This window comes from Perna viridis, chromosome 4 (genome assembly GCF_037379345.1).
Source record: "Perna viridis isolate PV_CMFRI_1.1 ecotype Kerala chromosome 4, ASM3737934v1, whole genome shotgun sequence".
Lineage (NCBI taxonomy): Eukaryota > Metazoa > Mollusca > Bivalvia > Mytilida > Mytilidae > Perna > Perna viridis.
Window position 1 is genome coordinate 4307919 of NC_142448.1, and position 72089 is coordinate 4380007.

A 72089-nucleotide genomic window follows, 5' to 3' on the forward strand; every position below is an offset into this window, starting at 1 on the left:
TTTCTGTACTTCCGTATGATGTGGCTAAATTACATGTATATTTTCATGCATTTACATATTGTAACATTTTGCAATTATCAAAGGCACTGTTGTCATTTTTTCCTTGATTTCTTTTCAGTGGAAATCCCTTTTAAAGTTTCACTAGATGTAGTGAGAAGAAAGCAAAAGCAAAATGAACTATTTTTGTGCTGGGACACTATTTAGGTATGAAACAAAGTTCATGATTCTCATGGGCTGGTACATGTCAACATCTCTTAATAAAAACTACAAATATGAAGTCTGATTTCGTAGCACTTTTTTGTTGGCAAAACATAAGAGTTACTTGCATTTTAATATAATACATATCGGTGAAACAATCATGCAGAAAAAATGAAAGAAATGCACATACATTATTGAAGGCAGACAGGTATAAAACACTCTGTTTAAGCGCAATAATGATTCATCATAAAAAGTGGTACTCATGGGATATGGGTTCACTAGTAACTTTTTTGTTTTGGAAAGTAGAAAAGAAGGATTTATATTCTAAGTGCATTTGTTATAAAGAATGACAAAATATTTCCTGTATTCACTACATCTCTTTATCCTTGAGTTTCCATCTTGATTGGAATCTTAAATTGCTAAAATACAAGTTTTTTTTAGTTTAAACATTTTTAAACTGTATAGTAGTTTTGATAACAAGAGTTTGTATCCTTGTTTGAATTGAAAAATTCCTAGAGAAAGGTAATTATTTGTTGTAAAAAAGTATATAGTTTAGACATTATCAACTCAGGGCCTAATCTAGACAACAATGACAAGGACAAATTTTAGTAAATTCTGTTTGAAAACTAACAATATTGACATATTTGTTCATTTAATCTATTACAAATCACTGTCAAAGAGAGCACAAACAAGGAGAAGTTTTTTTTTTTGCTCATTTCTCCCTTTAGATTAGGTCGTTGGTCAACCTAGCTTCCCTAGTCCAAAGGATTCATTTCTACTTCATGCATCTCCAACCCGAAATTTCAAAGTGTGGATTTTTTTTTCTTACTTTGAAAATCCATATAATATTGATAGTCAGTGATTCACAGTGGAGATCACATTTTTAAAGAAATGCTGGTTAAGGTGTAAAATGTCAAGAAATTTGAGGACATAAACGTTCACAGCCACAATTACCATTTAAGATCCATAAATGCATTAATAAACAAGCAGTATTGATTTGTATTTCATTAAAACAGATGGTTCTCTTTACAATGACTAAATTTTTATCGTTTTTTAAAGCTTGCAATTTGGTAACATGAATATTTGAGGTCTTCCTTGACTCAGTGCCTAAGCACTTTGATTTTTCAACCGATACAAGGATTTCACTTTCAAATACAAAAGTACTTGAAAATGATCAATGCATGCGGCTTTCTCTCACCCTTTGTTAACGGCAGTATTCTACACAAAGTACGGGAAGCTCGATATTCACCCACCAAGTTAAACTCATTCGTAAGGGATATTGTTATGATATATATGCCAAATCGTTAAGGATAGCATATTAGTATTAACATTTATTCTCTCATAGTGTCAACATAGACATTAAAATATTATGTTAAAAAGCAGTTTTTGGCATGACATTGGTTGTGTCCTTATTAAAGGACTTATGATATATCGTGATTCTCAAGCCCTCATGGGAAGATTTGGGATTGATTTTACTTACGATGGGGACAGAACTTTTTGTTTTTTAGGTTTAAACTGGTCTGAACTGGCATATCATTTAACTGCTAGTAGTCCTTAGATTGTACATTTGTGTTTTTTTTTATATTCAGTTTCTTTATTTCCGTTATAAGAATGGACTCCGGCCTTTTTGAACTGATTTTTAGGAGCGTTTAATTGTGTAATATTTCTTTCCACAGTTGCCAGATTTTATAGAGGGAGGGTTGTGATCACACCAAAGTAATTTAATTTTTGGGCCTGTCCCAAGTCAGGAATTTCTGGCCTCTGTATGTCTTGTTTCGTTTATTTTTATACATAAATATATAGGGCAACAATTTCGCTGAACTTGTGTATAATGATATTTTGGGGCCGCTGTAGCCTCCCTAGTGATGTGAGGATTTCCTCGTCATTCATTGAAGACAAATGGGTAGCCTTGGCTGACATTTTCATCCAGGTGGGGTTGCCTCTTTGAAATATTCACCATATGTATTCTAGTTATATTTTTTAATTGAATGATATCGCCGAGTGTGATGCGTTTTTGATGGGACATCTCTGTGAACCGCGTCGGAGAGGCGCATTATTTTTGCTAGACTATTACCGGATTACACGACAGATTTTGTGTGCGTTCATATTGCTAATGCTTTATTTTTTGTGTGACGTCTTGTAGTCCCTTTTTTATAATCTATTTCATTCGGTTCGTAACATTGCGTATGTAAATAGTCTATTTCATGTTTTCACGGTCTGGCCATGTACGGCTATATGGATATTGACGTATTTAAATTGGCCCTTTGTTAATGCCTCGGTTTTTTTCTACAGCAAATCTTTTATCATATAATACTATATAATTCGAAGCAATAAATCTCAATGAGAAACTAATAAATCATTTTTTATTGAAAATCTTGTTTCTCTGAATTACAAAACAAAAGCTTTTATCTAAAAGTTGTTCCATCAAATAGAATTATAAATATCTTAAGATTCAGTATTTCAAGATGCACAGCTTTTTTTTAAATCTTACAAACGAATTCTTTAGGATCATAATTGTTTGTGCATTATCAACTTGCAAATTAGAAAAGACAATTTATCAGAATACTAGAACTTGTAAAGGGCAAAACATCATCAAGGTAAAGTCTATAGGGCTGAACATTTATACCAAGCATTTATATTACAAGACAGTTTTTTAGAATTAGAAGGGAATAAATTCATTTGTTGCAATGATATTTGTTTTCATTATTTATCTTGTATAGGTTTTGGATGATAATTACAATAAAAACAAGAGTTGTTGGGGTTTATTGCAGAGATCTAATTTTACAAAATACATATAGGCACTTAGATTTTAAATGAAAGATGTTTTTTCTCTTCCTCAAAAATATGTTTTTGTGTAGAATGAAGAATTTGAGATTGGTTGATATAGATTTGATTCTTTGGGCACAAATCAAACATCAAAATACAGGATTCAGCTTCACATATTTCCAAAAAAATATGACTTTTGAAAAAATTAAACATTTTTATTCTGAACCCCTATCTGGATTCAAAAGAACCAAAATCAATGGATACATTTACTATATTAAATGTTACGAGAATGGATATGGTGAATATGTCAAAGAGAGAAAAGTCCCATAGAAAAATGTCAGCTCAAGGCCACCTATGGGTCTTCAATGAATGACAAGGAAACCCTAACACCACAGGACAAATCAAAGAATCCTTAGAATTCAATTTTAGTTGAAAAAAAAAAGATTAATTTTTGGACTGCAACTTGAATGCAATTGAAAAAGGAGCAATACCGGTCATTAACCCCAAAATCTATTGCTGCCTTCCTTTAGTGGTATAGAACCAGGTGGTTCAGTTTCACAGAGATCCATCCACTATTTCTCAAGATGTTTTACAAGAATAATTTTTTACCAATGTTTTTACCTCTTCTTTCAAAATGTTGAGGGACATAACTCCAATTCCAAGCCTGGCATTTATGGTATGTAATTGTGGTAAGATTTATACAGTAATATCAGTACTCAAGTTATTGTGCAAAAAGTAGATTATTTTAGTCCCTTTTAAGCCCCACATTTCTAAGCTGTTCAATTCATTACCCAAACATCATTCCAAGCCTTGCTTTTGTAAAAAGAAACATTGTGGTACAATTTCATAGAGAATCATATAATTATACTTAAGATATTTAGCAGACACCATATGTCAACAGATGAAGGATGACGGCAGCACCATGACACAATCCATATTTCTTTCAGTCACAAAACAAGAGGCTCCCAGGAGCCTGAATCGCTCACATTTTTTAATTTTGCCTTTCAAAGGCAATAAATTAAACAAGAAGTTGTCCAACAATTTTGACTAGAAGAGTCTTTAGTAGGACTATCACAAGATCTTTTCAACAACTGAAAGTTTCTTTTAATCTATCATAGTTTTCAAGATATTGACTGAAAACTATTAAAAAGAAGTCATTTTCCCCTTTCAAGGGCAATAACTCTTACAAGGAGTCTGAAGACTTTTGTAGTCCTAATAATATGGATCATTTCAGCTATTTGGATAAACCTAACAGTTTAGGAGATATATGTGAAAAACTACTGTCTGACCCCTTTGTTCTATTTTTAGTAATGGCGGCCATGTTTTTCAACAAATCAAAAATCCCCAAATCAGTTCTATGCAGTATACCCCAAGGAATATTCATACCAAGTTTGATTTCAATTGGTCAAGTAGTGTCAGAGGAGAAGAGTTTTGTATAATTGTTAACGACGACGACGACGGCCGACAATGACATTGGACAATGACGAACGCCAAGTGATGGCAATAGCTCACACGGCCTTTGGCCAGGTGAGCTAAAAAGCAATAAAAAATCAAGTGTTTAAGTCTACTATGATCAGGTGTAAATCTTCATTTTCCTTTTTTATAACAGTATTGATGAGACTGAAAAACTGGTTTTTCTGTTGATCCGAGTCCAGTTCCTCCTCTGTAGAGTAACACTCTGAACAATAGGAGTATTTGACAGATTGTAAGTTAGGTAATCCTGATAATGTCTCTCCTAATTGGAGTCCTACTGAACATATGATGGTATTATGTGAGAGGTTTATGTAGAGAGTCTCTTTTAGCAGAGAAATACATGGCAATAGACCTTCCAGACCACTATCATCCAACTTGGTATCTTCCAATTCTAGTACTAACAGAGTTTTCCTGGATGCTTCTAACAATCGTCCAATACTGCCACAACATGTAGTCAGTGTATTAGTACTTAAATCTAAGTATACCACAGCCGTGGTATGATGTGACTGAGACAAATAACGTATATCTTCCTCCATCAGACCACAACCAGCTAATCGTATGTGTTCAAGTGGCTTCTGTATACCACTGAGAAGTTGACGTAGTCTGTACTTGAGTCTGTTTGAACTGAGATCAAGTCTGACAAGATGTGGAAGGGATGCAAGTAACCGACTGAGAACTTCCGTGGTGGAATCACTCTGATACACTGATATACTGTTACATGAAAGGTCTAAAGCACAGAGGTTTGTAAATTTCTCTAACATTGGAGCCAAGTTACAGAAACTCTCACAGTTAATTGAGTTATACTTCAGTCTGATACCAGTTAAATACTGCAACAACAAAAAATAACATAATTCATACTTATAACTTCAACACTTATAATTCCAATTCACAAACCACAATTACTCAATTCTGAATTGAGTTCCTGTTTAACCCTTATGTACTATTATTTCCCATTGAATTCCTCCAACAGTTATTATATGCCTTCTTGTACATATGATACCCAAACTTCCTACAAGATCACTCGACCGGTTTAGGAGGAGTTGGGCTTACAAGAAGTATAGACAGATGGATATAAAATCCAATATATTCCCCAAAATTGGTTTTTTGGGGGTATATTTAAAGCTTTTTAATTTTTGCCACCATTTGAAGCCACTTAACAAATTATAATTTTGAAAATCTTTTGTTTAAATAAAGATAGAGCAACTACTTCTTTAATGAGTGAAGTGTTTAAAATGATCAGATTTACTAATTGTTTAAAAGCTACATATTTTAGATATTGAAGAAATTTTACATCTAGTTCACAAGTTTAAACTGACTTTAAATTGTTCAACATCTCACAAGAAGTGACGTTTTATTTTTAAAAAGGAGAAACTTTTTATGTGAATTACATAATTGTCACAGAGAGCTTTCCCTGTGCATGTATACAAAATAATGGCAAGTTAAGACAAAACATATTACAGTGAGCCTGACAGGTTCTGTAGAGACATTCAACTGATGTTATTCTAATGTTGACATCCCAGTCGATGTTACTTAAAATAGCTGATATTTTTAGTATCAAGGTATTAGCCTGAGATAGACATTATCAGGCAGTTAGTACAATGGAAAAAACCTTATGTTTCAGATAAATTGAAAATTGAAACAATACCTACATGTATAAATTTTATTTACAGAGAAACCAGGTATTTAAGGAGGTAGACCTAGGGTAAGGGACATAACTCTTGAAATCAGTAATAAGTTTGTATCATATTCAATTTCACCAGAGCCTGTCAAGCTTTCAATTGAAACAAAATGCAATCAGTCCATGCTTAAATGAGATTGATGTAAAATGGTGGATACAAACATTCCAATAATTTGAAAGAGTTGTGTCCCTTACCCTAGGTCTACCTCCTAAAGAGAAATTAAAATTATCATAAGTATTTGATTTAACACACAATTATCTCCCCCTTACAAAAAATTTATTTAGTTTTTGGGGCTGATTTTGATATTTTCTGAACATACTCCTTTACAAATGAAACTAAATGAACCAACAGTATTCCTGATCAAAGATATTTAAAAGTAAAAATAAATCTGTAGATTTACTGTCTCCATCTTACATACTGCCTTAAATTACCTCCTAAATAAGGATGTTTCCTCTAATGAAAGTTTTTAAAAAAAATCCAAATTAAAATAAACTATTACGTTATCCATAGTCAAAGGCATCATATGGTATTTCTGTTCAATATAACAGTGATTAAAACTTATATTTTTCTTGACATTCTCTCTACAATCCTTCATTTTGGTACAATTTTAATGTTTTGATAAAAAATGACGCAACATTTTCCCAATAAAAAAGTGATGAAGTAGTTTTCAAAAAGGCCAACAATATCACTGATATGTAACTTTAGTATTTACTTCTCATTCAATGAAATATAATTGCACAAACCTGAGGGTTTATTTGCCCAAGGAGGATGTTTAGTTTGGGTTCTCCAAGACAAGTAGCATCAAGTTTCTGTAAACACATGCATAGTTTACTGTCATTGAAGCTGGATACCTTCAAGGCTTTACTCAACTCAGTTAATGTTTGATCTGCTGCTACAAAGGCATCTAACTTCACTAGTACTGAAATAAACAATATATCATACCACTACCATCCTAACAGTATTTCATCTATAATTCTAGGAATATATAGAAGTAGAAAGTTAGTCAAGGAAGAAACCAACAGTTAAATATGCATTGTTCTACAGAACTTGTGATGAGTGGATATCATGAATATTTTCTGATTATTATTTCTGGTAAGTAATTTGAATATCATATCACAAATAAAAGAATGTCAGGGATAGCGGAATATAAAGTCATAAAGTAATATATCTGACTTAAGGTGATAAAACATTTGTGGGCTCACTGTCTAAGTTTCTATAAATCAAATGATGATTGAAATGTGCATGGGATAATCAGAAATTGCAAACAACATTACTTGATAGCTTGCTTGAATATTAACATTTTAGGACTGTATTTCAATTCAAAGTAAGGGGAGACCAATTTGTATACCTGTTCGCATTAAACCTTTTGTTGGATTTGAATAAATTTTCCGACACAAGGTGTCACTGTATTTACCTTTCAAATAATACATTCCTTCTATAAAGAAAAGAAAAACCTTAAGTACATCCAAAAACTAAGAAGATACTTACTTGATGTTTCGGGTAGGAACTGGTCTGCTACATAGATAGAATCAGGTGCAGGCTCAGGTAACAATTGGACAGCTTTATTATACATCTTAACCATCACATTCTGTCTGGCCTCATTGTATGATAACATACAGTGGGTAGCCAAGTAGTACAATATCACCTCCGCTGAAAATGATAGAATACAGTGAGTAGCCAAGTAGTACAATATCACCTCCGCTGAAAATGATAGATTACAGTGAGTAACCAAGTAGTACAATATCACCTCCGCTGAAAATGATAGATTACAGTGAGTAACCAAGTAGTACAATATCACCTCCGCTGAAAATGATAGAATACAGTGAGTAGCCAAGTAGTACAATATCACCTCCGCTGAAAATGATAGAATACAGTGAGTAACCAAGTAGTACAATATCACCTCCGCTGAAAATGATAGAATACAGTGAGTAGCCAAGTAGTACAATATCACCGTAGCTAAAAATGACCGAATACAGTGAGTAGCCAAGACGTACAATATCATCTCCGCTGAAAATGATAGAATACAGTGAGTAGCCAAGTAGTACAGTATCACCACAGCTGAAAAAATAACAAACATGAGTAGCCAAGTTGTACAATATCTTTCCAAGTCTATGAAGGTACACTTGGCAAAAAAGAACACCTTTCAAACAGGCTAGACTAGACTTCTTTCTTCTCTCAGAGAATACATTAATTTATTTGAAAAACTGTTCTGTTGAACCTAGCTATAGGTCTGACCATTCTATGATAGTTCTAGAGTTCAATCCATTTATTTGTGGCAAGGGATTATGGAAATTCAAGAATTCTTTATTGTATGATTCAGAATGTATGAAAAATGTCAAAAACAAAATTTCAGATATTAAAAAACAGTATGCTGCTCTTGTTTACAACTTTGACAATATTGATAGTATGAATAATGAGGATATTCACTTTAGGATAAATATGCAGCTATTTCTTGAAACTTTACTGATGGAAATTCGTGGCAAAACCATATCCTATTCTAGTTTTAAAAAAAGGGAATCTGAGAAAAAGGAGCATGACTTGAAAAATAGAATTATGCAGTTAGAAGCAGGAATAGATGAACATTCTATAAATGAATTAGAAAGTAAGAAGCATGAACTTGAAAATCTACGTAAAGAAAAGAGGAAAAGGAAACTAATTAGGTCAAGGGTATAATGGGTGGAAGAAGATGAAAAGCCTTCAGGATATTTTTGTGGACTGGAATTGAAAAATTTTGTGAGAAAAATTATTCCAAAGTAGAAAAAGATAATGGTCAAGTTATATATAACAGATCAGTTTGAAATATTAAAAGAAGTGAAATTATTTTATGAAAACTTGTATCAGTGTAAAGATTCTTGTACTGGTTGTAATTTGAATGATTTAAAAAAAGATTTATATCAAACATAATATAGCACTTTAACTGGTGATGAACAAAACAATCTAGAGGGTAAAATTACCATCCATGAAGCAGGTGTTGTATTGAAAAAAAATGAAAAACAATAAAATACCTGGATCAGATGGATTTTCAGCAGAATTTTTCAAATTTTTTTGGAAAGATCTTCAACACTTTGTAGTAGAATCTTTAAACTCTGGTTATGATATAGGTGAACTTTCTGTTACTCAGAAACAAGGAATTATTACTTGTCTACCAAAGGGAATAAACGTCGTCATTTTTTGAAAAACTGGCATCCCATTTCATTGCTTAATACCGTACATAAGATTGGCTCTGCGATTATTGCAAACAGATTTAAGAAAGTTTTAGACAAATTGATTGACTTTGATCAGACAGGCTTCATTAGCGGGCATTATATCGAGGAAAATATTCAACTTATATATGATATTATGCAGTATACAGATGAAGATATACCAGGTTTATTATTATTAATTGATTTTGAAAAAGCTTTCGATTCAATTTCATGGAAATTTTTACATCGTGTTTTGAAGTTGTTCAATTTTGGTGAATCTATTATTAAATGGGTTAAAATATTATACTCAAATATAAAATCTGCTGTTATTCAGGGTGGAAATCTTTCAGATTTTTTTCATATTGGACGTGGATGTAGGCAAGAAGATCCTTTGTCACCTTACTTGTTTACTTTATGTGCAGAAATTCTTGCTATCAAGATTCGTGGTAATAAGGATATATGTGGTATTCAGGTTTTGCAGACGGAAAATAAAATGTCACAGTTTGCTGACGACACATCTTTAATTTTGGATGGAGATGAAAAATCTCTTAGTGAATCTCTTGTTGAACTTGATTGGTATGCTAAAATATCTGGCTTAAATATTAATTTTTCTAAAACCCAAGTAATTTGGATTAGGAGTAAAAAATACAGTAGTGATATATTGTGTTCAGACAAAGATCTCTCTTGGGGTGGAACATCTTTTAAACTATTTGGTGTGAATTTTGACATTGATCTGAACAAAATAGTTAAAATGAATTATTTTGACAGAATTTTGCAGATCCAATCATTATTAATACAGTGGTAAAAAAGAAACCTTACTGTTATTGGTAGAATTACAGTCATAAAGTCTCTAGTTCTGCCAATACTAAACCACTTGATAATTTCTTTACCAAACCCTGATGAAGAAACTAAAAAAAATAAATGACCTCATGTTTACATTTATTTGGAACTCACCAGTCAATAAGGTTAAAAAAGATATTTTATGTAAAGAATACTCAGAAGGTGGACTGAAAAATGATTAATTTAAATGTATTTATAAACTTGGATCAGAAGAGTTTGTCAAAAAAAATGTAAATGGCAAAATATTTTTATGTCTTATGTTGACAAAAACAAATTGTTTATTTGTGGTGGTGTCTACATAAAAAAGTTATATCTTAAGATAAAAAATTATTTTTGGGAAGATGTTTTAAGACCTTGGGAAATGTTAATTGACAGAGAAAGAGACACGAATTGGGAATATTTTCTTTCAAATCCTATATGGTTAAACAATATTATTAAAATAGATAATGAGCCACCATGCTTCAAAGATTGGTTTGAACATGGTATTATTTATATTAATGATTTGTATAATTCTGATGGTTCATTTTTTACTTTAGAACAGTTACACCAAAAGTATGGAATAAATATTGATGATATGAAATACAATAGTTTGAGAGCAGCTGTAAAATCAGCCGCAAAATATTTTATAAAAGTACCACTATTCTATGTAGACCATTTATACTTTCTGTATTTCAAAACCTTATTAGAAGTAATAAAGGGTCAAAAGATATGTACAATATATAAATGAAAAATGAAATCTGTCCTAATGGACAAAAAAAATGGACTGAACTACTAAGTGAACATAATTTAGAATGGAATTATATTTTTAAGCTTCCATTTGTAGTCACTAAGAATACTTAACTCCAGTGGCTTCAGTATAGAATAAACCATTATATACTTACTACAAAAAAGCTTCTGTTTAAAATGAAAATTGTTGATGATCCTTATTGTACATTTTGTCACACAGAAAATGAAACCATACAACATTTGCTATGGAATTGTAACATAGTTCAAGATTTTTTACATAATGTTGAATAATGGTTTCTTTCACATGATTTAAGTATTCCAATTACAAAACTGGGTTTTATTTTTGGTGATGTTTCAAAACTTTCTAAAAATGACCCCCAAAACATTATATTTTTTAATATCAAGAAATATATTTATGAAACAAGGTGTTTTAAAAAAAATTATCTATAGTAGCATTAAAATGTAAGTTGCAAGATATGTAAAAGATAGAAAAAATGTTAGCAGTAAAAAATAAGTATATTACTAAGTTCAATAATAAGTGGAGAAAATTCCAAAATATATTTAATGTCCAGGACTCACAATGTATGTAAGAGAAATGAATGATTTATTAATGCATTTCAAATTAGAAAACAGGACTTCTTCTCTTATGTTTGTTTTTTTTTCTCTTGATTTATTTCTCTTTTATTTTTTATCCTTTTTTTTTTCTCTGATTTTTTTTGTAAAACCCCCCATTATTTACAAAAATATTTGTCAACAATATATACATTTCTTAATGAGTATATGTACTCTCTGTATACTAAATCATGTTGTGATATTTGTGAACAATATAAATTATGTGTTTTATGTAATGATGATTGTATATGACTGTTGGAAAATTTAGAAAAAAAAAACAAAAAAAAAAGTAGTACAATATCACCTCTGATGAAAATGATAGAATACAGTGAGTGGCCTAGTAGTGCAATATCACTGCAGCTAAAATGACAGAATACAGTGAGTAGCCAAGTCGTACAATATCGCCTCAGCTGAAAAAATAACAAACAGTGAGTAGCCAAGTCGTACAATATCGCCTCAGCTGAAAAAATAACAAACAGTGAGTAGCCAAGTAGTACAATATCGCCTCAGCTGAAAAAATAACAAACAGTGAGTAGCCAAGTAGTACAATATCACCTCAGCTGAAAAAATAACAAACAGTGAGTAGCCAAGTAGTACAATATCACCTCAGCTGAAAAAATAACAAACAGTGAGTAGCCAAGTCGTACAATATCACCTCAGCTGAAAAAATAACAAACAGTGAGTAGCCAAGTCGTACAATATCACCTCAGCTGAAAAAATAACAAACAGTGAGTAGCCAAGTCGTACAATATCACCTCAGCTGAAAAAATAACAAACAGTGAGTAGCCAAGTCGTACAATATCACCTCAGCTGAAAAAATAACAAACAGTGAGTAGCCAAGTCGTACAATATCACCTCAGCTGAAAAAATAACAAACAGTGAGTAGCCAAGTCGTACAATATCACCTCAGCTGAAAAAATAACAAACAGTGAGTAGCCAAGTAGTACAATATCACCTCAGCTGAAAAAATAACAAACAGTGAGTAGCCAAGTCGTACAATATCACCTCAGCTGAAAAAATAACAAACAGTGAGTAGCCAAGTCGTACAATATTTTATTTACTAATGAAACTTCCTATTAATCAAAAGCCATTAAATGGTTGGTTTAAAAGGAGTTTCACACAAAATGTACATTGACAGACAGACAGAAGGTTTATATATTCCACAGAACTGTGTAAAAGGTATATTCAGACAAAGTTTGGTCCTTTTGGACATGGGGTACCAGACTTATTTGAAAACAGGATGAAACATGATCCTATTGTGCTTACAAGGTACATAAATCTAATAGTGAAACAATATCATAGAGATCCATATACTTTTACCAAAGTTTTTGTATGGACACCAAAAATGTCTGTTTGTGGTCCAATTTTGGTAACTAATTGTAAAATGATTCAAAGTACCACCTTAATCCAATCATGAACCCAAAAACTTCAACTTATTGTACATGTACCAATGACGACCCACAAAATCTTCAGGAATTCTGATAACAAGGACAAAAATGCTTCAGAATATCCAGATATTACATGGGTCTATATTGCCACAGACATTTGTATTTCATATGGTATGGATGAATCACTCTCTGATTTTGTAAAATTAAAGAAAACTAGCTATTTTGACCAACAATTAAAACCAAACTGTGCAGTGCAGATAAGTTTTTAATACAGGCAATGAAACTTTACGTTTAACACTATAGTTCCACAAGTTCAAGTTTGCTGTGACTCAAACATCAATTTTCTCAAAAATAAAGAGGCCAATTACATCCTTAAATGTACCTCAATGTTTATGGAGATACATTTAAGACACCGGTGTCTTGTAACAAGAAATATAACAAGAATATGGTGAAAACAACAACTGAAATTATATAAGAGCATACACCTTTTGCATGGAGAGACATTTTATATTCTAAAACCAGCTCTGTAGCTTGAATTTGGCCCTTAACTCCTAAATGATTCGAACCATTTCTTTAAAATAATAAATCCAAACCTCCCCTTTATGGTATGAAACTTTGTGGTCAACTGTATTGAGATTGATATACTAATACTCAAGTTATTGTTTAGAAAACAAATACTAAAAATGAAGAAACTGTAAAGCAAAATTTCCTATTAAGGATACCCCTTGCTCACATATCATAATCCATATGGTCAAAATATAAACAAAGTTGTCTAACAAGAAATTGATGTCACTCAAGTCTGAAATCAAATCTAGAAATTCAGAATACATGTACCTATATAAAGGTTTTTGGCAAAAATGCCTGTGAAAAGTCGCTGCATAAAAATACTGTAGCAAAAAAGGTGCAGACAATGGACAAATGAGTGGGCAAATGGATGGGCAAACAGATGTACACCACAACCACAAGACTTCCCACTTTAAAAGTGTGGGGTATAATGACATCATCATCACATTAAAGGGTCATATAAAAATAAAAACTGATTTCTTAGTTTGTATAACATTACATTAACAGCAACACAAATGTATATATAGTGTAGCAATGTGGTTGGTCTAAGATATGAAATAGTTATGGTTTTGATTAATAATTCTAACATTGAATATTCTATATGTTAGGAGTTTACAAATATGACCAATTAAAAAATCATTAAAAAAAATGATAAAAACCGATAAACAAATCAAGGAAATGTTCAAACGACAAAGATGAATTTCTTCCATTGTTATGAAACATTTCATTTCCCATGTTATTTCAATAAATATCTACAAATACACTGTATAACCAGCAGGCTGATTTTAAGAGCTTTTTCTTTTTAACTGACATTGAAATGAAATAAAACTTACGAGTGGGAAATCCAGTCATGTCCAAATAACGTAACTTGGTTGGAGTTTTATTCTTGATACATTCTAAGAATGTATGCGCCAAACATGTTGTATATCTCAGACATTGTCTGGTAACCTCCGACAAATATAAGACATCATAGAGTGGCCTGACAGATGTAAACATGTTTGGAACCAGTTTCTGTAATGACAAAGTCTCAAATGGCCAATGGGATAGTAGTACATCTATGGCTCTATCTTTGTTAGCCATCAAAGCTTCCTGCATCAGTACAATACAGAGTTCTGATGGGATGAACTGTAAACAGTTTGTTGTCATTGTAGAATCCTGTACAATGTAACGAGCACAAAGATTGGTCAGAGAAGGTACTGTTTTTTTATATCTTTTCAGTGCAGGTGGAGAACGTAGGTCTAAAGGGTAGACAACTCCTTGATAATATTCATACCACACTGAGGTGTCCATTTTTTTCTCTTAAAAAGGTATGCAACTGAAATTAAAAACCATTTTATTGGTGAGTTAAAAAGAAAGAATTCAATGATAGCATATAAAAAAGTATTAAGTTTTAATCTGAGTAAGAATCAGGCAGTGGGTGTAACATAAAAAAACACCATTTTGAAAGTTTCATATGACTAGTTGCATCATCAAAATCAAGGAAAAAAGACAAGATTTTCCATATCAAGTTAGTCAATTGAGTTAAAATTTCATTGAAACGCACTGAAAATGAACATTTCAAGGGCAGATAACTCTGTCCAAAACTTCATTTTTCTAACATTCTATAGAAAAATTTCTAAGCAAATCCAGAAATCAAATAATGGTCTTTCCAAAAAGAGGAATCATCTTCGAATGAAGTTATATTGTCAGATCAGCGTATGTTTCAGATTTTTCCCATTTTGCCCAATTCTTACAAATACTTACACTTAAAAATGAATGTTGACTTTCAGCAATTAAAACCAGTAACATTAGAAATTATTTGAATTTCAAAAAAATGTTATTTGCTCCACAATACTTTATATCAAGATTCACTGATTGTTTAAAATGAATTATATTTCTGCTCATTTTTTGTGCACTAGTAAATGCCCTAGCCTATAAAAATACAGACCCATGGTCTGACAAGTAAGTATACTACTTATGTGAATTACAAAAACATGTTACTTTATCTATACAGGTAACTTTTACCTTTGACAAGGTAAGTATCACAGCAATAATGAGGTCATAAATAATAAAAAGAAATATTCAATATAAAAATCAATAAAATGTCACAAAAATTACAGAATTGACAGAAATTTAAACAGCAAAAAAGTTTTAAGTAAAATAAAAAACAAACCTCTGTACCAGGCCCATCAGGAATGACGAATACAGCTTACAGCAATATGTAAATTGATGGACTACTGTCTGAAACATATACCACAAGAAGATAAGTTAAGTTAGATACTTGCTTTGTTAGAAATAGCCTCAGATCATATGTAGATGGATTGAGATTATAATTTGTATTTGTACACAGTTTGTATTGTATTGCAATTAATTGTACACAGTTGCTATTGCACTGTAATTAATTGTACACAGTTACTATTGTACTGCAATTAAATAATACATATGTTTAGATAATGTAAAAATCTACACTGTTTTGCATAGGTAGTGATGAAAGTTCTTTATATACAAATTATAAGCTTAGACCTCTGTATTGAAACCTCTGTCAAGCTTCAGAAGCATTATAAAAATCAACAAATTGGTCATTAAATTATAAAAATAATTCTCTTAAACTGTCCAATATTCTATGACATAAACTGCTGAACATTTAAAGTTTTAACCCTCTTTTTCCAATTACATTGAAAACAAATCAATTTTGTAGAAACAGAAAAAAAATACAAGCTCTCAATTCAATCACCTAGTCCAAAAAAGTGGGGTTTTTTTGCCCTTTAAAGCCAATGATTTTAGTTAAGAAGCACTATTCAACTTGGATATACAATACTTTTGTTAAAGTGAAATTTTCATGAATTGAAAGTTTCTTTTTTATCTATTTTGATTTTAAAGCTGTACAAATCAAAATCAAAACTTTTGAGAATATATCACAAGTACTTTTTAATCTTCAAATGATTTATTAGTTAACACCATCTTATTTAATTTAGCAGATAAGATCAAATTTGTCTCTGAATTTAATCCATACTATTCATGCAATGCTGTAAACAATGCTCTTTTTATTCCTAAACATAAGACAGAAATATCCAGACTTATTTTGTTTAATCTAGTCTTTCTCCCAAATGAAATAAGATGTACAAAAGGAATTAGTCTTTTCAAGCAGAGATTAACAATCTTCCTAACAGAACAACAGGCTTAAGAATCACATGTATGTACATGTACTATAATATTAAATGAAAACTTTTTTGCATGCTTTTATGTATTATATACTCATTCTGTGGCTTTGTAATTTACCTCACTTGTGTGAGGGCCTATGGGAAGGTTAGTTGTAAGCTAACTGTAGTACACTTTTGAAATAAATGAAAAAATGAAGTATTATTAATCAATCCTAGATTTTGTTTAGGGGGTATGGCATCTTGTGCAACATTACGAAGAGATCTATTCACTAAATACCACTCAACTTATTATCTGTACATTTGAAAATTGTTTGTTTCTGGTCCTTAATTTATAATTCTTTCAAGTAATTACCCCCAAAATCAATCCAAATCTTCCTTTGGTAGTATGGTGCCTTATAGTTCAATTTAAAAGATATTCTTTCACTTATAGTCTATTTATTGTTGGAACATAAGGAAATGCATGTTTTTGCTAATTCCTAAACTATTTAAGTCAACCTCCAAATCAACCATAGCCTTCCTTTTGGAGTATGGTAGTCATCATGATCTATGGATCATTATGGTGTATCAATCTGCACTATGAAAACTGATTTGTTCATCACGTCATAGTTATCCTTCCCTCTTTCATCTACCCAAGACGACTTTTTATGAGCAACTCAGCGGGTGTTTCAAGAAAAGTGGAGTATGCTTACCCTACTGGTGCACCTGTCCATGCTCCCAGTTTTTTGTGGAGACCGAGTTGCTCATTTACTTTTGTTACTTTGTATGTATTATTTATGTTCTTTGTTGTGTTTGTCTATTTTACATGCCTGGTCTTGGTCCCTGGATTACATTCTTTTGATGTCCACTAGAATCTTGGTTCCCTTGATTACTCTTTCACCAATACATGTACAAACTGTATGTAATGTTAAACAAGTGTAATTTAAATTAGGAAAGGTATCCATTTCAGACCCTTGCTGTACTAGGTTCATCATCAGCTGGCTGGTTTTCAAAATAACTCATTATGCATTAACTTTATGGAACTAAAATTGCGAGAAAATAAAGGGTGTTATTATTGTACCTTTATTCTACCTCCTCTATGCATGCTTTCATCCTATGCTAGTTTCTTAGTACCTGATATTTTATAAAACAGTATTTGGCTGTTAGTTTTGAAAAGGCACCCCTGATTTGTACTAAAAACTTCAGTAATAGCAAGTACCACAAGGAAGTGTGAGCTCTACCGTTATTTCAAGTATTATCTTAATTTCCCAATATACCAATGAAAAAAAAGTCATGTGTTGGAAACAAAAAGTGACTGTCCTTACAGAGAAATTCAATGTTTCCTTAAATCAAACAAAAAAATATATTGGTTAAAATTACAAATGTACATCTCAGTAAAAATAACATCAACTTTTCTGATCGTTTTCAAGTCTTTTCTATTTGTTACTTATTAAAAGAAGTGAATATGATGTGTTTTTTAAAAAATTTCAGAAAAAAATTGAAGTTCCACAACAACAAAAAAATCAGAAATTTACACTTGCCAGATTTAATAAATAAAAGAAAAAAAAAACAAGCAGTAATTTTTATCCCTGAAAATATACAGTCGTTGTCAATGCACTCATTTATTTTTTATTGATAATTTCTTCACTGTTCCACTTGCTGTTTAAGAACCTAACCTGCCTTGAAAAAATATAGCCCCCATTGTATTATCTAAGCAAAACTTTTCTATGATAGGAAAAGCAAACATATTTGGAATTTCTGTAAAGCTGTCAGTTGCATCAGTTTGGTGTGCATTTGCTTACATGGAGAACTGTTATATTTCTGGACTTTATACACCCGCTACATCTTAAAAAAATATAGCTCAAGCTGCTCATAAAATCAAATAGATTCCAGAATGTTGAATCCCCCAGTGCTCGCTTCTAAATGCAATGTACATGCCTACACCATATTAAAAACTACCTCATAGTGATTGTTTTAACTTTACTATACACCAATCTTTCTTCTCTTATGCATATTAGCAGGATATTTGTTAATCTGGTTAATTTCATTAAAGCGAGCAAAGCTTCTTGCTCTTAAATGTATAGAAATTCATCTAAATATTCATCATACTGACACTTCAATCAAGACTCCTCAGTCATTCTAATTACACAATAGAAAAACCTCAGACGCTGGGTGGAAGAATCTGTCTCGAATCTTACTGATCTGATTCTGAAATTATAGTTTGCTGAAATTTTTACCATTACACAAAATTATTGTTCTTTATTTCTAGTGATATCTAACCAAATTTTTTACCACCTGGTGAATAGAACTACTTTGAATCGCATATGACTACATTTCCGGCAAATTTTTCAAGAAGAAATTCTCCTTTCTGCATCCAAGGTTATTTTTTTAGTGTAGTGGAAATGGCCAAGTAGTTCCAAATGACTGACACTTGAGAAACATTTGTCATCAGGGTCCATTGAAGCTTCAGAAATATTATGCTAACCTGGCACCCTGAGTAATATTTTTCGTTCCACAAGTTTCTCTCAAATATAACCCTGGGTCACCAGTGACGTCTTCTGTCTCTTGATTGGCAGAGTAGATATGAAATTATTTAATTTATTTTATACATTCTAATATTCAAATTTAAAAAAGCAATGTTTATATATTTCTTTCAAATTACTTAGATTACCTTTCAATACAAATGCACAATAAATAAATTAATTTAGACATTTTCATCTAGGTTTTTACTTAATTTCACCTGGGAACCAGATTAACATTATGCATGCTGTACAAAATGTTTAAATGACAAAAAGCTACTTCAGGTTTAATCTAGTTCCCAGGTCAATATCATAAGAGACCCTAGGATTGCTAAAATATTGACTCAGGTCACCAGCGATGGATATGCACAATATATGAGTAAATTGCCGCAATTGAAATAAAATAAAAACAAAGATTAGATTATCTAAATTAACTCTGTAATTGTGCAATTATCGAAAGACAATATAAGTAATTTGAGAAAAAAATATTTAAACGTATATTTCTTTAAATATGAATATCAAAATGTATTAAAGTGAATATAACAACGTCAAATTCACTCAGCCAATCAAAACACAGAAGACGTCAGTTGTGACACTGGGTTTTAACTGAGAGAAACATGTGGAATGAAAATATTACCTGGGCTTCTAGGTTACTTCTGGTTAGAATGACAATCTACGCCCTACCCGGAACAGTTTTGTCCAGTAATTTTACGAATATTTGAAATTCCCTTTGGCCACTTATTACTGATGTCAGTGATGAAAATCTCCTACATTTAAACAAACTGGGAAAAAATGATAAATGGCATCGAGTCTAATTTGTTGAAAAGGGAACCTGATACTTTTGCTTTGGACTTCGCTCGCACTAAAGGCCATTGTCTTCCTCATATTTAGCAATCTAAGGATCGCCAAAAATATATTCAATATTCAATATTTTTATTTGTTCTAACACATTTACAGTGAATGGTTATAACACAAATAATAGAAACAAAGTATGTAAATTCTGACAACAACAACAACAAAGAAAAAAGAAAGATATAAATGCATCTTTAACTTTATTATAAATTCATTGGTATCATGTATTACAATGAACCAAGAATTTCTTTAACAAATTTTAGGTGAAGGTGTAGGTGTTCATATGGGTCGGAGCAAGGATTTATACATGTATAAAGAAATATTCGCATCTCGTAAATTATCACTATATCTCGTGTGGCATGATTCCAGTGTACTAGCCACAGCTACTTTCTGCCTATACAGTCAAAATTAGGTCATATGAAACACTGATATCACAAAAGCAAGGGAAGCTACAGCTATAAACATCCTTACGACCTTAGACCTTACATACATGTACACAGTCAGAAGAGTAGTGAGAATATGTCATAGAGAGAGTGGTTGTAAATAGTATAATTTGGGGCTTAATATTAAATAATTTGAAAACCGAGTGTCTTAATATCTCTTTATCTCAACAATTTAAAGTTAGTGGTCTTGACATTTACTGGTAATGGTATATTCAATGAAAGGCTTGAGGACTTTTATTGAGCTGCTATTCAAATTTTGTATTTTGTTCCCTGTTAATGAGTTAAATTTTTCATTATTACTTTTAAGCTTAGTAATTTTGAGGGATATTACCTGGGTTAGGTCAAGGAGTTAAATATAAAAGTCCTAGGTTAGGTGTTGGTCAGTTTTCTCGTCTGGTCACCAAGACGGGCACCAGTCTGTTTATTGAAGACAGCTAAAAAGTGGTATGGTATAAAATGTGTAACCCGTACCCGAACCCGTACCATTACCAACTTTTCCCCGTGCCCAAATACTATTTTGACAATTTCTTCATTATTACCGGTTAGCCTCTGTTTATGAGACTTTGTTTTTCATTCTGGATAAGATCGTATCAATGCTTTGTTGGTACGGGGATTGACGCTAGGTACAATCAAACTCAATCACTTCTTTTTTAAAACAATATCAAATCTGTCTAAACTTTATCCAAAGTCTTTACGTGGAGTTTTAACCTCTTAACGATGTAGAAAGAGTAATCGAGGGAACCAAGGTTATAGTGGTAATCAAAAGAATGTAATCCAGGGACAAAGACCAGACATACACAACAAAGTAACTAAAATCATACATACAAAATAATAAAAGCAAATGAGCAACTCGGACTCCACTAAAAACTGGGAGCATGGACCAGGTCACCGGTAGGGTAAGCATCCTCTGCTTTTCTAGAAACACCCGCCGAGTTGCTCATAAAAAGTCAAGTCCTGGGTAGACAAACGAGGAAAGGAAACCTATGACCCGTTGAATAAATCAGTTTCCATGATGCAGATGGTTACACCATAACGATCCACGAGTTCTTGATGACGACCATAAAACTCCTATAGTGATGACTTCAATCTTGTAGCAACATAACCCTGTTCCAGAAGCCAAAAAAAGTCTGCGTAGTTTCGGCAAGTTCTGGCATAACGTATGAGTTGTGATATGAACACACCATATGCAGGTGCTGAGGGGATTTTGCCACAAATGAAAGGAAAGTTGACAATTCTGAATGAAAAGTCATCACGTTTGTCATAAAGTTTGGTCAATAGTTTTTCTTTACTATCGATTTCTAACTGTAGGTCAAGATATGAGGCTGACTCCACAGTGTCTGTAGTATCCTTTATCTCAAGTTCTTTGGGGTAGATGCAATTATCAAATCCCCGAAATTAGGATTGTTTAAAGATAATACGTCATCTATATAGCGGAAACTGAGATTAAAGGATCTAGCTAAACGATATTCTTTCTTTCGGATCAGATCAGGTATAAAGTCAGCCTCATAAGAGTGAAGGAATAGGTCAGCAGGTAAAGGGGCACAATTTGTTCCCATTGGAATGCCGACCGTTTGTTGAAAAACGTGACCACCACACTGGACAAATATGTTGTCTATTAAAAATTCCAGCATTTTGTTAACATCTTCCTCTGTATATTTGGAAGATAATTTGGAATTATTTCTTACAAAGTATGAGGAATCTCTACTAAGAACTATGTATTTGTATCTAGGTGTACCATCTTTTTTTTGGAAAAAAACAACGATGTATAATGTTTTTAAGTCGGGATTTTGACTGAGTACGGGGAATAGAAGTGCAGTGTTGAAAAAGCATAGATTTTAATGCTGTTGTATTCAGATAATAGTCTTGAACTGATTGTCTGACGTAAAAATCGGACAGAAATGTTTGAAATAGTCAATAAATAGTTGGATACGGTAACTTCCGGTTACACATTTTAGACCTTTAGACTTCAGACAGCCGATCAAACAAGAAATATTAGGGAAAAAATACATCATTTTCTTTATGATAAATGAATTGAAAAAGACTTTTTCACATCTAATGCAATTTTCAGTTCTTAAAATACCGTAAAAATGAATATTTTAGCAAAATAGCAAAACATTATTTGGGTACGGGGAAAAGTTGGTACGGGTACGGGTCACACATTTTAGGCCATACCCCTTATTTGACTCTGTTCTGAACCATCGATGTTTCGAAATTTAGACACCATTCCTGTTGACACGATGACGACGGAACTCAAAGTTTTGTGTTTTTCTGTCGTTTTCATTACATGTAAGTAAGAAAAGTAATAAATGAAGGGAAAAAATATAATTTTATAATTATATTATATTAGTATTTATTTTCCAAAATTATGGAATAATTTCTCCAGCTTCCTTGTGATGACCAGGATCTGGCATACAGTCTTACAGATCAATGTGCATAATTTGTACGTTCGAACACAGGTTCTTGTATAGAGAGATGAATGGAAGCTCGATGGACAGTGAAAATTCTGCTAGAAAAATCACAAGACTAAACTTACTATCCATACCACTCTTATCATAGGGTGGATACCCAGTGCAAAGCAACAGCACAGAGAAGTTTTTGCCTGTTTCTCCTGTCATTGGCGTCAAGATTATGTACTAGTTTCTAGTTCCCTGGTTTAACAAAAACAAAATAATACATGTACTATTGTCGATGTGATGTTCCAAGGTGGTAACAGGATTTTATTGTTATTTGAGTCTGTTCTAGAACCAATTTTTTTTTTCGAAATTTAGACGCCGTTCTATTGTTAACAGGATGATGAAGGAACTGCAAAGTCTGTGTTTTTCTGTCATTTTTTTTGTTACATTTAAGTAAGAAAACAAATAAATGAAGGGAAAAAATAGTGTGGTTCTATAATTATATGAGTATTGTTTTCAAAATTATAGAATAATCTCTCCAGCTTCCTTGTGCTGACTAGGATCTCGAATGCAGATAATGTACATAATTTGTACATTTGTACACAGATTTTTGTATAGGAGAGTTCACCAATCTTATTAGTGATGTCGAATGCAGATAATGTACATAATTTGTACATTTGAACACAGATTTTTGTATAGGAGAGTTCATCAATCTTATTAGTGATGTCGTATTCACTAATTTGCTTATCATTAAGTGTCAAATTGGTTGGCAAATAAACAGCTAAATAAACAACAATTTCATGATTAAAATCCCAATTTTCAAAGCTTGATAGCTTTGTTAATTTATATCCAATTTTGGTTCTGTAAAATGTTCTACTTAGATAAAAGAATTCATATTTTGTATATGAATTTATAAATCTTTTACTTGAAAAACAAATTTGAAATGATATTTTGTAAACCTCTATTTTTATGTAAAGTTATCTTTAAAATTTTATGCTCTCATAGTTTAATTACTGAATATTTATTAAAAAATCCATGGATAAATAGAGTTTTATTGGCAGTATAGGGAACTTAAAGTATTCTTCAATTTTCTTAAAAAATGAAAAAGTTATGATGATGCCCTATGCCACTCAATGGACTTTTTGCCTACCAAAACCGAATCACAGGTGAGTGATGACATCATGAAGAACTCTCCTATAGAGAGATGTTTTGGAGTTTGATTGACAATGAAAATCCTTCTAGAAAAAATCACAAAGCCTAACATACTATCCATACCACTCTTGCTTCATTGGCTACATACAAAAAAAATAATTTCTGTATGTACATGTATCAATACAGAGGTATTTCCCTTGAAAGGCCAAAAACACTTTTTTTATAGATAAATAAGCTTTATTTAGAGTTAGCATGGTTAAAAAAAAAACATGTTGCTTATATGAAAAAAGAAACTAACATGTTGTTTATATTACTGGAAAACTAATATACATAGAAACTTTCAACTGATCAGGGTTCTCCATTGGCTGCCATGACTAAAATGAAATGTTCTCTGCCATGGTTAAAGAATCTGCACCACAATTAAGTTGTCATCCGCCATGTGTGACTTTTGCCATTATCGGCCTTTAATTAATTTATGTTTGAGAAACTAATTACTGACTATAAGAACATATATAGCAATTAGTGATGACACATTTATGATTGAAGCCAATCTAGAGATAATTATGTGATTGCCAAAAATTAGTTACCGCATGAATTAATTTTTAAGGAAGTGTCAGATGAATTTATTCATAGTGAACCAAGCAGAACGGACAATGTTCAAAGGTAACTCGACCTTCGCCAAAAGCACATGGCTATTTTTTATATGTAAAATTGAAAGAAGGTGGAATATTAAAAATATTCTCAACATAAAGAAACTGATTTACTTAATTAAGGAACATATAAAATCACCCTAAAATTGTTAATTCCATTTGATATTTGCTTATACATTTTCAATTGAAAATAAAATCATATAATTTTTTTGTTCATACCTTTGTTCTGTATCTGCCTCCAGTGTCTGGAGCACATGTTTGGCGGGAAAATAGAGACAAAATAGAAAGTAAAATTGCCCAAGTCTAGTTGTTGTATCAATAGTAGGATTAAGGAATTAATATGCTTTGGATCCATAATAAAGTCCAGATTTCATGAATGTAGATCAGGTCTTTGTCATAATGAACTTCCTATTTGTAATCTTCTTTAATTTGATTTAGCACATGTTTTTTATATGTTGATTTCATTATAATTGGTTTTGTATTTTTAAGGCCAGAGTAATACATGTATATGATATTACTATTAATAGAAAAAAAACTAAGGAGGAATGAAATAAACATCACATTCTAAAAAAATGGGTTTTGTTAGAATATGATATTCATTTCATTCAATGTATCATGTGGGAATTAATACCACCAAATTCCTGACAGTTTATCAACATTTTAATCAACAAAATCATTCAGTCCTCTCTATGAAAGTTTGTATTTTAGAAAAAAATTTACCATCGTACGAACAGTCCCGTTCTAAGTAAAAACTATCATAGGGAAAGAGAGGAGTACTGGATATACAGACTAGGAACTGCAATACCTTACAAATGCAATGACAACATCAAAAGTAGAGGAAACCTTTCAAGCCAATATAACAATAGCATAAATGTGATGAATTTATTTGACAAAAATCCAAGGCAGGAAAGGAGTCATGGCCATTGCCACTATACGTCACCTAAGTTACATGTCTCCATGGATGGTCTCCTTCCTTTCATACAAAACCTCTTGGACTTCATCACATTAGAACCAAACTCTATTCTATACCTCTCACTCTACTACACTCCCTTCACAAAACAAGTCTCGACACTCCTGTTTCTGACCCTACCTCATCATTATACAGACTTGTTGCCATCATTTTGTATATTGGTTTCCACAGACCCTTTAAACCAGTTTGTGTGAAAAGTTAAATGAAGAAAAATGATCATTTCGTCCACTACCATTTGTCAACAAAGATATAGATGCAATTAATTTAGCTAACATCTTCCATCACAAAAACGTTACCAACGAAATTCCCCCATATTTCAAAGACAAATCCATACCAATTAATTCATATTCCTATAGGTATAAATATAGTAAATATTCATGACATCACAAGGACCACCATCTGTCATGAAGAGAAGACCAGTGGCCATGGGATTGAATATTTTTTTTCAATTTAATATTTTTTGAAAGAAATTTCATTATTGCACTTCAGAATATGCCAGTCCTTTATTTTGCTGTTCAAAATTTTTTTTCACAGCACTTTAAACAGTGGTGGGGACTAGGGTCAAAATTAAGCTCATTTTCAAATTGTATGTAAAGAAGCCATGGAAATGACCAAAAAATGTCGCATGACCCTATGTTTTGAAAGATAACTTGGCTCATGAACCTTAAAGAGTGATATATAAAACTGCTTGATTTCTAAAGGTTTATTCACAAGGGGCATCATTCTCTCCATTCAAATATGGTCTTTCTGGTCACATTGTTAAGGAAGATTTAACCATTATCGAAAACGAATCTCTGCGTAATACCCTTTCTAAAGGTCCCAAGTACCATGAACCACACTCCGGAAATTGGAATTATAACTTTAAAAGTTCTTATGGATGCAGTTGAGGGCTATGCAAGAAAATGGATATACAAGAACAAGAAGACATTGATGTCTGTCAGAATGGATAAAGGCTATGAGGTCTTTAATTTTGAAACAAAAGAAAATTTCAAGTTCAAAATGTAGGTCAATGAGTGCCAATGTATCAGTTTGCAAAGACCCTGATGTAGCAAAAATATTGTCTACTATACATGACAGATATGTTGTCGTACCAGCAGACAAAGCCCAAAACAACATTGTTTTTATCTGCAAAACATTTTATATCCAATGTTTATTATCAGAGGTAGACGTAGAAAATAATAGCAGTAGTGTACTGCTACCACACTCGCCAAAGAAGAGATTATAGAAAACCATAAATCTGTGCTATCCTCTTTTGGTCTGTCTACCAAGGATGATGATTGTGATTTACCGTCTATGTACTGGATTCCTAAACTCCACAAGAATCCATACAAACAACGTTTCATAGGTGGATCTGCAAAATGTACCACCAAACCTGTTTCAAAACTTTTAACTTCTATACTCACAGCTGTCAAAGAGGGTCTGCAGTCCTACCACAACACTTGTTACTCCTGTAGTGGTATTAATTCAACGTGGATCCTGAAAAATTCGAAAGATCTTTTGCAGACAATCAGTTCAAGACTATTATCAGAATATAATAACATTAAAACCTACGAGTTTTCAACACTGTATACTTCTATTCCCCATACTCAGTTAAAATCCCAACTTAAAAACGTTTTTCTAAAAAAAGATGGTACACCTAGATACAAATATATTGTTCTTGGAAGAGATTCTTCATACTTTGTATGAAATAATTCCAAATAATCTTCCAAATATACAGAGGAAGATGTTAAGAAATGCTGGAATTTTTAATCGACAACATATTTGTCCAGTGTGGTGGTCACGTTTTTCAGCAAACGGTCGGCATTCCAATGGGAACAAATCGTGCTCCTCTACTTGCTGACCTATTCCTTTACTCTTATGAGGCTGACTTTATAGCTGATCTGATCTGGAAGAAAGAATATTGTTTAGCTAGATCCTTTAATCTCAGTTTCCGCTATATAGATGACATATTATCTTTAAACAATCCTAATTTCAGAGATTTGATGTCATATCTACCCCAAAGAACTTGAGATAAAGGATACTACAGACACTGTGAGGTCAGCCTCATATCTTGACCTACAGTTAGAAATGGATGGTAAAGGAAAACTTTGACCAAACTTTACGACAAATGTGATGACTTTTCATTCAAATTTGTCAACTTTCCTTTCATCTGTGGAAACATCCCTTCAGCACCTGCATATGAAGTTTTCATATCACAACTCATATGTTATGCCAGAGCTTGCCGAAACTTCACAGGCTTTCTATATCATGCTAGAATTCTAACAAATAGGCTTCTGGAACAGGGTTATGTTGCTACAAGATTGAAGTCATCACTACAGAAGTGTTATGGTCGTCATCATGAACTCGTGGATCGTTATGGTGTATCCATTTGCGCCTAGAAAACTGATTTATTCAACCCGTCGTAGTTTTCCTTTCCACATTTGTCTACCCCAGACTTGACTTTTTATGAGCAACTCTGTGGGTGTTTCTAGAAAAGCAGAGGACGCTTACCCAACCAGTGCATTCGGTCCATGCTCCCAGTTTTAGTGGAGTCCGAGTTGCTCATTTGCTTTTGTTGCTTTGTACACATGTATGTATGATTATAGTTACTTCATGTTGTTTGTTGTGTATGTCTGTTTTCCATGTCGGGTCTTTGTCCCTGAATTACATTCTTTTGATTACCACTATAACCTTGGTTCCCTTATTCCTTCCCTATTTTTTTTTCTAGTCATTGTTATATCTTGATTCTTGAATGCTTCTGTGTCATAAAATTTTCCTCCATGGATAAATTTTCATCCGTGTAGAATCCTGACTTATGTCAGATTTTGCTAGGACTATATACATGTCGTGTGAGGGTTTCCTTGTCCTTCATTGAAGACCAATGGGTGTCCTTGAGCTGACATTCTCTCTCTTACATATTCACCATATCCATTCTCGTTATGTACATGTAAGTCTGAGGTTCAAGCTGCATGAGGATTCATGATTTGAAATGCCAAAAAATGGCTATATTTGTTGTTTTAGTTATCTTATCATTTGAAAATCATAAAACACTACCATTTACCAAAACTATAATTTCCCCACTCTTCACTGTGGAGTCACTCATGTTCTAAACTGTGACTCCACCAAAGTAAAAACTTGGATAAGATTGCTCAATTTCTATACATTTTGTACTTTTCAATACTTATTTTTGTCAATTACTAAAATGTTAACATGAGTAAGTCAAAGACCTTAAGTGCAAGCTAAGTCCAAAGCAAAAGTATCAGGATCCCTTTTTCAACAAATTAGTCTTAATGCAATTTATCATTATTCCAAGTTTGTTTAAGAATATATCACTGACATCAGTAATAAATGGTAGACAGCAGAGGCCAAAGGGAAGAACTGTTCCTGGTATGGCGTAGATTGCAGAGTTTTCTCAAGATCTTCCAACTGAAAGTAGCTTTTTGAAATAAGCAGACTTCAATTGAACACTTTGTATAGCGTGCATTATTAATATTTCTGAGGCTTCAATACTACAATAGACCCTGATGTGGTGTTTTGCCCGAAAAAAGGTTCTCAAATGTCAGTATGATGAATTTTTAGACAAATTTCTATATATTTTAGAGTGCGCTTTGCTCGTTTATTAAACTGCTAGAACCATTGAATATATATTGTACTTAGGTATAAAGACAGGATTATAAACTACAGACAATTTTTTAAATGATGACTTCACTGTGGAGACTGAAGAAACTGTGACTCCACTCATAATATCACCACTGTGAAGAGTCGAGAAATTAGCATTTGTATTGGCAGTAGTGTAGACAGAAACTGTCAATTGATGTTGAGATCCTTAGTACACATATTACATTGTACATGTAGGTATCAAAAGGAACAAGCAATTTTATTGGTGGTGTTTGAATAAAAAAAATTATGGATTATATGATATTGTATTACAAGGGTTTATAGCAGAAAAAGAAGGCTGAGTTTGATTATCAGGGTTGTAATTTGGAATTTATAGAGAGTAGTTAGATAACTTCTTCCTATAGTTACTGCCCTTGATTATGAAAAATTATGTTATTGCTTCTTTTTTTTTGTTTAATATTTTGACAACTCTAATAGATTTTAAGTTGATGTCATGATTCTCATGATGAGGAATACAAATTTCTCAGTAGTGTTAGAATGGAATTCTGTAAATGAAACTCTAAAGAATCTGAATCACTCACCTGTCTTGATAAGCAACATTCTATTTTTTTACTCCCCACTTTACAAGTTGGGGTATATAGTGATGGAGTGTTTGCCCTTCTATCTGTACTTCCTTCCATTACACAGGGGTGCCATCACTTATCCATTTGTCATTTGTTCACATTGGGACATGGAGGACCTGTCTCATATCCATAATCTACCACAGAACATAATGAAATGAAACTTTCACAGAATCTTTATTACATATTGCGATTGTGCACCTCCTATTTTAGATTTTGATCCAAATCAATATGGAGGTGGAAAGGTGCATGTTATCTAATGAGGATGAGTGGTATCAAGTTACTGATCATTTCTGACAGTTTTGATACTTCCACAAAAATTTGCATTAATATATTGGTATGGCACTGTTGTCATTTGTAGACATTTGGTTTTTGTGCCATGTCTTGAGTATTAGTTTGTGAATCTTAATAACAAGGTTACAAGTCACAAAGGGAAGGTTGGTATTGATTTTTGGGTTAATAGCCCCAATTGTTTTAGAATTAGGGTCCAAAAAGGGGCCTAAAACAAGTGCTTTACAGAATTCAACTATGTTACTCCAGAAAAAGGTTAAGAATGTCTATGATATTGTTCCACAATATTCTATACCACAATGGTCAGACTTGGATTGATTTTAGGGGTAAGACTTAACTTTAGAAATAAGGGGCCTAAAAAGGTGACCAGAAACATGCATTTTCCTGATGTCCAGATAATAACTTGGCTATTATTTTTGGTCCTACATGTATTTCAATTTTTTTTATTGGATTCCTTATGAAAATCAATGTTTTTCAATCAGTTTTCAGATACCTCTTAATATTTTTGAATCATAAGAGTCAGAGAGGCCACACCCTAAAATCTACTTTTTAGCTCACCTAGTCATAGGCCATGTGAGCTATTGCCAACACTTGGTGCCCGTCTTTGACATTGATAACCATTTTTCAAACTTCATCTCCTCTGAAACTACTGAATGAATTTGGATTGAACTTAGCATAAATGTTTCTAAGGGTATCCTGCACAATGTTAATGCTTCGAATTTTGACCCAAAAAAAACATGGCCACCATAACTATAAATAGAACATACTTCAACATAGGGGTCAGACTGCAGTTTTCCGCTTACATATTATCTCCAAAAACATTAGGTTTAACCAAATTCTGACATAGGATAAATGTGTTCAGCATGATGAGATGCATGTGTGGTCAGATTTGGGTGAAAATCTATTGACCCACGAGTTATTGCCCCTTTCCAACATTTTTGGCTTTTATTGATGTTATTGTTTAAAAATCTTCTCTGAATCTACTGTGTTGATCAAATGAAAATTGGTAAGATTTTTCCTTAAGGTATTCTGCACAAACTGATTGTCTAAGAATTTTGAAACATCAAGAAATGTGGCCATTGATTCAAGAATTAGAACATAGAGGTCAAAATAGAGTTTTTTTGGCATATAACTTAAAATCAGTTATATTTTTTTCAATGAGATTTTAGATGTCTTTAAGGTTTTCAAGTCATAAAGGGTCAATGTCTATGGTAGGTTGTAAGAGTGGTGTTGTTACTAGGTTAAGGGAGGTCACTACTGGTTTGTTGGCAACCCATTGTATTGCTCACAGGTTGGCTCTTGGTACAGGTAATGCTGCAGACAAGATTAGGTATTTGGTAATGTTTTAGGATGTCCTGAACAGTATGTACAACTATTATGTTTACTCACCTCATAACATGTCTAGACTGGAAGGTATCCAAGCAGTTCTTAAGTATTCCCAAACCATCTGGAGCAGGTCTCCCACACCAGGTGGTTAAGTTTTGAAAGTAGTATGCAGGCAGTAGTTGACAGTTACCCAGCCCTGGTCATTGCATTTTTGGAGGACTACTCTGCCAAGGCTCTTGCCATGCATAAGCCTATTACCATTTACAAGTTTCTGTACACAGCACACTATCTAGCAGATGTTCTTTGGCATTTGGCTATTCTGTGTAAAGCATATTAGAGATCTGATATTGACTTTACTCCTTTCTACTGTTGAGGTTTTGGAAGGTCTAAAGCCTTGTTCTGGTTGTAATGTTTCTAGGTTTCTGGCCCAAGTCCCTGATACACCAGTATTTGATTCAGTTGGTATGTGCTTATTTGAGTATAAGGGTCAAACTATCAGGGACAGTGCCCAACAGAGGTCAGGGGCATCTTCCCTTGTTCTCAGTTTGTTATTTATGACATTGACAATCTCAGGTCTAGGTTCACAGAAGAGGGAGATGCCTCAGTGTTGAGGGCCCTTACCCAGTTGTTTGACCCTTCTCTATATACCCAGTCTAGTTGTGCTATTCTTTTAAAAGTCTCTACTTTAGTGTTAGAGTATCTGTCTTCTTGTGGTTGCTGAGTTGGTCAGTTTTCAGGCCTGTGCTAAGGTTCATGTCAGTAGGAATCTCCATGTTTATTCAGGTGTTAAGGACTTGGTTCAGTTGGCATTCAGGTCCAAGTGAACCTACCCTGATGTTGCAATTGCTGCTGAAAGACTCCTTGTTTCACCTGTCAGCACTGTAGACTGTGAGAGGGTTCTCTAAGATGAATATCATCAAGACAGTTTTTTATTCTAGTTAGTAAAAGTGGCCATGATTTTTCTAATCTCAACTTTCATAAAATTCTGACTAGTAGTTTCTGAGGAGAAAATTTTTGAAAGTAATATCATTAAAAAACATAGAAAAAGGGCAATAACTCCAAAATTTCTTTACATATTTACATAAAAATTTGACATCAGGAAGATCTCATCATGATGAACACTTTTCCGCCATGTCAGAATTTTGCTAGGTCTAACAGTTTTGGAGATATTTGCAAAAACTTCTGTCTGACCTCTATGTTCTAATTTTAGTAATGGTGGCCATATTTTTGTCAGATAGAACATCTGTTCTAGGCAAAATACCTTAAGAAACATTCATATTAAGTTTGGTTCTAATTGGTCCAGTAGCACGAGAGGAGAAGATTTTTTTAAATATTGTTAACAAAGGCAAGTACAGACGACAACAATTGACATTAAGTATTGGCAATAGCTCACATGACCCTTCGGACCAGTTGAGCTAAAATGATTCTATAAATTTTGTTCTGCTTGATCATATAATGCCACTACCAGATACCAATTCTCCTGTGAGCAATTCATGCTCTTTAGAATAGAGCATCTAGTTTCAGTTTTCATTTCTTCAAGTTTTTCAACTCGAGGTTGGGGGATGATCAGTGGGTCCCTAGCATGGTAAATTAATTAGAAATATACAGTTCTGCCACTAAACATTCAAGTACTTTAACCCTGCCACATTTTTGCACCTGTCCCTAGTCAGGAATTTCTGGCCTCTGTATGTCTTGTTTCGTTTTCACCTTTAGTTTATTTTTATATTACTTAAGTACATAAGGGCAACTCTTTTGCTGTATCTGTGTATAATGATGTTTTAGGATCAGCTGCAGCCTGCCTTGTGGTATGACAATTTCCTCATTGTTCATTGAAAAACAATGATTGGCCTTTGACTGACATTTTCATCCTGGTGGGGTTGTTGTCTCTTTGACTTTGACACATACACCATACCAATTCATGTTATATTTGCAATGTAAAGTAAACTGTACATATGTCATGTACATGACGGAGTCATAGTCATCATCTATAGACACTTTGTACATTACTTGTGTATTGCCAGACAATGCAAGTGCTGCCTATTAAAGGTCAGAAAAACAGGAAGAACATCTCTGATGAATCAAAGTTTTATTGGAAACATACACTCAATATAGAACTTCTGGGGTTACAACATTTATCTTTGGACAATCTACAAATGTAACCTTGTCCTTGTGAGCTGAGCACTGTTAAGATAATTGGTGTAATGATTACAAAACCTGGTTAAACAAAAACTCCAGATCTTAGATCGGCTATAGTGTGTCTATATCTAGGAAAAGATAGTTGATAGTAGAGAAATTAAAGGTGTTATATTTGTCATACCTTTCAGTTGACAGTTTTTTTTTCTCTTTTGATAATTTTAGTTGAACGTCATCACAAGAGACAGACTTCATTTTGTCTGTAGTGTTCTTAATTCAAGCTCTTTGTTAAAGATGAGAAGGTATTCATCAAGTTGTGGATTATTTTTGATAAAACATTATATCATCCTCTGCATAGTGGAAGCTGAAGGACTTGTACATTCATTTTTGCTAATTTGTGGATGAATCTGCAGTATAAGAGATTAGAAAAAGTTTGTCAAGTAGATGTGTACAATTGATACCCAATGGGATATCTTTTGTCTTGGAAAAGACTACAGTACAAAATTGGATAAATATATTGTCTTTTTTTTTTTTAAATGTAGTAATGATTTACATGTAGCATCTTTATGCAGTATTTAGTGTTTTTTTATACCCCCAAGCAAACAAAGTTTGGGGGGTACATACATGTACATGTAGGTTTCACCCTGTCTGTCCATCTGTCATCTGTCAAAACTATTTTCTAAGCAGCTTGCAGTTCGTTATGAAGCTTTGTGGAGTGTAATATAGCCACATAGAGATGTGCATACTGTCAGGAATTTATTTTTGGACAAAAATTGTAGAAATTATGACCTTGGAACTTGGGTATTTTTTCAGCAAAACTTAGTCGGATGTGTTCTCCACAACTCCTCCACAATGACTTGCAGAATTGTAATGAAACTCAAAGGAGTGATAAATTACCATATGAAAAAGTGCATGTTATCAGGAATTAATGTTTGGACAAAAAATGTAGAAATAACGCTGTTGGACTTCAGCCCTTTTCAGCAAAACTTGGTCTCATATGTTGTCTTAACTCCTCTTCAATGACTTGCAGGGTTGTTAATGAGTTGAAACTTAATGGGGTGTTAAATTACCATATTGAGATGTGCAATTGTCAGGTATTTATGTTTAAACAAAAATTGTAGAAATGATGACTATTGGAACATGGACATTTTTCAGCAAAACTTGGTGTGATGCATGACATAACTCCTCTTTATCAACTTGCTAGATTATGAAACTCAATGAAGTGTTAGATTACCATATGGATATGTTCATATTGTCAGAAATCAGTCTTATTCTGTTGATGTGCTGTCAAAAAGAAAAAAAGAATCGTATAAGTGGTTACTTTCTCGGTAATTAAATTTTCGCTATATAGTCCAAGTCAAAGTTGGAGTGTGAAAATTTAGTCACTCGAAATATATATGAAGATGAAATAGAATTATTCATCTTTGTCATTTTCATAAACTTTTTTTGTCTGCTGCAAAAATTACATGACACAGAAAAAACCCTCACCCAGTTTTTGAAGATTATCCTGAAATTTTCCACTCCAGAAAAAAACTTATTTGGTATTGATTGCTGAACATTAGAAATGGCACCAAATTGTGTGTCAAAATTGTTTAGTCTATCCACCATAAAATTTGTGTCCAGTATGAATCGTATGTCCACATTGGTTCCCTAATGTACATGGTTAAGGAGGTATTAGTTCAGTTAGGGGCAATGTCTAGTTCTAGAATTATTTATCAGGTGATTTTTTTTTTCCAGGTTGTAGTTTGTTTGTTAAAAGTGCTCCAGCACCTGAAGAGAATATAACCCATATGTTGAATACAAGTACAACACCAAAAATGGGAACTGTAACAAAAAAGAAAAAAAATAGCACACAAGAACATCTATCATCCCAAATAAACGGAAATTCAACTGAACCAAAAACAAGTATATCACTGGATATAACCACAACTAAAGCCAGTGAACAAATAACCACACCTGTGTTGAAAACTAAAGAAAATACTACAGCATTGAATCTAACATCTATTACCACAAGTCCAACAAATAGAAGTAAAGAGAAGGAAATTGTGCTGAGTACCTCACCAACCACGACTAAGTCAGGAAATATTACAGCTAAGCACACAACTAAATCATTCCAGCGCACTCCAGTACTGGAAAACTACAACAAAACTGCTCCAACAGAAACAACAACTTCAAAAGATACAAATGGAAACAAAACACAGATAATTAATCAAGATGATGGAAAATCAAGTCAGCCATCTTCAACTACCAAAAAGTTTGACAAGCTGACAACAACAACTGAAAAAAACAATCAAGTAACAGATACAGTAGTACAAGAAGAAAGTACCAAACCCAAGACTGGACAGAATTTACAAACTGAAAGCACCACAAAAAAATTGGAAAAAGTAAATAAAGCTGAAGATACCCAAATAGAAGGAAGGAATCCTAGTGATGAAGTGTCCAATAATGATGGAAGTAAGCCAATGAGAACAGGTTTGTATTTTAAATATAGAAAATTACCCCTCCTCCTTTGTGTAAGTGTTAAAAGGAGTATATATATTCAGTTTGATATGAAAAATTAACCAAAAACCCTGTTAGCTAAAATATTGGATAACACTTTTATCAATGGGTTAGCAGACTGTTGTTCATAATACCATCAGTGGTTGATAATTATATTTCTTTATCCATGGGTAAGGGACTTACTTAACCTATAGAAAATGGCTGTTAGGTAAGAGAGAATCAGCCATGAAATAAAGGGTGTGATAAAAGATATCCCTGTGTAGTACAGGCGTTGATGAATACTGAACATTATGTGCCAAAATCTGTATCATATGCCATATCAACTTGAGACTCCTAAATCACCACAAGGGCCACCAGCCCAAGATGTGATCCCTGGTATACAAATGTAGGTTGATAGTTAATACAGCTTATGATACAGACTTTGACTTTTCATGTATTTCATGTTTATTATATCATGCATTTTAACTATACTTCATGTGTGTTCCTAATAGAGATAATTTTCAATTAGTTAAAATAATCATTTGATTATCTGTTACTATTGGTGAGTGCTAAACAAATGATTATTGTTTATAATCTGATGTTACTCTATGCTAAAAGTTATTACAGTTTTAGCATAACTATTTAAATTTTCATTTTAATGTTACAAATTTCTGAACATCAACAAATAATACATGTAATTACTTAATATATGATAAATCTTTATTGCTAAAGCTAAGTACAAGCTATGGCAGGTACATGTATACTTGCATTCTTTTATATAAATAATCATTTTTTGGGTTTTTGACCCTTCACTGGTCTATCACTTGAACTTCCCTACTATTGCTGAACACTACACAATAATATTGTTCAAATGTAATTCATTTTATATCATTCATCTCCATCCTATCATTTATATTTTAAAATTGATAAACGTGAAGTCAAGAGCAGTGATTTTAACCATGTAAAATTGGTGGGAAAATTCAAATTGATAAAAGTGTCTTGTTTTTGAAAATCTTCTGTTCATTAAGGAAATTATTTTCTTAAGCTGAAATTTGATTTTATTAAGTTAAACAGCAGTGTAGGATAAATACTCTGTTATTTTGAATGTATTTTTTTATATTTTTGAATTGGTTTTACTGGTTTATATGGTTACAAATTAAAATGGACACCGCACAAACCTTATTGACAATACTGTCTAGACAGGTTTGTTCATTGTCCATTTTATGATAATTGCTCCTCTGGAAATGCCTTTATTCATGACCAAAAATATCGCTGCCCACTTCAAATTCTATTTTGAAAACATCAAATTCGATCAACGATTTTGCAGTTGTATCTGTATTTTGGAACTACCCATGATATTAATGATGTCTCCCTGATTAGACAGTATTTAAGATTTGTAAATTCACAACCATATAAATTAGTGAAACCAAGATTTAAAAGGATTTATCTTTTTAAATTTTAACTGGTAGCCATCTTGAGTTGTCCAATCCTGCACACGATCATGACAGTGATTATATAGTACCTGGACAGGTTTAAAAATTTGGGGAAATAAGTGCGATGGAACAAAATTTGTAAATGTGTGTGAGGTTAGATCAGTAAAATGGACAGTAAAAATGAGGTTGGATCAGTAAAATGGGTTGACATTAAGTTTATACGTATTAGAGGGAAAAGAGCAGTTCTTAATAATATGTAAAATGCAATTGTATGATCAGTTTTATTTTACATCAGGTTATCTTTGAAATTTTGTTCATGCTTCAATTTTACAAGAAATCAAAAACCTCCAGAGCTAACAGCTCTTTGATTATCACAACTGCAGTGAACAATTTTTTCACTTTAGATCCCATTGAACTGGAAATGCTGATTAGTAGAGTAGAAATGATGAAAACTGTTCTGGTTTATGATCTTTAGCTAAAACTCAGGTGATTAAAAAGACAAACAGAACAGAAAAGCTTACATGAAGACTGAAGTTATTTTGACTGATAATTGATTACTGGAAATTTCAATTGATTAATCACATCTAGAAGGTAAACCAACTGATTTAATACTTTAACACCAATATAGGTTTTGAGATATAGCTGCCCTTGGATAAAATGTTCAAACAAAAACAGCAAGAGGCACCAAGGGAAGGTGCATTAGGAAGTACAATTGTTGTTAATGTGCATGATATGTAAATTTAGTTATTTCCTCAGTGGAATTCAAACCATTTTTCTTCTCTGACATCTATGGCAACACTGCCTGCACAAAGTCCAACAATCTAGACCACTCGGCCAACATGGCTATAAAATATAGTTTCTGTTAACTGAGTGATACTTCCTGGTAAGTAAATTAAGAGTGTGAACATTAGCACATGATGTAACTGAATAAGACAACTTCTAATGGTATCCAGTAAAACAATAAAGGATCTGTAATAGTATATAAATACAGCCACACCAAGTATGTAATACATATAATAAATGTATATATATGGTGAAGGGTCCAAATGTATCTATATACATGTGTATACATGTTAAAAAAAAGACAACAAAAATTAAATAAAATGAACAAATTTAAAGTATAATCATATACATTTTGTATGGTTTTGCCGTGGTTAACAATTTATCTAAACTACTGGACCAATTAGAACCAAACTTCATGTAAATGAATGTAATGGTTGATAGGTCTTATTTTAATTAAGTAGATTGAACTGGGAAAAAAAAAACCTTCATATAAATGTTCCTTGGGGTATTCTGCTTAGAACCGAAGTGGAGAATTTTGATCCATTGAAAAACATGGCAGCTGTCACTAAAAAAAAGGAACACAGGGGACAGAAGCTTTTCCCACATATCCCCAAAACTGTTAGGTTTAGCCAAAGTCTGACTAGACAGAAGTGTTCAGCATAATGAGGTCTGACTGTTGTCAATTTTTTGTTGTAATCTGTTAAGCCATGTTGGAGTTATTGCACTTCTTCTATGTTTTTTTGCTATCTTTAGTGTTATTTCTTTCCAAAATCTCCTCTGACACTACTTGCCAAATTGGAACCAAACTTGGTATGAATGTTCCTTGGGGTATTTTGCATAGAACTGATATGGGGATTTTTGATCCTTGGAAAAACATGGCCATCATTACTACAAAATAGAACATAGGGGTCAGACAGTAGTTTTTCGCACATATCTCAAAACCAATAGGTTAAGCCAAATTCTGACATGGATAAAAGTGTTCAGCATGTTAAGGTCTATGTGTGGTCAAATTTTCATTTAATATGGTAAATCATGTTGGAGTCATTACCTTTTTTTGACGTTTTTTGCTATTTACAATGTTATTTCTTTCAAAAATCTTCTCCTCTGCCACTACATGACCAACTGGAACCAAAGTTGATATAAATGTTCCTTGTGGTATCCTGCATAGAACTGATGTGTGGATTTTTGATTCGTTGAAAAACATGACCATTGTTACTAAAAATGGAACATATAGGTCAGATCGTAGTTTCACATATATCTCCAAAACCGAAAAGATTAGTCAATCTCTGTTTTTTTGGCTGAATTGATCCTTATTATAAGGCCTTCTACAGTCTTCAGTAATCAAACTTGTCAGACGTCTCCTTGTAAGAGTTATTGCACTTGGAAGGTGAAAAATGATGTTTTTTTTTTTTTTTACAGTTTTTAGCCAATATCTTGAAAACTATTATTAGATAGAAAAAACTTTAAATTGTTGTAATGATCTTTATGATACGACCTACAAATGTTAGTGGGGATCAAACTTGTTGGATGACTCCTTGTTAGAGTTCTTGCCCCTGAAAAGCAAAAAAAAAAAAAGAAAAAACATGTTTTAGCAGCTTTCAGCTAATATCTTGAAAACTATAATAGTTAGAGGGAAACTTTCAACTGATGAAATGATCCTTCTGATAAGTCCTACCAAAGTGTTCATTGAGTCAAAATTGTCGGACAGCTCCGACTAAAGTTATTGCCCTTGAAAGACAAACAATTTACCAGATGAGCAATTCAGGCTCCTGGGAGCCTCTTGTTAGAGTTCTTGCCCTTGAAAGGCAAAAATTGAAATAGGTAAGCATTTCTGGCTCATGGGAGCCTCTTGTTTATTTGTTGTCTGATTTTGAATTCGTGATGAGAATTCCTGCCAGGTTCAAATTTATCTTATAGCTTTTGAGTTATAAGGGTTAAAATCAAAGACTGAAGTCTTCAAAGTCATGAATTGTCAAATATTCTCTGCCACTGATTTTGGCTTACTTTCAATATCCGAAAGGCACGAGTGTGATATGCTCTAAAATTGGGTGACTTCCCTAAAAGCTTGGTTCCCTTGATACGATGACCCGAATGTTTTCAACTAAGACAATGGGTTACTGGGATCCAGATTAAACAACTAGCAATGACTATATATATAGATATCAGGGCCCTGATAATGTATATGACCTTTATAGTCAATTGTAACAAGCACCTGTGTTTGAATCCGAAACATGAATTCAACGCTTACCAATCATTTAATCTTTCAATTTAACTTCCTGTTCTCATACAGGCAAAAAACACACATAAACATATGTATGATATTTTTTAAAAGAGGTACATTTTCGTTATCTTTGGGTCGCTTAAACCATATTAGGAACCAGATTAGACATTGCATATTTATTTACATGTATATTAGAGCCGTGCTAATGTATATGACCTATATAGTCTTGTAACAAGCCCCTGTACCTGAATCAAGAACTAGGTAATATTCAATGCTAACCGTTTATTTCATGTGAACTTCTTGTTCTCATACAAGCAAGAAAGGTATGTAGAACATGTATGATATTTAAGAGGTACATTTTTATCTCCTATGAAGCTAGAACAATGTCACTGTGGCGGTAAATACAGCATGTATCTGCAGCATAACATGGAGTATTAATATGTTATTATGCAAATCAAGTACTGAAATCACGAGTGCAAGAAGTTGCTAACAATATTAGTGAATTAAAAATCTTTTTAAAGTTTTTAACTTTTGGTTCGATTTGACAATTTTATGCAACAAACTCATGAACTCAAGCCCCTGTAGTAGGCAGGTGTTATCTATGAGTTGACATCCATTATCTTTAGGATAGTGGGTCACTAACCCATAGATACTATAATGAATGGAAATTTAATTATTGATTACAGTGGTATTTTGAGATGTGGTCTGCTAACCCATTGATAAGTATGATCCATAGATATCTGGTTTTGGCGCCAACTTTGTATGCCATATTTTTTCCATTTTAACAAAATTAACATACGATTGTATTGCCATGTGCACATTCATTAATCTAAAAAAAGGTATGATTTAATGAAATGAAAAAATCTGAATAATTATGTTTGCTCTGCATTCCATTTTGCCATGGGTGCTATAAAAATGCAGAAACAGATTATAAAAGTTAAAACAGGTATTTCTTGTAAAATTATATAAAGTTGTACAGTATAGACATAAGTCTGTCAGAATACAGGTGTATATAGTAGCCAATTGATATCCTAAGTAAAAGTAAGGAAACTAGTCTGAATATTCTTTTTTTGCTGTATTGTAGATTCATCTTATTCTGATGAGGAGAGTACAGGAGGACATTTCATGGCCTATTTTATGACCTTTGTTGTTATTTGCATAGCTGGATATGTAATATATCATAATAAACAAAAAGTAAGATTTGGTGTCATGGAGGATTAGTAAAAATTGTTACATAATGTTACAATAGTTCAAAAATTAATAAATATTTTATCAGGGATCCCAATAAGGTGACTAAGTGCAAATGATAAACTATTTTAAAAGGCTCAAACTAATACTAATATATTGTATTATTCTACTGAAGTGAAATTTGTCAGCTTATTCGGTAATTTGATCGGTCACTTTTAAAAGGTATATTGAAGTCCTCTGCCATGATGAAAATTTATATTACATAAGCAAATTTAATTGTTCAAATTTACCTGACCTTTACATGCATGCCCAAAAGTGAAGTATTTTAGTTCTTTTGTAGTCATTTGAAGTCTCCTCATTAGATTATGTAAACAAAAGATGTTTGGGAGTTTTGGCTGAAATATATTTTATGATATTTTATTGAGATGGGGTCCTCCTATTGAGTTTTTATCATTACTTACAACTATACCTCTCACAAAGAGAAAAAATTCATTTTGGACTTCATGTCTGTATAAAAGTACTGATCAACTTTCTCCTAACATAAATAAAATCAGTTCCACTCACCTCATTCAACATTTTCTTCAAAACTGATGACAGTGATGTGAGACCATATAATTTTATGTACAAAGCAATCTGCAAATAGACCTTGCCATCCTGTGTCAAACTCAAAACTGTCATGAGATTATGTCGTTCTATGTACAACCATGGAACTGTCATGAGACCATGTCATTGCACATACTACTGTGGAACTGCCATGAGACCATGCCATCCTATGTACAACATTGGAACTGCCACGAGACCATATAATCCTATTTACAAACAAAAACTGCCATGAGACCATGCCATCCTACATACAACCATGGAACTGCCATGAGACCATGTCATCTATTTACAATCATTGAATTCTGCACTAGGCAGATAAATCTACATTGATGTACCTACTGGTAATAACTGTTTGTTTTACTGATTGCAATGTAGGTTTACACAGTACCCTTATTTGGATTACCTAAGAAAAAATGTTGTCTCTATAGAGAATAGCAGTTTTGTATTTCTAGTACACTTTGCATAATTCAATTGTCTGTGGTATGAATTTGACACCAGCATTCATATTTTATTCTCTGTTAATTTTAGATACTAGCATTTTTATTGGAGGGAAGAAAAGAAACTGGTTCAAGACGTAGACCTAATAGTAAAGAATATAAAAGATTAAAAACAGAAGAGGTGATGCCATCATTAGAGAAAAATACTTCAGACAGTAAATATATATACTGATTGAGGCATCGAACTGTATGGAAGCTTGTATCTTAATGGGAGGTTTCTATTTGATGTGATTTTTTCATACTCTACAGAATGTTTGTGGGGGGATCTTATAGAATATCGCTATTAAGTAGTATATGTCTCAGATAGTACTAAACATAGGATTTAGCTAGATATAACTGGTAATAACCAGGGACATCATGGTATATCAACACTTAATGATTTCCTGAAAAAGTTTGTTTCTATCAACACTTCTAGTTGTCGGGTACTTCATAGTCTGTTTTTATATAGCTTGGAGAAAAATACATGTTTTTTTTTTTTACTTTAAACTTTAAACAAATTGTTCTATAATAAAGGCATGAATTGTAGCTGTATTAGAAACATTGTTAGGAATCTTTGAGATTAAGTTTTGCCAACATATGATGTTAATTAACCCAGTTGAAACTCGTATTTATTGCTCAATTTTACATGAATAATATATACTTAAGTTAAGTTTATTTTGTTAATATTCCATTTGTGTGGTTTAATCACTTTAATAAATCCACTAACATAGTCCTGAGTACCATTTAGCAGGAAATTTGTGTCCAACTCTGTCAGAACTATCTAACAGGAAAAGACAAAGGAAAAAGATATATATTAATGCAAGTTAAGATTTAATTTATTTGATAATTTAGACCAAGTTTTCCTGGTAGATGGTATGAATTAATAATGGCAATCAGTTCATGTTAGCTCTAGAGGAGGTATTTGTTTAGGACCAGTGTCTATAAAGTTATTGTTCATTCATGTTAAGGAGTAAATTTACAGTAACTTTCCATGAATCAAATCAATCATATTTTTTTTCCATTAAGAGGGTTATAACTCACAACTGTTCATAACTTTACTAGAGTTGTTGTTTTTGAAAGCACCTAGTATGTGACTGTATTGTATTGATTAAATAATTACTATAAGTTGTGCCATATACATGTACATGTATTTAGTATTTATGTTAGCTCACCTGGCCATAAGCCATCATTAGGTGTCCATCTTCGTCGTCGTGAACAATTTTTCAAACATCTTCTCTGAAACAACTGAATGGATTTGAATGAAACTTAAGATGATTGTTCCTTAGAGTATCGTGTACAAAATGACTGTTTGGATGTTTGATCTGTTGAAAAACATAACCGCTGTTACTTAAAACAGAACACAGAGGTCAGACAGCAGTTTTTTTTATATATCTTCAAACTGTAAGGTTTAACCAAATTCTAATAAAAGTGTTCAGCATGATGACATCTATATGTGGTCAAATATTTGTGAAAATCTGTTGACCCATGTTGGAGTTATTGCCCTTTTTGGATTTTTTTGCTGTTTTTTTTATGTAATAACTTTCAAAAATCTTCTCCTCAGAATCTACTCTGCAGAATTTAATGAAAGTTGCTGTTACTGTTTTTAGGGTATTCTTCACAAAACAACAAAATAAACATGGCCACTGTTACTAAAAATAGAATGTAGGGGTCAAAAGTGGCTGCCATTTTGTGACCATTTTCGCAGTTGCTCAGATTCCAATGATTTTTTGGTTTCTGTAGGAAACCAGGTGTTTTAAGTTAAATGGTGATGATGAAAGATTGTTCGTGGAGGCCATTCTCCCGCTATTTTTATACTTGCTTTGATTTCATCAATTAGTGGTTATAGTAAACATGGTCTCCTGATATGAATGGTGATGATAAAAATGTTAGATAGCCATGGTTTAACTTCAATTTATGTTCTTATTCAGCAAATGTATACTGGACTATTGCCTCCTCAGACCCAGTGGAATAACAGGGCATAGGGGGACCCCTGCCCAATTTTTTTTTCTAAATTTTTTTTTTCTAAAAATACTCTGAAGGCATTTCCAACATTTTACAGTACCTTAGTGATCTTTTGAACTTGTAGCATACATCAATATATGCTCATTTTCAGCGATTTTTGTCAAGCATGGTAACAAATCATGATACCTTTACTTACTTAGTTCATAGGGCTTGGTTTGCCAGGTGGGCGATTCAGGTTCTTTGAGAGCCTTTTGTTTTTTGTGTCTGGAGAACATCTCTATTGTAACTTTGCCATAGTGTAAATGAAAAACCTATTTTGTTTGCTTACATATCATGGAAGAAGTCTCTGAAAGAAATTTTTGAAATGAAACTTCATCTTTTAAAAGTAAAGGTAAAACAGTGGCAGATCCAGGGGGCAGGGGGTTGGCACCCCTCCTTTTAGTTAGAAAATTTGTCATTGTATCAAATTCATATGTAAAAGTGACAAAAACATGGTAAATAATGTCCAAGCATCCCCTCTTTCGTAGGAACCCCAACTAGTACCTCTCCTTTTCAAAATGTATGGATCTGCCCCCGGTAAAATCGACTTCCTGCACACTTAAGCTTCAAGATGTATGTTCTAGCAATTATAATGGTAATCCATAAGTTACTGGTAAATACTGTGAAAATTTTCTGTCATTTCTAACTATTCTTAATATTCTGGTAAATAGATGTGGATGAGAACTTTTCTAATGGCGCAGATAATTTTCTGATCTAACAAAGCCAAATTTTACTGCAGAATTCTTAATTTTACTGTATTTGCAAGTTTCTGTTGATCTATTCATCCCTGAAGTATAAATAATCTTGTACTCCATGCTAAAATTACAGCCTGTGATACCAATTGCAATCTAAAAAAAAAGATAGATTTTTCTACTACATCCAATGTGGATTAATTAAGAGGAAAATACTACTACTATATATTTTTGTTTATTGTTATAGAAGAATAATTCATCCTACTTATCTATGCATTTTTTTCTTCATTTCTTGTTGTTTTATGCTTCATATCATACAGAGAATGTGAGAAAATGGAACACTTGTTGCATTGTATGCTTTTTATGTGTAAACAAATGTTTTATTACCATATTATTTTTTTTTTTTGCTGATTATTTTTTTTAATTATTAAAATTGGTTATGCATTCTTAGTCCATCAACTCAGTAATACCACTAAATTATGGGCTGAATTACCTCAGATTTACTGAAATTACTAAATTTAAAAAGCAAGATTTTAAGCTGAATATTTTTCTTGAGATTGTAAATATAAGCATATGATTGAGTCAGATTTTGATGTACAGTTTGTTTGTTTTGTTCACTGTGATTATTGTTTGCTATTTGTTATATTTGTGGGAGACTTTTTATTCATTTTTAAATAAATGGGTAACACTGAGATGTTTTGCAATTCATTATGTCACCTGCACCAAATGTCATTGTGACCTTATGTCATCACTTTGCACTCATTGTCTTACCTTGTAGTTTTTAATTTTCTAAAAAAATATTCTACTATGTAACTACTCAAGGGGTCTTAATCAGCATTATTAGGGTGTCCATTATTCTGACAAACATCAAATATACGTCTTTTCACAGAATACAGGCTTGAGTAAAATACTCATTTCATATCTAAAAAAACAATGGAGATAGAGTAAAAATAAAGACAAACTTTCTTCTACTGCCAAATGAGCTCCACAGGAGACATTAATGGGTCAATAGCCAATAAAAAAAAACGAATTGATAAAATTAAAACATCAAAAATCAGATCAGCGTTTGACATAGTTGTACATACAATTGATGTGACTTTTCCTTATCCAGGGGATGCTATGTGTTGTGAAATACGTTTTCACATATATTAATTATCCTGAAGTAATTTGGGAAGACAAAAATGTACTTAGGGATAATGGTTTAGCATTGTCTTACCATTTAAGTTATTAATTATTATCATTTTAATAGAAGTCTGTCGCTGTTTTGATGTCTACATTTTCCGCCAAAGAAAAGTTATCGTTCTTTTGGCGTACATTAATTTTTATACCAGGACTGGTTAGAGGTTACAGACCGCCAATTCAACCAATGAGCATTTGGAATGTACGCAAAAATAGTCTTACGCAGAAATTACCCCTGTTCCTGAAGAAAGTTCTCATCTCATTTAAAAAATTTAAACAGTTTCTGAAAGGAAAAACATTTCTGTACATTTTATAGGTGCATTTTGCTTCTTGTGATGTGAAGCCTAATCTCCATAATGAATTCTAAATATACCCCTATCTTGTGCATATCCCATGCTATTTATAGACACGTCACTTCCGGTGACCAGTACTGCACTGCAGGTCTGCTAACCCCACATGCCATTCTGAGGATTGTGAACTGACATATGTAGAATCATGCTGATATATAGTCCTCTGCAGGTTAAAGTTAAGGTAAAGTCCAGAGAAGCCATTGAATATTGTGAAATTAGCATAGAAGCCTATGGGAAGTGGAATTAGTGGTTTTTAGCCTAGATGCAGGTTTAAATTCCGTGTTTTGAGTAAATTAGTCTTGTTGTAGAATATTGTTGTATATAGTTATGTTTTATTCGTTCTGCATATTTGTCAGTCGCGTCAGGATTGTGAACGTCTTTTATTCCGCGAAATTAGTGTATTGCGGGAAATGTCATGCGTTGTCAACAATCTGACGTTGGTGTTTCTACTGAAAACAAAGTTGGGAATTCGAAATTCGACTGTCCCAGGGATCGGCTGTGTCGTTCCCTTGACCTGTTTATTTGCCACGTTTGGACTTGTGGATATTTATATAGTCAACGGTAAGCTTTATAGCTCTTTTTATACACATCTTCCTGTATTTCAAGTGTTTTTAGACGGTGAATTCCGTAACGTTTTTACTTGAAGGTGCTGTTTTTGTTAGCCCAACCCCGGCCTAGATTTGATATTTTATTATTATCACTGATAATTATTTAGTGTTATATTTATACTTTTGTCTAAATTACTGACATTATGCAGGTTCTTTGACTTGGGTAACGGAATTTGTATATTGTTTTTGGATTGTCAAAATTATATTCCTGCATAATAAACTATTCATTTTTATACGTGTTACATGCAGCTTCTACGCCCATCAGTTTCTGAATATTTCGTAGATTTCCGCTCGGTTTTCCTTGTTTTACAATATATGCATTAAAAGTTTTCTAGATACACATATTTGTCTGTAGTGAGTGTAGTCGGAGAAAAAATTGTGGCTGAATTGAGGCCATATTTCTGAAAAGGTAATGATGAATCCTTTAAAAGTACTTTTATATAGTATTTACGTTACAGCACAACCACATTATTGGCGGCTTTGTCTTTGAAACAAGAAACGAGATTCTGAAGTTCAGTTTAATTCTTCAATAAGGAATGGGTTTCCTGCTAATTTATAAATTGTTTTCAATGTGGGGGATTCGAATACTTATCATATTTTTCACATTTATCGAAAAAAGCATCAAGAGAGTTCTACCGGCTTTTTCCCGCTTACAACACTTTTCTTTTTGCAGTAAGATAAAAAAGTGTCATGTAAGACCCTTCGACACGGTATCCTGTCTATATGGCAAGCCGTTGTGGAATTTATTACCTATTTATTAATATCAATTAATCATTTATTCAATAAATAATTTATCGACATGTTAATAATTAATTATTGATATCAATAAATTGTACGATTTATCAACACGTTAATAAATACGTATAACCACGTTATCAAATCAGTGAATGGATAAATTATTAACGTGTTAATAAAGAGGGTGCCACTATAGGTGGTTTAATCGTGGTCAGAAAAGTGTTTGTAAATGTATATGATATTGGATATCGCCCGGCATGCATCATCCGGAATAAGATTTAATAACACGTTAGTTAATATTTATGAACATGTTATTAAATACTTATCAACATGTTCATAAATATTTATTACATGTTATTAAATTATTTATTAATATCAATATATGGGGAATGAATTCCACAACGGCCTGCCATAAGTTTATTTTTGAAGGTGGGCGACATTTCGGTCCTTTTTTTTCAAAAATGTTTATTACATCTCGGTCTTCGACGATGTTAAAGGAGACGTGAAACAAAAAAAATATAATTTTATAAACGTTTATTTTTATAAAAAATCATATGTTTAGATACGAGTGTAGAGAAACGTTTACTCATCAGGTTAGCACTAAATAGTTAGAATGATTTATTTGTGTTTTCACAACGACCTAATTAATAGGCAATAGACTATATTTATTAGCACATTTACCTACATAAAATGGTTATGGCATGTAATATAATGAATTACAAAGCATATTATTAACACACATTGATATGTATATGAAACCGGAAGGTCGGGTGTCTATGCGCCACCGTCCGTTCGGTTGCGCGGTTAATCTAAATTGGAGTTCTTAAAGTTTTTACCCTTGAACAACTACAATCACGTCCAATTGGACGTCTAGAACATAGCCACTAACTGTGACGTTACTATGGCAAGCCAAAGTGGACAAAAATGAGCATTTTCTAATATTAAAAAATGATTTTTTAATATTACAAATTCATTTTCTGATATTACAAATTAGATTTCTTACATCACAAAACACTTTTTTGATATTAAAAAAAATTTAATATTAAAAATTCAATTGAATTTCTAATATAAAAAAAACTATTTTAGAATATTAGAAATTGATGTTCTAATATTAGAAAATGGATTTGTCGCATTCAATGACGATTTTTTAATATTAGAAAATCATTTTGTAATATTAAAAAAATGTGACTGATTTTCTAATATTACAAATTTATTTTCTAATATCACAAAGTCATTTTCTAATATTACAAATTCAATTCGTAATATTACAAAATGTGTGATATTTTATAATATTACTAAATCAGGAATTTGTATTATTAGAAAAATAATTTTTAATATTACAAAAAGAATTTCTAATATTAAAAAATGGTTTTGTAATATTAAAAATTCATTTTCTAATATTACAAAATATTGATTTTTGTCCTCTTTGGCTTGCCATACGTAACGCGCGCTATTGCTATTTACACACCTATGTAAACTATAAATAACTAGTGTATCAAAACTGTGAATACATGAAAGCTGTTGAAATCAGGACAAATTATTAGTACTGAATATTAGTCATAAATGGTATGTCTAATTCTTATAATCAATTAAACTTTCCATACCTGTGAAAACGTCAAAATTCCGCCTGTCAGGTGTAACAAACTGTAGGTCCAGAAAAGCTAAAATAGTGAATTGCGCTATTGCAGAGGGTACGAACTTCGACAAATTTTGCATGGAAGAATAATTTCATATGTTCTTTATGTGATAATTGCGTTAATTCTAGGCAAAAGAAAAATCCAATACAAAAATGAAAGTGTTGGTAAATGGTCAGATTTCTAAAAGTGTTCAGTGATCAAGAAAGAACTTATTTACGCAATATTCTTTTCAATTAATATTTCCTATAAATGCACATACTTTCAGCAATTCTACGTTGGCATTCGATAAACTTTTCAGTACAAACAAAAACAAAAAAGTTACGTCTTTTTGAAAATGTCTAGCGAAATGTCAGATGTCAATATTTTCCGGGTTCGTTGAGAAAATTCTTCAATCGATTGGCAATTTCTTCTATGAAAAAAATGATACTTTGTAACTGTACACACACTTAGGAATACACTTATTTCATATTTACGATTTAAACTGTTTAAAACGGATAAAATTCGAACAAAACAAATGTCTAGCGATTTGTCCAACTTTCAATTTTTGAACGTTTGGAACGTTTTCCGTTCGGGAATTAAATGGGGAAATAGAATGGAAATAATTTCCGCTTTATATAATAAGAACCAGACACTTAAACTCGATTCTGCAATTACAAGTATACAACATGCAACTGAAAGAGACAAAAAATTGAAATCGATGGGACAGAAAAAGACTAAAATTAACTGTATTTTTGTGTTGTTAACAAACGAAAGAATATTAATAAACCAGAAAAGAATTGAATAAATTCTTAGTTAAGAGGAATTCGATCGGAGTGGAATGCCTGAAACGTAACATAGAGTTGACAGAACTTTAAAAGGGTATAGAAAGGCAAAATGGTGATGAAAGCCCGATTATTTGATGAATAGAAAGCTCTTTCAATCGAAATACTGTTGTGGAAGGTCCAAATTCTGCTATTGGTACATGTAACATAAAATCATACGTGTATATCAAAATGCACATTTTAACTTATCGTAGGAGAAAGTTGCAATGTTCCCTCTCTAGACAGACAGAGTGTTCATATGTTGCGGTTGCATTCCACGCAAAGGTGCACATTCATGTGCAAATATAATATACCGGTAATACTGACCGTCAATTTAATTATTATCTTCGATTTTCTAAGAAATGTTTAAGAAACTTCAATTGCTACCAATAACAAATTATTGAATATTTCGCTATACTGTACACGTGTTTCAATAAGCAAGCAAGCAAGATACGAAAAGTGTCGACAACCGTCGAATTCCGACGTTACCGAATGTGCCGCAATAGCGTGCGTAACGTCTATACTTTTTTAGTTTGCTTGTATGAAAACCTGTGTATATATAATATATAATATAGTTCTTTTTTTAATGACAGATTAAGTTCGTTCCACTCGGATCCATGAGAAGGCAGACAAAAGGCGAGACTTTATAAGTTCAGATACTTTATAAAACAATTTAAGTGACTATTCAAAGAAAACAAATAACAATGCAAATGTTCAGTAAAAGTAACAAGTGTAAATCAGAAGTTTCGAAAATGCTTCCCAAAAATAGACAGTCACAATAAACTATCAACACAAAAAGTAATAAATAATTTGCCCTATATATCTAATTCAAAAGAAGTCAAAACAAAATGTATTAAATTTAAGACCATACAAAGAGTTCTAACACAAGGTCACCAACGAGCACACCTTTAAATCTATTTATAAACCAAAGCCCCGTGTAGGTCCGGATGTCAAAAGAATAGGCCTGCAGCAGCGCTAAGCTTAAATAATGCTCAGAAACATAGCCGGGGGGCTAGGCGCTCTGCCCACCGAGCAACTGGGATGTGTGCCCAGGTGGTGGAATGGGGTACCCCTGGCGTACTACATTCTGGGGTTGTCAGACTGTAATACAGAAAACCTGACCCAAACCATAGTGGTGCACCGTGTTGGGAAAGATGCTACGTTCCTCGCACGTTAAAGAGCCCTGTTGTGGTATTCGGTAGGAGTGGAAACCTTTGCGCTCCGCCACAGGAGGCTAAATTGCCCGTCCCTACCCATTTCTCCCTATTATCTTGTGGCAATCAAAATTTGTCGACCCTATTATCCTTGTGTCCCATCCTTTTTTTATTTTATTATCATCATCATTTCATGTTCATTTTATCATCCATTTCATGTTCATCGCCTGGATATAGCTGAAATATTGCTGCTCAGGCGTTAAACCCCAACAATCAATCAATCAATCATTTATATACCACATGTTTAGTAAAACACCGTGTTACACCGGAAAACGGAATTTAGATAAATTGAAACGAATCAAAAGGAAAGTTTAAATAAACTGTATTTTTAAAAAAAAATGTATAAGGAACAGAACACGTTGTGGTAGCTATGATACGGCTTAATTTACGTAATAAAACCTACATTTTTGGACTAAGCTTAACTATGACATACTTAAAGAAGGCAAAATTCAGACTTGCCGACTTTTTCTAAATTAAAATTTACTATTCGAAACTAGACAGCGAATATTTTGTAAAGGTGGAGGGTTGGAAGTATTAGACCTTACACAAGTCAATGGCCGAAAGACACTTAGTCTTCAAAGAGTAATCAAGGGAACCAAGGTTATAGCGGTAATCAAAAGAATGTAATCCAGGGACAAAGACCAGACATGGAAAACAGACACACACAACAAAGAACATAAAGTAACCAAAATCATCCATACAAAGTAAAAAAAAAGTAAATAAGCAACTCGGACTCCGCCAAAAACTGAGAGCATGGACCAGGTGCACCGGTAGGATAAGCGTCCTCTGCTTTTCTAGAAACACCAAAATCGTTCTTTTATATGTCCTTGGGCCATTGATATTATGTTTCTGAAAAGGGTTAAATGGCCAATAAATGGACAAATGAAAATATAAGTCATTAAAATAGCATTGATTTACCTTCAAAATGGTGGACAACCAATACATTGTACAAAACCGAAAATGAGAAATACAATGTCGTGTCCAAACAATACTTAACCGGGTAAAATATTTGTAAGAATTGTAAAGGTTGTCCCGATCGAAACATGCTGTAGCGACCCCGACCGTCACGGTAGAAGTGACTGATAGACTCCACCCAATGTGTAACGACCTTGACCGCTACGACTGAAGTGACTGACTACTGACCGGCAGGCAAATACCTCTGGAACGAGAGACGCAAGTAATGGCCTAGTAATGCTGCTGGTTTAATACACTGGCGTAAGTGATACGAACGTATTAAATTAGATTACTATTTTAATTGTATTCATTTGATTAGTTTAACATAAAATTTCATAACATTAGAAAGCAGTATACATGTGAGAATGGCTCTGGTCAAGCGCTTCGTGTCGACGAAGAATAATATATATTTAGCAAAAATGAAGTTAGTTAATTTATTTGATATAAGGCTAAAAACCACTAATTCCACTTTCCATAGGCTTCTATGCTAATTTCACAATATTCAATGGCTTCTCTGGACTTTACCTTAACTTTAACCTGCAGAGGACTATATATCAGCATGATTCTACATATGTCAGCTCACAATCCTCAGAATGGCATGTGGGGTTAGCAGACTTGCAGTGCAGTACTGGTCACCGGAAGTGAAGGGTCTATAAATAGCATGGGAAATCCCAGTGTTTTCACAAGATAGGAGTATATCTAAAAATCATTATGGAGATTAGGCTTCACATCATAAGAAGCAAAATGCACCTATAAAATGTACAGAAATTTTTTTCCTTTCAGAAACTGTTTAAATTTTTTAAATAAGATGAGAACTTTTTTCACAGCACTATGAGGAACAGGGGTAATTTCTGCGTAGGACTATTTTTGCGTACGTTCCGAATGCTCATTGGTTGAATTGGTGGTCTGTAACCTATATGAAACCCGGTTCTTATCATTAGTTAGTTGGTGTTCGGACTGGTTATATTTTATTCAGGTGATATCAGAGTTATTTCGTGGTTATTCAATCGGGTATGGTTGATTTATGTAATCATTGGATTATTTAATCCATCGAAAATATCCTTACTACGAATGTATTGGTATACAGTATGTGACTTCTTGGTTGTTTAACCTGACGGAAGTATACGTGCTTTTAATTTGAAATTTTCTCTATGTGAGCGGGAAATTCGACAAAGTTATAAGCATTTGTAGACTCTTATATTTATAAGAACTTTGGTAAAGCGTCTCTTATACTGGAAAAGACTACAGTTCTTTATTGATAATGACCTTTTTGAAATATGACTTCTATTTGTTTGGAAGCAGCGCTGTAAAGACAATATGTTTGTCGTTATAATAAACGTCGGCTGGTATGCGAACTTCATCTAGGCAGTCTCACGTATAACGTGTATTAATCGGCAGAAGTGATACACTTCGGAGGTCGTATAACGACTGATCAGGGGCGCATTTCTTTTACCTGAATCTGTAAAATGTTTCAGTACAATGTTTCAAAAACAGAAACATGATTCGATGATTAAAAATACAACATTTGAGAAACTGTCACATGTTTCAGTTTCTATCAAAACAAACATGTATCAAAATTAACAAAATGGCTTGGTAGCGAAGCAAAATAATATCGGGACCGGTTTCGGTTTGTGTTTCAGTTTGAAACATCAATCACTTATGTTTCAAATGCTTCGATATCATGTTTCTGTTTCAAGTAAAAGAAACAGTGAAACATGAAAATGATTCAGAATCATGTTTCAGATTCGGGTAAAAGAAATGCGCCCCAGTTTTATCGATTTTTCTCCTTTTATACCACTTGACTGCTTCTGCAACATTATGACGTCATGACGTAAAGACTTATTTACGGCAACGTCAAAAAAACATGGCCAACGTCAAAATTTGTGTTTCTGACTAAGGAGTTATTTCGCTATTTCTGACATATAAATAGATATTCGTTTTGAAACAAGTGATGCTAGCATTCTTCTCATTGAGATACATGGTTTAATACAGTTTTCCAATCGCCGGATCAGTTAAACAATTCAAAACGGTAAGAAATGTGGTGACTATCCATATTTTGTTTGTATGAAAAACAAGGTTTTCTGTAAAACAAGTTTTCCTTAATAATGAATTACATAATTAGCAATTCAATATTGAAGATACGTGCTAACTACCAGCATACAGAGTAAACAGAATCAGATTTCATCCTATAATGTAAAAGTTAGACCGTTTTTACTTTTCATGAAAAACACATCTCAATGGATCATCACAATTTCTGTATACGCAATATAAACTTGACTAAGCCATCCTACAAATGACATATAAAAATAATCCAACACATTTCATAAACATGGGTAATGACAACATAACAGTTTTTTTAATCCGTTACACTGGTCCCCTCCTTTTGAAAAATTGTCCGACCCGGACAAGAAATACTTTGTTATGTTATATAATAAACATCCACCCTCCCACCATGTTACATGATTGTTCAGTATTCACAAATGTCTTTTGATAAGCAGTGTATATTGTTAGTTGATGTAACTGCAATCAGAATAATCTTCATCCTCATATTCAATCTTTACAATTATTTTGCATTCTTCTTCCAGTTCCTCAGTGATGTTCTCTTGTACTTGAACATGTCTTTCGTCGGCAATATCAACACTTTTCACCTCTACTACATCATCGGTACTTACCTCTGAGTCACTCTCACTATCTATAATAATTGTTTGGACTTCAGACATGTTCATAGGTTCATTCGAACGTTCTGTTATTCTACACATAAGCCCGGTGGTCTCATCTAAATACATGTTATCAGTATATGTCTCACATTGTTCCTCTGGTTGTTTATGATGCACCATGCTTTCGGTAAGTGTCGCAGCTTCACGTGTTTCTATCTTTGTATTTGTTTCTTGGTCTATTTTGTTATAGAGGCAAGCAACATAATTTTCTCCAACCTGAATTTCGGAGTCTGTCACTTCTGTTTCTTCAGTTTGTAAGCCCGTGTCTCTCAAAGTTAAAACTTTTGGGTCGGCAATCCAGGTTGCTGTCAGACAATAAATTGTCTCATCCGGGAATATTACACGTTCTTCCTTCTTCACGCATCCATACCCATAGGGAATTACAGAGCCACTATAGGTTTTCTGATCTATGGCCGTCTTGCGAATTCTCTGAATTTCCTCGGCTTCAGGGGTGGTCTGGTACTGTGATGTCGCGCCGAGGAACCTTTTATGCATTTTGTTTCTGCTTTGTGGTCTACTCTTGGTACAGCTAGATGGCTACTGTCCTTTTTTGTTACTGCTGGCTCTTGTTTCTTTTTTGATTGTTCCACTGTTTGTTCCACTTTGTCTACCTTTCTACTTTTCTCTCTTCAGTTGGCTCCTCCAGCTTTCGTTTCTTAGGGGTTGGTGGAATGGAGATAAAACTTCCTTAACTCTAGTGAACATGTCAGCAAGATTTTTGCACGCAGGACTGACGTCATCCATGGGATGGTCATCATATCCCAAAGTAATTGACACCGGAGATATTTAAGGAGTTAGGCACGGTTTTGGGCTCTTCTTGGGTGACTTCTTTGGAGTAGTATATTTCAATGTGTTAACTGTTGGTCCCATTGGTCTAGTTTTATCTAAATCTTTACTTTTGTGTTGATGACTACTGCTAGACTTTGCACATTTTACTTCTTTGTTTAATTTCCTTGGTGTTTGTTTGTCATCCTTCTTTTTGCTGTGTCCCCTTTCTGATTTCTTGTTGAACCCATCTTTCTCATCTTTCCGGGACTTTTCTCTCTTATCTCCTTTTTCCTTTTTGTTGCAGCTTTCTTGTTCAGGATTTTTCCAAGCTTGGGAGGTGAAGCTGGGATTTCAACCTCCCTGACATCTAAGTAATATTCCCTTAGCCCATGCTTTTTTTCTGATGTCGAACCATTTGCCACTGATCTGAAGGTACAAAGGAAAAATCACATCTGTTACACATGATTCTTTTAGTTGGGTGCATTGTCTTTAGGTGGCGCATAAGCGTCCTAAAACTCCTATACGGAGCTCCACATTTTTTGCAGTCATAGTTGTTTTCAGGCATCTGTAAGTACAAAGGTGAACCAACATTTTTAGACTTTAATATGCGTTTGTGTTTAAACTTCGATGTTATATAATGTTTTGTCGACATAGAAACACGTGACCAGAGATTTCCAAGCTTGCTTAACACGTTCAATTTTAGATTCCGTATTTAACATTGCGTATGTTTAACTTAATCAGTTATCCAAACAAATTATCAATTGATATTTTATTTTCATTTTTCAGGTTACTGAGATGATGGGCCCACTTTGCTCTCAGAGCTTTGAATTGTTAAAGACTGAGTTTTGTACCAATTGTCCACTCTCCCATAGAATGGTTTCAGTCTGTCATGATGTACAAATTGGATTCTGGAATTAGGACATTTCTGAATCTTATATATCACATCTGAAATGACTTCAGTTACAATGAAAGGACCCTCCCATGGACATTTGAGTTTCGGGCTTATCTGTTCGGTTCTAGTATAAGAGTACAACCAAACAGAATCTCCGGTCTTGTACGAATTCTGTTGAGCCTTTACGTTATAAGATCGCTTCTGCTTATCACTGGCATTGGCCAGATTTTTGCGTGCCTTCTGTTGTACGTTCCATAACAGCTCTTGAGTTTTCTTGACATAAGAAGTGACTGCTTCTGTTTCAGTGGGAAAATCGTCTCTCTGGGGATGAGGACCATACACTAAATCAACCGGGAGTTCAATCTCCCTGCCAAGTATTAACATGCAGGGGGGTAATTTAGTCGTCTCATTCTCAGATGAGCGATAGGCCATTAATGCCCATGGTAGGTGCTCATCCCAATCCTTCTGGTTTTTATCTACATATTTACTTACTATGTCCTCTAAGGACCTATTAAGCCGTTCGACAAGACCATCGCTTTGTGGCCTAAAAGCCGTTGTTCTCGTCTTATTAATTCTTAGTTTTTCACATAATTCTTTGAAAAGTTTGGACTCAAATTGTCTACCCTGATCAGTATGAACCTGACGAGGGACACCGAAACGACAAATAAAATTTGCGGCAAAACTGTTAGCAACTGTTTGCGCTTCCATATCTGGTAATGGATAGTCTTCAGCCCATTTGGTAAAATAGTCCGAGATAATCAACGCGTATCTATTCCCTTTGTGGGACCGCACCATAGGCCCAATCAAATCCAGACCAATTCTCTCTAGCGGAGCCCCAACATGGTATTGTTTCATCTTACTTTTAGCTCGTCTTGGAGGCTGTTTCCGAGAACCACATATTCTGCAGTTTTGAATGTGGGCAATGACGTCCCGTTTGTATCTAACTCAATAGAATCGGTTTTGGACTCTTGCAGTCGTCTTATGTATACCTAGATGTCCACATTGTTCGTCATCATGAATCATCTCTAGTACATCTTGTTTCCATGGATACGGAATCAATAATTGTAAAATCGTCTCTTTCGTGGTAGAATGAATCCAATTTCGGTACAGCACAACATTTCTTAGTACTATCCGATCCCACTGGAACCATTACTTTTTAAAATTTGTATTCTCAATTGAGACATCAGACCAACTAGGTTTCCCAATCAGCTTCGTCTTCAGTTCATGGAGTAGTGAAAGAACTGGGTCTCGTTTTTGAGCTTCGGCCAGTTGTTCATCTGTTTTACTGCTTAGCTTAGCCAAAGGCATGGCCCTCCTTCGTCTTCTGTAGATTCCTTTGTCTTTTTCGTTCTTCGGCAAAAGTCAAGAGCGTCTTCCTCATCAATCTCTTTCTGATCTTGCTTATCACAGTGGTTACAGTCAACACAAGGGCGGCGTGAGAGGCCATCGCAATTCCCATGTTTCTTTCCTGGTCGATGTTGTACCTGCATATTGTACATACTCAAAAACTCTAACCATCTGGCCATTTGACCTTCCGGGTTTTTGAACCGTAAAATCCATGAGAGTGCACCATGATCACTACGTACTAGGAATTTTGTACCATATAGATAAGGGTGGAACTGTTTAATACTTAAAATGATTGCTAACAACTCCCTTCTAGTAACGCAATATTGGCGTTGCGCTTTACTACGCGTTTTGCTGTAATAAGCTATTACAACTTCTCTGTCGCCAGAAATTTGGGATAGGGCACTTCCCACCCTATATCCACTCGCATCCATGTCGAGCAAAAAGGGTTTTGACATATCTGGGTACCCCAGGATTGGAGATGTAACCAACGCGTCTTTGAGGGCTGAAAATGCAGACTCGCATTCAGTGGTCCAATCGAAAGGGCAGTTTTTCTCTGTTAATCTATGCATTGGCTTGGCTATTACTGCAAAATCTTTTTATAAACCTCCTGTAATAGGAGCATGTTCCCAGAAAGGATGAAAGGATCTTACTTCTTTAATTGTGGAAGGACTGGGCCACGACTTTATACATTCTATTTTCAGTGGATCAGCAGAAATTCCAACCGATGATACTATGTGCCCTAGAAAAGACACTTGTTCTTGAAATAAAGAACATTTCTTTGGTGAAACTTTCAAACTTTCCTTTGAAATCCTCTCCAGAACCTCACTGAGTCTTGAACAATGGGATTCAAATGAGTCTGAAAAAATGACAATGTCATCAATATATATTATGCATGTTTGCCAGTTGAGTCCGACCAGGACATACTCCATTAACCTTTGGAATGTGGCAACTCCGTTGCACAATCCCATTGCCATAACTTTGAACTGAAATAGACCTTTTGTACTGGTAAAGGCCGTCTTTTCTTTATCATGTTCGTCCATCTGTACCTGAAAATATCCACTTGAAAGGTCAAGTACACTAAACCATTTGGACCCTCTCAAAGCATCAAGTGAATCGTCTATTCGTGGAAGTGGATACGAATCTTTTATGGTTAAGTTATTCAGGGCTCTCATATCAACGCATATGTGTATTGAGCCATCTTTTTTTGTTACAGGAACAGTGTTGGATGCCCAAGGACTTTTCGACGGTTCTATGATGTTACAGTCCAGTAGCCTTTGGATCTCCTTGTCGACTGCCTCTCTTTTCATTATAGGTATGCGTTTTGGGGCTTGCTTAAATGGTTTGGCATATCCGGTATTTATCTTGTGCTTTATGCTGCTAGCTGTGCCTAAATCATCCTTGTTTCTTGAAAAGGTATTTTCATGTCTTTTGAGAAGATCATCTAGTTCCGTCATCTGTTCTCCAGACAGTAATTTACTGCTCGTTTGTCTTAAGGATTTTAGATGTGCAGGAAAGTCATCGTCTGTAGTTTCAATAACTTTCATCAATGTGCGATCTGTTTCTTCATGAGGATGTAAATCAGACTCAACGGGCTCACACGTGGCCACACACGTGGACTGTGTTAATACAACTTCAGCCCCCGTAATATTCACTAACCTCAATGGAATTTGGCCACAAGAGGGATCAACCAAAGCCTTAGCAATCAGGACCCCCTCTACGTTTTTGGTGTAGACCGACTCAACTATTGCATTAACATAGGCACTAGGGTCGCCCATAACTTTGCCTTGCGTGAAAATCTCCGAGTTTGGTGGAACTGTAACTTTTCCCCCTAATTTTGAAAATGGAGTCAATTTGACTCTCTTTGGTACATTGTACCTCGTTTTGATTCAAAGAAAGTACACCTCTACCCATATCAAGTGTACATTTATGTTTAGTCAGAAAGTCATATCCTATAACGGCAGGGACATCAATGTTAGCTATCGTAAATTGTTGATTCATGACCAAATTATTTACATGTATCGGTAAATTTACATAACCCATGGTCTTTATATACCCTCCATCAGGTAACAATAATCTTGAATTATGCCTCTTCAATTCTGGCCTTACGTCATTTGGAATCAAATAATATTTTCTGGGGTGCAAAATACATGTAGTGGAACCTGTGTCAATAAGACAGTTGCATGCTGGTGACTGGTCCTCGTCTCCAGCACTTACACGTTTCCCTGATGTGAAATGTTGGCTCTGTTTGGATTCTGGGCGCTTTGAGTGCTTCTAGTACTTTGATTTTCATTGAAAACCCCCTTTTTGGATGGCGTGGAAGCATTAGCCTTTTTCACACAATTATGTATCTGGTCCCATTCGTGCTTCCTGCACTCCCTCTTTATGTGACCTTTGTTTCCGCAATAGTAACACGTTATACTCCGCTTGGAGTTCTGATTCCGATTTTCGACAAGTTTATCTATCTGGTCACTCATCTTTGCTAGGCGGACAATTAAATTGTCATCGTCTTCGCCTGCTTCGCTCATCTTCCGTAGCCCTGGTTTTGAGTTATGCTGTCGCTTTAAATCAACAGTAAAAGACTCATACTCAACCCCAAAACGTATGCAATCGTCTATTGTTTTGGGTTCTCTCTGGAAAATGAACAGTTGTAGTTTGGGATCATTTATAGCCCTGATAAAACAATCCTTTGATATATATCTACGGGCGCTGTAGGATACGCCAACCGAGTAATTCGCCTCACCTCTTGTGCCATTTCTGGTAAAGACTGACTAGCTTTTCTATAGAATGAGTTCATTTGAACTTTATACATATTTTCCTGATTAACAGGCTAAAAACGTGAGGTTAATGCAGAAACTAGATAGTTATAATTAAATCTTTTCATATGCTCTATATCAGTCACAATACCCTGTGCAACACCTCGTAAATTTGTTGCTAATTCGATTGCTTTTGTGACATCGTCCCATTTATTTATGGCAGACACCATTTCAAACTGTACAAGAAAGTCTTGCCAGCTAGATTTTCCATCAAAAATTGGTGATTTCTTAAGTTTGGTATTGGTATTTAACCCTGACATATTTGGCATTGGGTGATCAGAGGTAACACTATTCAATTTAAGCATCGTCGAGTGGGAGTTCACATTGTTATTTAACTCGTGCTCCACATGTGTGTTCCTTCTATCAGGATGAGCCACGGTGTCTACACACCAGCTTCTGTCCATTGGGACAGGACCGTACCCCTCAACACGCGTGTTAGGGGGTACCTGCCATGAAGGATTAGTGCCGGATCCAAAGCACTGGTCACCCTGACCGCGGAGTCCCTTTCTATCAAATAAATCTTCTCCTCCTTCACGGGTATTCTCTTTGTGACCCGAACGACTAAAGTCACCGTTCAAGTCGTTATTAGAATGTCTCTCCAATAAACCGACTATTCGTCTCTCAGGTTCCCTGTGCTCGACGAGTTCCCTATGTAGCCTAATTACTTCTGCGTCAGCAGTATCGGAGGATGAAGCTCCGGACTGAGACCTTACTTTTGTGACCCGCATCTTGACCTCTCCCGATGGTGTCATATCTATGAGACTCTCATCATTGTTGGAATTTGAGTCTAGGTCAACTCGCTTTGATGCGGGGAATCGTGGTACGACCTCCGAGGTCGATGCAATAGCATCGTCGTATTCATCTGGTTCGTTCATCTTAACTAAACAAGTCTGCTTTGGTAAATTTTTCACGACTAAATCACTTCAGTTTTCTCGTTCTTATCCGTAATTTGTACAGAATTTCCCCACACTGGCCACCACTGTAGCGACCCCGAACGTCACGGTAGAAGTGACTGATAGACTCCACCCAATGTGTAACGACCTTGACCGCTACGACTGAAGTGACTGACTACTGACCGGCAGACAAATACCTCTGGAACGACAGACGCAAGTAATGGCTTAGTAATGCTGCTGGTTTAATACACTGGCGTAAGTGATAAGAACGTATTAAATTAGATTACTATTTTAATTATATTCATATGATTAGTTTAACATAAAACTTCATAACATTAGAAAGCAGTATACATGTGGGAATGGCTCTGGTCAAGCGCTTCGTGTCGACGAAGAATAATATATATTTAGCAAAAATGAAGTTAGTTAATGCATTTGATATATGAAACCCGGTTCTTATCATTAATTAGTTGGTGTTCGGACTGGTTATATATTATTCAGGTGACATCAGAGTTATTTCGTGGTTATTCAATCGGGTATGGTTGATTTATGTGATCATTGGATTATTTAATCCATCGAAAATATCCTTACTACGAATGTATTGGTATACAGTATGTGACTTCTTGGTTATTTAACCTGACGGAAGTATACGTGCCTTTAATTTCGACAAAGTTATAAGCATTTGTAGACTCTTATATTTATAAGAACTTTGGTAAAGCGTCTCTTATACTGGAAAAGTCTACAATTCTTTATTGATAATGACCTTTTGAAATATGACTTCTAGTTGTTTGGAAGCAGCGCCGTAAAGACAATATGTTTGTCGTTATAATAAAGGTCGGCTGGTATGCGAACTTCAACTAGGCAGTCTCACGTATAACGTGTATTAATCGGCAGAAGTGATACACTTCGTAGGTCGTATAACGACTGATCAGTTTTATCGATTTTTCTCCTTTTATACCACTTTACTGCTTCTGCAATATTATGACGTCATGACGTAAAGACTTATTTACGGTAACGTCAAAAAAACATGGACAACGTCAAAATTTGTGTTTCTGACTAAGGAGTTATTTCGCTATTTCTGACATATAAATATATATATTCGTTTTGAAACAAGTGATGCTAGCATTCTTCTCATTGAGATACATGGTTTAATACAGTTTTCCAATCGCCGGATCAGTTAAACAATTCAAAACGGTAAGAAATGTGGTGACTATCCATATTTTGTTTGTATGAAAACAAGGTTTTCTGTAAAACAAGTTTTCCTAAAATAATGAATTACATAATTAACAATTCAATATTGAAGATACGTGCTAACTACCAGCATACAGAGTAAACAGAATCAGATTTTATCCTATAATGTAAAAGTTGGACCATTTTGACTTTTCATGAAAAACACATCTCAATGGATCATCACAATTTCTGTATACGCAATATAAACTTGACTAAGCCATCCTACAAATGACATATAAAAATAATCCAACACATTTCATAAACATGGGTGATGACAACATAACAGTTTTTTTTTTAATCCGTTACAATACAATTAAATCATAAAAATAGCAACCTAGAGTACATTAAATGTCATTTGACCAGGTAAAATTAACCATCAAAATCAATAAATGAAAATCGGAAGTAACGCTTAATTACCATTTATGGAAGTGCTACGTCATTGATTCTATATCTCCATTCGGGTACGTTGAAAATGTATACACGCTCACGACAAAATTAATAAATCTTCGAAAATAGCTTGTATATAAGATGTAGATTGGTCCACTGATCTGTGTATGGGTGCAATAATCGTGTTTAGAAATTAAGAAGACCTAAATTTCTTCTCGTTTTCTGTCAGCTTTTTATTTTCGTTAAGGGGGAGGGGGTGCGGGGGTAACTTAAGTACAATGGATTAGTAATATATGAAAATGGTAGGAATTTAGTTGCAGGATATGTGATTGGGGGTTAAATTTTACAATTTATAGCCTATATATTTACACATGGTAATTGATTTGACATCAATTAAATCGTGCTTTTAAAGATCATCAAAGTAAATAAAGATTACCACTTGACTGATGCGCAGGAAAGGATCCAATTAGCTCGGACATGATAATGTCTTTGGATACAAAGTTTCTGATCAGCATCCTGCTGTGATAGGTAGATATTGATGAACACCATGCATATAATATATGAATGGAGTGGGTAAAAAATTTTGGGGCCGCACACCTGTGCCCTTTTACCATTTAAGTACCCCCCTCCCGTTGGCACACATCCCCGCGTGGTGAATACACAACTACTTTGCACACTATTTTGGGACTTGAACAGAAGGGTACAACTAAAATAGTGACACTGTGTATCGTTCTTTCTTTGTCGCTAGGTTATATTAATATACAAGCCCGGTAGACTAAATTATGACCAAGAGATGGCGTTGGCGGCTTCTCTTATTTTTACATGGTTCAGCGACCCTTGACATAGGTGTCGAAGGAAGTTTACGAAAAAGCGTTTTAAGTCGCTATTTTTGTTAGCGACTTCATGCGCTCGTAATTTCAGTACCTTAATATTCGCATATGATTTGTTCTAACATCGTTGGGAATTTTTCAGACCTTTCTATACGTTTACATATCTTCCCTGTATCAATTTGATCCGATGAAGCAGTGTAGCGAATAGAGTCGTCACATTCTGAGATGTTTGTATAATATTGATTTGTTGTGACATGCATCATTGATTTGATCCTCTATCCTACATATTAACATCCAAAATGAACTGTCCTGTACTACCATACATCGTGTACTAAGTTACAGCCCTAGATTAATCCTAGGAGGAGGAATGACACGGCCAGCGAAAGCTATATTTTTATATAACCTAGCTGGCCGAGTGGTCTAGGGCGCTGGACTTAGTGCAGGCGGTGTTGCCATAGATGTCACAGCGGTACGAGTTCGAGTCCCGCGGATGGAACGACAAAAAATTTGCATCGCAAATTTGACAGTTCTAACATCGTTGGGAATTTTTCAGACTATCTTTCCTGTATCAATTTGATCCGATGGAGCAGTGTAACGAATAGAGTCGTCACATTTTGAGACGTATATAAATATATCAATTTGATCCGATGGAGCAGTGTAGCGAATAGAGTCGTCACATTCTGAGACGTATGTAAATATACGTCTCAGAATGTGACTCTATTCGCTACACTGCTCCATATATATATATTTACATACGTCTCAGAATGTGACGACTCTATTCGCTACACTGCTCCATCGGATCAAATTGATACAGGGAAGATATATAAAGGTTACAGACCACCAATTCAACCAATGAGCATTTGGAACGTACGCAAAAATATATATATATATATATATATACGCCACGTAATGCTAAAGTGCTACAGATCTTCGCCGTATTTACCGCTATAGCGTCATAGGTCTAGCTTCATACGAGATTAAAATGTACCTCTTAAGTATCATACTTGTGTGTTCTACGTGTGTTTTTTTGCTTGTATGAGAACGGGAAGTTTACATGGAATGATCGGTTAGCATTAACATTACCCAGTTTCCGATTCAGGGGCACGTTACAATTGCAAGGCTATGTAGGTTAGCACGGCCCGATATCTATATTATAATTGAAATATAATTTCTTTTGTCTTACGGATTTTGAAATATAACAACCTTCGAGGTGAATTTGACACAATACACAGTATATAATAGTTGACTCTGGATGAGTTTAAGGGAGCTTTTCTGGTACGGACAATATGTTTTTATAGGTCAGATAAAATATTTAATTTTAGCAAAAAAGATTTAACACAAAGCCCTTTTGGTTATCAAATAAAATTATCAAAATCCAATATAAAATAAACCTGTTCGTATAATCCTCTACTTGCTGGGACTTATGGCCCTGGTACTAGTACACTTATCAGAAGTAACGTTCCGTGAGAAAGGGGTGAAATCAATATTTTTGAAGATCGAGTTCGGAACAGTTTAAATCTTAGAATATGAATTTAATTTACTTCATGTAAAAAGTTAAATCTAAGATGACAGAACATAATGAAATATTTCCCTGTAATCTTCAGATATAAATCATATAAACCTAATAACAATTTGTTTTTGCGTCACGTGTCCTTTAAACCCTAAAGATTCATATTTAAGAAACCCTTAAAAAAACGTTGGCAAAAATATTCATATAGATTGTTCGTATTCGTGACCAATCGTAAAGCACTCGAAAATCGCTCGTAATAGTAATTCGAATCTAGTAAATTTTGGAGATTCGTAAGGATCTTGTATATGAATGGGTATTACAAATATCATTTTTATAATTTAACACGATGCTACAAGATTGAAGTCATCACTACAGTAGTTTTATGGTCGTCATCATGAACTCGTGGATCAATACTTTGTGTACGGTGTATCCATTTGCACCATGAAAACCGATTTGTTCAACGTGTGAGCAACTCGGTGGGTGTTTCTAGAAAAGTAGATGACATTTACCAAACGGTGCACCTGCTCCATGCTCCCAGTTTTTAGTGGAGTCAGAGTTAATCGCTTACTTTTGTTACTTTGTATGTATTATGTTGGTGATTTTATGTTCTGTGTTGTGTTGTGTGTGTCTTGTCTTTGTTCCTGGATTATATTCTTTTGATTTCCGCTAGAATCTCGGTTCCCTGATTACTCTTTTAAACAACTAGCAAAAAGCCAGGGTATTATAACGCCAGGAAACAAGGATTTCACCATCTCCATTTGTATGAAACACTCTTCTGAAATCAAATGAGTTACTGATATCACAACAACACACGTGACAAAGCTAATTTAAATGCTTAAAGATGCTTAGCTGTCATTTTCGTAAATTTTTGTGTCTGTTGAAATATACCTTAACTTTGAATTATTTCTACTAAATTGTACTTTTCCTTAATAACTTCATTCGATATCCACAAATGTAGTACATTAAATACATGAAATAGGTGTCTATATATTTATTGTCATACAAGACAAAAAATCGACATGGATAAACTCGTATGCATGTGACTTCTGGTGACCTCATCCACACATGTGTTGTAAAGGTCGCTTCTTTGATTACTGGCAAATCTGATTGCAAAGTGAAAGTGGTTATTCAACGGTAAGGAAGACCGACGGGCTCAAGCCGTAAAAGGAAAAAAGTACGAGTATAACGCACGGATCCTTTTGAAATTTACGTATTGTGATATAATGTGTCTCAAATATGGTCATTATTTATTTGAAAACTAATCAAGAAGTAGATAAAATGAAATGAAAACAAGACACGTGCTTATCTCTGTATCCCTTATTGTTATTTTTTACAAAGGTTAAAGTATTTTTTACCCAGGTGAATGACCTGTCGGCAATCTATGGAAGTAATGGCGAAAAATAATAAGATCAGAGCTATCGATCTTCTCTGATTAAAAAGACGTTGTTTTCACAATATTCTGTAGGTATTATCGACATTTATTGCTTCAATTGCACTACTACAAACTTATTTCATTGAATCAACAAAATTCAGTAGAATCAAAACTGAAAAAAAAACTTGGCAGCTGATGAAGCTTTTATGTAAGAAGTCGGGTAATCACTTAAAAGTATACAGACCTTGATACTTTCATACATATAACAAGCTATTCTGTTTTAGTCATACAATGTAGCCCCGAAAACAGCTTTCCTTTTGTGGCTCACTGTGGTTCTATTTAAAACCGATTCATTCACTTATAATTGTCTATTCTTTGAACCTTGTTTTATTATGACGTGGATTTGCTGGTTAGTAGAGTGTTTTGTTTTGTTTCCGTGAGAGTGTAGGGGAAAGCTCACGCTATCCTGGTTCCCGGAACTACGTTCCAGGTATTAGCTACTAGCAGTACTCTCTCAGGTACGAGAACACAATTAATTCCCCTTGGTTTTTATATAGTTCCAACTTTGGTAGTAGGTACCTTCCACATTTTTTCATATTTTTACTGGAAACTTATTTGCTGAAGTTTTGCCTCTAATTGGTAGAAAATAGGTTAAAATTACATGGGATTTTTTTTCATTAATCAATTCTGACTAAAAGTTGTGATTTGGTTCAGTGGAAGAAGGTTAAAATTTAGGACTTTTAACTCTGTTCATTTGTCATGTTTACCCCATCTCCAAATTATATGTATTAATTCCAGAAAATGATGGTAAAATTTTCTACAATTTATACATAAAATCCTGTTTAGGCCAAAGAAGTTTTATTCAGTTTGCGCTGGTGGAATTTTTTTTAATCTGCTCAAATGTGTATATTGAAATGCACTTGAAAATTAATTGCGGTCTCGCGCCCTCAACTTGATTAATTTCAAAAGAATGACTAATGGGATAAAACAAGTAATGAAAGTGCTCGACCTCGATATCCGCCATAAATATGTTTACGCGTTTCTTTTAACTTTGTTACTTGCTCATTTCTTCTCTGTATTTTCTCTCTTTGTTAATCGAAGGTTGTTTAAATGTGAATTCGTAAAATGTATTTTTAGCGCTGTAACTTGCAGTTTGTACGTATCTTTCTTTGCTTAATGTCGTTTCTTTTTCTGTAACATGTTTCTTTTACATTTCAACAATTATTAATTTGTAAAATACTTCTTTTAACCCTGAAAGTCGTAGTTTCCAATATCTTTCTTTGTTAAAAGTCTTAAATCAGTGATTTATAAAGGTCATATATAAATTAAAACACGTTTCATTTAAAATCGACACTTTTTACGGGGGTACGGTAAGAAAACATCAAATATTTGGATTTTACTTCATGTCTGTCACAAATCCTTGATATATTCTTAAAGCTTAAACTTTTTGGTATATTTTGATGTGCTGTGTATATGATTTTGAAACATGTTCAGAAATCAGTTCAAAATCTCACAGGACGAACTTTTTCTAACAGGAAATTTTCATTTTGGTATCGGATGTGGGAACAAACAATGTTATTTTTTCTCTAAGTGATAAATGTCTGCCAAAAAAGTTTTACATATTCGTAAAGCCTGTATAAAACGGTATATTTTGATATAAAAAAAAATTAATTTTGAGAAAGTTAAAGGGGACATATCTTGACAGGACGAACTCTTTCACTTACGTAATTTGTGCAGTTTTTTTACGGGGTATGATAAAAAAACATATATTTAAGTCTGTCAAAAATGTTTATCGGATTCTTAGAGCTTTTAATTGTGCTAGCCATTTTAATGTATAGATATTTGAAATTAATTTAGAGATAAATCCAAAATGTTGACAGGACGAACTTTTTTTGGTGTGTTCTCTGAACGTCAACTTTCTTAAAATCACATATTGTAACATTGTTGTTTTAGTTATTATCTTGGGGTCATTTAAAGGGGGAATTAGAAAATCTAGAAACAAATAAATATTTGATATTGAATATTTCATAAAATGTTAATATGCTTAAGAATATTTGAATTTTTATAATCTAATTTTCATTTAACATATTGTGGTATAAAAAGATCTAAATAATTATATACTGAATCACCAATTCTAAATTAAAAGATTGAACATTTTTTAAATATTTAAAAGATGTTACTGAAATTTATTTGAATTCTATAAATTATAATTTTTGGAATTTTAGTTAATAATAATTTACGCTTCAAAAGGATCTGTATAACAAAATTATACACTGAATAATAAATTATGAAATAAAAGATATGCAGACATTAAATTGACCCTTTGATTTGATTTCCTCCTTCCAAGCTTATGTGAACACATTTCACATTTCTCATTTGTGTGATCTCTCCAAGCCATCTATTAGCATAAATAGGTGTCAGCACATGAACTAAATTGACTCTTTGATTTCACCACCCAAGCTTATGTGAACATGATCTCTCCAAGCCATCTGTTAGTATAAATATTGTGTCAGCACATGAGTTGAGCATAACATAGTTCAACTCAACATGGCAAATGCCCAGCTAGATGTCAAGTTCATAACCAACAGAAAAGGAGGACAGAACTTAGCCTACGATGGTTATATCTACAGACACATCCGCAAGAGTGGTGACAGAATATACTGGTGATGCACTATACCCAACTGTCCAGGTTCTATATCAACATTGAACAACATACCAGTAGGTTTCGGAAGACAACAACACAATCACCCAGCTGACCACACCGGAGTGGTCACAAAACAGATACTCAACCACATCAACCAACGCTGCATGGAAGACGTGAGACCTATACAATCAATCTATGAAGAAGAACTAAACAAACTCCGAGACCACGACAGGGACGACACCGCCAAAACAGTAATACAGAGACTGCCTACCTTCAATTCTGCAAGATCAGCACTATACAGAGCACGCCGCAAGCAAACTCCTAGACTACCTGAGACTCTTCAAGATATCAGACTAGAGGGAAAGTGGACACAGACAGCTACTGGTGACCGATTTCTGCTATTCGACGACAGTGCACAGACAGACCGTATCATTGCCTTTGCCACCACAGAAAACCTTACCCATCTGTCAGCTGTCCAAGTTTGTTTCGCCAGATATACTCCATCCACGTACAGATAAATGGTACTATGACTCCAGTTGTTTATGCCTTACTTCCAGCAAAGAGACAGGTCATCTACTCCAGACTCAGCATCAGAACTTCTCCACCTAGGTTAATTGTGTACTGACTTTTTGTGCAACTTGCTGATCTGTTATGTTTTTGTATATGTATATGTTCCATTGATATATAATAAAATATCTATATACTATCTTGTTCTCATTTATAAAGTAATTGTCTGAAGAAAAAAAGAGTTTTAAGTGACAAATGAAACAAAAACACACATAAAAAATCATTCACAGGCTTTAAAAAAGTTCATAAAACTGTACTTCATTTCAAATTTTTAGATAAAAATTAAATATAAACTTATGATTGATTTTTGTTGTGAGATTTGTTTTTTTTTGTTTTTTTTTTTTTTTGCAAATCAGTTACAATTACACAATATCCTTAATACAATTATCAACATAAACAATAAAGAAAATTATACCTGGATATTAATTTATCTGAGTTTCTCATTAGTGTAAATTCCCTTTTTGGTGCCCCATAATTAAGTTCAGTGAAGAGGAACATATATATTAATTAATTAAAAGTTGACATTCAGAGAATCAGCCCTTTTTTTCGGGGTGAAACATCTTCATTTATCGACATAATTAGACCTATAACATTAATATACAGATATGCATCCCTTTCTGTTATTGAGCTAATTTGTGTTACCAGTTAATCAAATTGACATCATGCTATAAAAGATTAACCGAATATAAAGTGTGTCTGTTAATTGTTTGATGTATTTGTTACTTAGGGTATCACACACAATGTGACTGTTGGTACTTTTAATCCGTGAAAAAAACATCGCCACCTTTACTAAAAATAGAACATAGACGTCAGAAGGCAGTTTTTGCATATAACTTTTAGTTATATAAATTATATAATATAAATTGCATATAAATTTTTAGTGGTTACATTGTTTAGCATCATAAGACAGACCAATTCCGAAATTTTCGAAATGATTCGTATACTAATATAAGAGTTATGGTTCCTGAAACAATTCTTTTTTTTTCTCACATGTACATATATAACTTTGAAAATCTTCTTCTCTAAAACCATTTAAGATCATTTAATGGAAATAAAGCATATTAGTTCTTTCGTTTATTTGTGATCGAAATGACTTGTGATTTTTAGTCCTTGAATATTTATGGCTGCTTATACTAAAAAAAAACGGAACATAGGGGTCGAAAGACAGTTTTTTTTTTAAATAATTCAAGAACTGTTGCCTTCAGCAAAATTCTGGTTCAGGTCATAAAATGCTACTAAAAGCATTTCCTGCATTTGACTATTCAGTTAATTTTAACTTA

General features: G+C 33.6%; 2 protein-coding genes and 1 pseudogene across 5 annotated transcripts; 2 read left to right on the top strand and 1 right to left on the bottom strand.

The window, feature by feature from the left end:
- Window positions 1–2539: 2539 nt before the first annotated feature.
- On the bottom strand, window positions 2540–20794 carry LOC148618501 (leucine-rich repeat-containing protein 14-like). Of its 4 annotated transcripts, none has more exons than XM_088577516.1 (7): window positions 20690–20790; window positions 18658–18752; window positions 15581–15644; window positions 14262–14743; window positions 7605–7766; window positions 6860–7035; window positions 2540–5264 (listed from the first exon to the last, which is right to left on the bottom strand). In XM_088577516.1, the coding sequence occupies exons 4-7, from the start codon at window positions 14716–14718 to the stop codon at window positions 4515–4517; spliced, it is 1545 nt and encodes a 514-aa protein (XP_088433642.1). In that variant the 5' UTR covers window positions 14719–14743; window positions 15581–15644; window positions 18658–18752; window positions 20690–20790; the 3' UTR covers window positions 2540–4514. The 4 variants fall into 4 exon arrangements, with proteins under 4 accessions (XP_088433642.1, XP_088433641.1, XP_088433640.1 ...); XM_088577515.1 differs by having other exon boundaries at window positions 15581–15648; XM_088577514.1 differs by lacking the exon at window positions 18658–18752 and having other exon boundaries at window positions 15581–15648; window positions 20690–20794.
- A 1732-nt stretch (window positions 20795–22526) lies between these two features.
- Window positions 22527–46057, top strand: LOC148618502 (uncharacterized). Its single transcript, XM_088577518.1, has 4 exons — window positions 22527–22644; window positions 35228–35962; window positions 41490–41599; window positions 42725–46057. The coding sequence occupies exons 1-4, from the start codon at window positions 22560–22562 to the stop codon at window positions 42863–42865; spliced, it is 1071 nt and encodes a 356-aa protein (XP_088433644.1). The 5' UTR covers window positions 22527–22559; the 3' UTR covers window positions 42866–46057.
- Window positions 31234–32299, top strand: LOC148618503 (E3 SUMO-protein ligase KIAA1586-like; annotated as a pseudogene).
- Window positions 46058–72089: the final 26032 nt, after the last annotated feature.

What these genes read in the sequence shown, in the direction of transcription:
- LOC148618502 (XM_088577518.1), top strand. Translation starts at nt 22,560, where the DNA reads ATGTTTCGAAATTTAGACACCATTCCTGTTGACACGATGACGACGGAA. An exon ending in TTCTGTCGTTTTCATTACAT is followed by an intron (nt 22,645 to 35,227) that starts GTAAGTAAGAAA and finishes TTTTTTTTCCAG; the next exon opens with GTTGTAGTTTGTTTGTTAAA. An exon ending in AAGTAAGCCAATGAGAACAG is followed by an intron (nt 35,963 to 41,489) that starts GTTTGTATTTTA and finishes GCTGTATTGTAG; the next exon opens with ATTCATCTTATTCTGATGAG.
- LOC148618501 (XM_088577514.1), bottom strand. Translation starts at nt 14,718, where the DNA reads ATGGACACCTCAGTGTGGTATGAATATTATCAAGGAGTTGTCTACCCT. An exon ending in CATGACTGGATTTCCCACTC is followed by an intron (nt 7,767 to 14,261) that starts GTAAGTTTTATT and finishes TATCATTTTCAG; the next exon opens with CGGAGGTGATATTGTACTAC. An exon ending in GTTCCTACCCGAAACATCAA is followed by an intron (nt 7,036 to 7,604) that starts GTAAGTATCTTC and finishes TGTTTATTTCAG; the next exon opens with TACTAGTGAAGTTAGATGCC.